General features: G+C 47.6%; 2 long non-coding RNA genes across 5 annotated transcripts in view; one reads left to right on the top strand and one right to left on the bottom strand.

Annotated features, from left to right (window-relative positions):
- Positions 1-3,282: 3,282 nt before the first annotated feature.
- Positions 3,283-42,875, bottom strand: LOC137541810 (uncharacterized). Its single transcript, XR_011025278.1, has 3 exons — positions 42,755-42,875; positions 37,925-37,957; positions 3,283-3,384 (listed from the first exon to the last, which is right to left on the bottom strand). It is a non-coding gene; the product is annotated as an uncharacterized lncRNA (long non-coding RNA).
- Positions 42,876-58,258: 15,383 nt separating this feature from the next.
- Positions 58,259-63,651, top strand: part of LOC137542433 (uncharacterized) — a 163,192-nt gene continuing 157,799 nt past the window's right edge. For all 4 annotated transcript variants that reach the window (XR_011025426.1, XR_011025425.1, XR_011025428.1 and 1 more), the window contains exon 1: positions 58,259-58,378. This is a non-coding gene — a long non-coding RNA (uncharacterized lncRNA). The remainder of the gene's footprint in view (positions 58,379-63,651) is intronic.

Below are 63,651 nucleotides of genomic sequence, written 5' to 3'. Positions count from 1 at the left end.
ATTTTTTTTTATATAGAAATACATATGCACAGAGGGTGATACTGGTTGCTTGGCAGTAGGAAACAGACGTTATTTCCCACAATGCAACAAGGTTCCCAGACAGGAAACTGTCAGGACCTAGGTGCGGACATCACACTGTGGGAGGGGTTTCACCACAATATCAGCCACATAGACTCCCCTGATGATCTACAAACCAAATTGTAGAGCAAAACAATCCAAAACAAAACCATAGTCATGGAATTAAATCAAAAGCTTCAATCAAAACAGACAACCATGAATACTTAACAAGAAATCAAATACACCTATTAATGTCAAAACTACATGGTAATCTTTATTATGGGTGTGTCCCTTTAAAATCAATTAAAAACTAGGGTGGCCAATGGCCATACAGGGCTATCAGTAAATGTTATGTAGTACAAAAACCCGGCAACACACACTGGTAAATGATACTGCAAAAATACAAATTGACACTCAAAAAATGGCCCTTACAATGAATGCTGCAGCTGGGTCACTGTTGCTGTAAGCCAGGCTTTCTCAACCAGGGTTCCCTGGATCCCCTGGGTTCCTTGAGTACTATGGTACTCTGTAGGGGTTCCTTGGCATTTTCCCCCATTGTGGGGGTTTGGGGAAGTACGATAGAGAGCACACTACAATAGGTGGCACTGTAAAAAAAAAAAAAAAAAAAAAAAGCATTCAATTCAGAATATTAATGAGCACATTAATAAAAAGCACTACGATAGGGAGACATTATAATGAAGAACACTATAATGGGGGTAGTGACATAAACACCTCCTGCAAAATAAATTCAGGGGTTTCTTAAGATCCAAAAATGACTTGCAGGTGTTCCTTGAGATCCAAAAAGTATTTGCAGGGTTCCTCCAGGGTAAAAAGGTTGAAAAAGGCTTCTGTAAGCAGAGACTGAGAGGAATAAGCCTGTAACCACTAGAGATGGGCCGAACCTCTGATTTTAGGTTCGCGAACCTACCGCGAAAGTTCAGTTCGCGCAAACTTTCGCGAACCGCAATGGACTTCAATGGAGAGGCGAACTTAAAAATTTATAAAAAGTTATGGTGGCCAGAAAAATGATGGAAAAGATGTTACAAACGGTCTAAAACCTGGACAGAGACATGGTTGAGTGGGATACACGTCAAAAGTCTCAATAAAAAACCTAGATTTGATACAAACCACTGTTTTAAGGTCAGAAATCTCGTTGAATTGCAGGCCTACACTGCTTTACAACATCAGAAAGTGTAATCCTCTCTCCCTCCTTCCCTCCTCCTCTGGAGGAGGGTCTTGTCTTCCAGGGAATTGTAGGATTTCAAAAGCCAGCTCACATACATTGGCCGGGAATCGAACCCAGGTCTAGTGCTTGGCAGGCAGATCTCCTCAGCGCTATACCACCTTCAAAACAACATGCTGAAGCCAGCCTAGCATGTACCATTATGAAATATCCAAGAGAAAAATGAGCTTGCTTAGGGATTTGTAGGATGTCAAAAGCCAACTCACATACATTGGCCAGGGATCGAACCCAGGCCTACCGCTTGGTAGGCTGCTATCCTAACCATTATACCACCAACACAACACACTACAATGCTACATGCTGAAGCCAGCCTAGCATGTACCATTGTGATATATCCAAGAGAAAAATGAGCTTGCTTAGGGATTTGCAGGATGTCAAAAGCCAACTCACATACATTGACCAGGAATCGAACCCAGGCCTACCACTTGGTAGGCTGCTATCCTAATCATTATTCCACCAACACACTACAATGCTATAGCCATAGTCCCTTAAGAGAAAGTGTCATTAGGGCCTTGCTGTAACAGATTGTAGTGTAACTATTTCATTTAATGTACCCTTCTTAAACTTAAAGATTGTATACAAATGTAAGCAGACTGCAGAGTGGTGCAGCAGAAGTGTGCTGGGCCCATAACCCAGAGGTTGATGGATTGAAACCATCCACTGCTAGGTTTACTTTATTTTTTTTACACCTTGCTTTACCACATGGGACAATAGGCGGCCATAGCCCCTTAAGAGAAAGTGTCATTAGGGTCTTGCTGTAACATAGATTGTAGTGTAACTATTTCAACTAATGTACCCTTCTTAAACTTGAAGATTTTATACAAATGTAAGCAGACTGCAGAGTGGCGCAGCAGAAGTGTGCTGGGCCCATAACCCAGAGGTTGATGGATCAAAACCAACCTCTGCTAGGCATGATTTCATTTTTGCACCTCGCTTTATCGCATGGGCAAAACGGTTTTCATAGCCCTGTAAGAGAAAGTGTAATAAGGGCCCTGCCTTAACATAGATATTACGGTAGTTAAGACTACTCCTGGGCCCTTCTTGTAGTTGAAGAGATGAGTGAACTGTGACACCGCACTAAAAAAACAAACAAAAAAAAAAAACAGCAAACAGAGAAGCTTCCCCATATTGGAGCATTGGATTTGGTAAAGTCTTAAGCCAATGTGTTGTAAAAGACACAAGCAAGCTTTAGGTTAGCAGGAATGGTTGCATGGCCACCTAGCTTTTCATCCTTCCCAGGCCAGCTAGGCTGACTTCAGCCTGTAGTGTTGGTGGCATAGTGGTGAGCATAACTGCCCTCCAAGCAGTTGACCTGGGTTCGATTCCTGGCCAATGTATGCGAGTTGGCTTTTGACATCCTACAAATCCCTAAGCAAGCTCATTTTTCTCTTGGATATATCATAATGGTACATGCTAGGCTGGCTTCAGCATGTAGTGTTGGTCGTGGTATAGCGGTGAGGAGAGCTGCCTACCAAGCACTAGACCTGGGTTCGATTCCCGGCCAATGTATGTGAGCTGGCTTTTGAAATCCTACAATTCCCTGGAAGACAAGACCCTCCTCCTCCGGCGGAGAAGGAGGGAGCTGTTGTGGGGTGCTATATAAGGAATAACAATCAGCCAGGAGCAAGCTAACAAGCCTACAAGAGCCTAACTAAGCTCTCCCTAGCAGAGTCTGTCAGCAGCTGTCCCTTAACTAATTACTGTAGGCAGATGAGTGAGTAAACCGGCTGGAGAACTTTGCCTTTTATAAGGGGGGGTGGGGCTCCAGGAGTGAGTGTAGTGTGATTGGGGACAATGTGCCTGCTGACTGTGATGTAGAGGGTCAAAGTTGACCGTAATGGAGCATTATGGAGGCGTTCCGAACTTCCGCAATAGATCGCCTTCGCTGGCGAACGCAAACCACCCAACGTTCACCTGGAACCGTTCGCGGGCGAACAGTTCGGCCCATCTCTAGTAACCACCAGAGCGTTACTTACCTCGTGAGACTCGACCGCACACCGATGGCCAACCACCATGCTGTCACTCATTCACTCATGCGTATCGCACCTAAGCCTGCTTCTTCAGAGATCGGACCCCCTGATGATCTATTTGAGAAAAGGTAAAGATTTCTCATGGGAAAGGTATCAGATATTGTTTGGGATGACGTTCAATCCTGGGTTACAGTACTTCTTTAACAATTTCTAAATTTTTAAATGTGTCCCTGATTAGTAATGTAACTACTCCATATTTAATTAAAAATTACGCTGGCACTCTAAGATAGCCCGACACAGCCAACTGCACCAAAGTTTGCTGATGTGCACAGTGAAAAAAAAACCCTCAAAATATAACACAAAACACTTCTGCGCACTAAAAGGTTCTAAATCCAGTCCAGAGAATAGTAGCTTCTTGCTGGATCATATGACTATCTGTGCATTCAAATTCTTGTTATTTTGACTGAAATCCGGTGTCCTATTACTCAGTGTACTCCAACCCTGTCCTCAAGGCCCACCAACACGGTGCATGTTTTTTGGAAATCCACACAGGTAGGTAAACAGCTCTGCTGACACACTAATTACCTCACCTGTGAATGTTTGTGGTTTCTTGCAAAACATGTACTGTTGGTGGGCCTTGAGGACAGGGTTGGGGATCTCTGCTTATAACTGATGTAGCTGGGCGGGATGGAATGGAGGGGTCTAAAATGATTATAAAAAATACATAAAAAGGTACAGAAGACAGTGACTAAACCTTCAAAGAATGAAAGTTCAGGGCTATAAATAGAACAGCACGTTTATTCAGGTACTATGACAACGTGTTTCGCGGCTATTCCCAGCTTTATTGGGTAATTAGTGCAAGTCAAGTAGCTGTAAAATATCGTCTCAAGTTATTTGCCTGTCTGATTTACAGCATGGTTTTTTTCTTTGCTCCTTTTTTGTTGTTTCTTTCCTTCGTCTCTCTGGACTCAGAATAGCAAACAGTCTACTCAGTAATTCCTCTGTCTGTAATCCATCTGCTTACAACTATTCATTTACACAAAGGAAACTTGCTCCAATCCATATATAATCCTCATAAATTACCATCACACCATCCATTACCCCAGCTCCCCCTCGTTTCTAAATGATACCCTTATATGTATTTAAAGGGACCCCGAAGTGACATGAAGCGTAATCAGATCCACATGTGAACATGTAGTACCAAACCTGCATAGAACACGCTGGGGTTCCTTTTGTATTTATTTTTTACAGTGAGGGTTGATAAAGACAAGCTATAGGCCTACTGTCAGGGTAGCCAGGCTGCAGCAGTAACTCCCCCCGATAACTTATTAAAAGGTAAAAAAAAAAACAATTCTAGATAGAAATATATTTTGAAGTTTAAAGTTCCATCATTACTCTGTGTGGGAGCTACATCTCACTAATATTATCAATGCAAAAAAGTTTGAATGTCCGGATGTTTGTTACTCAATCACACAACAATGGCTGAATGGATTTGAATGAAATTTGGCGTACACATAGTACATTACCTGGAATAACATACAAAATACTTTTTATCCCCATAACCAAAAAGTGGGTGGAGACAAATACAAATTTCACTGGGAAAATGTAAACTGCAGCCATTCTTACACTGTTAACCTCTCTGGTGGTAATCCCGAGCTGTGCAGGAGGCTTAATGGAAGTGAATGGAGGCAGCCGGGAGCTTTTACATACCTCCCGGGTGATCCAGACGCTTCGTAGCCCTCTATTTCCTGTCTTCAGAGGCTCTGAGTCGCTCTGTTGAGATCACCGTCATTTATCTCACCAAAGTGTTACAGTGCCACCTGGTGGATGGAGGTAAAATTGCAGCGCTGGAGCCCAGGGAGATAAGTGATTGCAGGGGCTGCTGCTGGCTTTCTGGCAACATGATTGTTTCCTGATTTTAGGGTCTGAAATGTTCAGAAAAGACTCTAAAATCTGGAAATAATCATACCGCCAGGGAGGTTAATGGTATGGTTCTCAAACTTTGCACAGCTGGTCACTGGGTGACTGGGATTAATATTCAGAAAAGTGGGTGGAGCCTACAAAAGTTAATCAAAATTCAACTTTTAATTTTCAAGGGGAATATTTAATTGCTACCATTCTTTCACTGTTAATGGCACAAGCCTCAAACCTGGTACATTTGGTCACTGGGAGACTGGGGGTTCAAAGTCAGAAAAGGGGGTGGAGCCACAGCCAGATTTGTTTCATTTCAGTGCAAATTATTGATGCCAAAGACCTCAAAGCTCTTAAACTTGGTCATTGAGTAATTGTGGAATTGTGTGTTAGGGTTAGAAAAAGTGAGCAGAGCCAACACCAGCCAAATACAGTCCTAGCCAAAAATTTTGAGTCAGTTTGTGTCAAGGTCACTTACATGCTCCGTAATGGCGGCTGCTCACAAACGGGTGTCCGTGCGTGTGTCTGCATGCGCTGTTGCGTGCCTCTGTCCTGGTGGTACGTAATGGCGTGCGCACATTGGTTTACGTGCGGTGTCTGGGTCAAAGGGCTCGAGAGTCTGCGCATGCACCGACGTGCGCATGCGTACGCACTTATGCAATCACGTGCGTACGTGTTTGCGCGCTAAGAGGCCTATTTAAACGGAGGAGTGACAACAAAAGGTTGCTGTAGTATTGCAGCTTGTGTACTCCCGTGACGTGACTTCCTGTCTGCCCCGATTTCCTGTTGATGACCTGGCCTGGTATGAGCACCCGATCCGTTGCTGAACTCTGCTTTGTCAGACTACCCACTCTTAGTCCGACCCTGGCTTGTATTCGAACCCGATTTGCTGCCGACTTCTGCTCAGTACGACTACCTACTAAGTTGCCGACTCCAGCCTGTCTGAGTGCCCACTCCGCTCTGTTGCTGATTCCAGGCCTGCCTCTCCTGACATTTCTGTGGTTCCAGTGGCATCTGCCACTGTTGCTGACCATTCTCCCAGCAGGAGCTGTTGCCCAGCCAATCCACTGGTGCATAGCATCCGGATCCCTCCATCTGCTACTGGATTGATTCCGAACCCAGCATCCTAGCAAGCCCTCCTGCCATTTGCTGCCAGACATCTCCTGTTTCCACTCCAGGAATCGAAGACAGTGAAGGGCAAGCGAAGCTGTCCTCAACTCTGTGGTTTCACCAGACTCAGGCACGTGGTTGTAATGATCGCTGCTGCAGCAGGTGTTGCTGGAAGTAGTAGTGCTGCAGCTCAGGCAGTTCTGATCTCTTTCCATGCAAGCTGCATAGCTTTGTCCGCCTTTCCCTGTTGTCAGCTTGTGACTGATTATCATTCACCTGTGTGGGAATCTGCATGTCTGCTCCCATTGGATGACCTCAGTATAAAGATCTGCTTCCTGCAGGACTCCTCGGGTTTTCATAGCTTCAGTTTAAGCCTGCCTTGCTGTCGCTTCAGCCCCCGATCGTGTTTCTTGTTCTAAAGATACTTTGCTGGTTTTGCATCATATATTGGTTCATTGCCCATATATATGCATACCACCACGTTTATTATTTTCCTTGTATTCGTGTTACGTTGATACATCAGTGTCGCTGATGTATACGTACACGAACTGTTTATATCCTGTGTGCAGTTAGTCAGCCTTCCAGCACGTTTTGGTAGTTTGCGCGTATCGTGAGCACCCGTGCTGAGCTAGTATCCTGCTCCTGGTCCTGTTCGTGGATTGCGTTCATCTCTGCGAGGAGATAACGAATCCTTCTGAATCCTGTCCTGTTACCGTTTGAGGATTGCGTTCATCTCTGCGAAGAGATAACGAATCCTTCTGAATCCTGTTCTGTTACTGTTTGTGGATTGCGTTCATCTCTGCGAAGAGATAACGAATCCTTCTGAATCCTGTTCTGTTACCGTTTGTGGATTGCGTTCATCTCTGCGAAGAGATAGCGAATCCTTCTGAGTCCTGTTCCATGTATTACTCCAGTCCTAGTCAGCGTTCCTGCTTATGTCATATATCGGTTCATTGCCGATATATACATATGTTAGTCAGACGTTACAAATAGTTTCATTGATAGCTGTAATTGTAATACGCTAGGAAAACATACTTATTGTATATTTGTCTGTGTTACGTTCATCTATCTTGATCCTGCTATTTCCTGACTATCCTGTCCTGTCTTTGTGAGGCACGCCATCGCTGCAATCGCATTGGCTGCCTCATTCCAGTCTGTTTTGTTTTGGACGCTTGCTGTCGCTAAGTAGCCGCTAGCTAGCAAGCGTTCATTCTGTCTACCTGTTCTGATCTCCTCAGTTCTGGTTTATACGCTCAGCGCTACTTTGCGCTGAGACGTTATAACGAAAGCATTGTTTGTGGCTGTCAGATCTGCACCGGCTCTGTGCGCCACAATCTCCTATTGGAGTCAGTCCTCCCCTCCACTATACTAGGGATAGCCTGTTCCCTGTGCTGGTGTGTGTACCTCCTCCACGCCAGCTCATGCGTTGCATGCTGACTGTGGAGAATACACCACCAAGCCTTACAGTGGTATTCTTAGTCAGAGTGACCAGATTTTTGTGGGTCCAACCTGGGACGGGGTGGGGGGGCATGGGCGTGGCCATGACATTGTATGGGCGGAGCTAACGTAATGATGTAACAGCGAGGCATAAGAAAGCAGTGTTTACGCCATGATGTGGACAAACGAGACTTTGCATCATGGGTGTGCAGAAACTGTGTGATGCTAATAGTATACCGTAACCACAAAGCAGCAAACATAGCCATCTATGGCCATTAAATAATAAATGCAGTAACAGTTACCCCGGACACCAGAAAATAAACGCAATGGGCAACATGTCAGCACAAAATGAACGCAATATGGGCAACATGTCAGTATAAAACAAATGCAATGCGGGCAAACATGTCAGTACAAAATAAACGCAATGCGGGCAAACATGTCAGTACAAAATAAACGCAATGCGGACAAACATGTCAGTACAAAATAAACGCAATGCGGGCAACATGTCAGTACAAAATAAACGCAATGCGGGCAAACATTTCACCAGAAAATTAACGCAATGCAAGCAAACATTTCACCAGAAAAGAAACGCAATGCGGGCAAACATTTCACCTGGAAAAAAAACGCAATGCGGGCAAACATTTCACCTGGAAAAAAAAACGCAATGCGGGCAAACATTTCACCAGAAAAGACACGCAATGCGGGCAAACATTTCACCTGGAAAAGAAACGCATGAATGCGGGCAAACATTTCACCTGGAAAAGAAACGCCTGAATGCGGGCAAACATTTCACCTGGAAAAGAAAGCATTTACTTACCTGGCAGAAGTCTCCGGCCTCTGGCGCGCTGCTCCCGGGACCACCTTCCTCCTGCTCGTCTCCTGCGCTGACAAGGCTACGGCAAGATGGCGCCCGAAGCCCTGTACTGGAGACACAAATAGTTGCCAGTACAGGGCTTCGGCAGCCATCTTGCCGTAGCCCTGCTCGCCTGCCGGTGTCGGAACAGACACCGGAAGACGAGGCTGGAGCGGGGCTGTGGGCAATGAACTGGCACGGCGTCTATAGACGCCGCTGCCAGTTCATGAGTATAGAGTGGCCAGAGTCCCGAGGCCGGGACGTCCCGCTGCTGAAAGCGGGACGTTTCCCGGGACCTCATGCAGCCTGGGACAGCGGACCCCAAATCCGGGACGCGTCCCGGGCAATCCGGGACGTCTGGTCACTCTATCTTAGTCCTGACAGAATACTACAGCCAAAAAATGGAAACCACTGAGGCAGCTTCCATCTTGAATACCTTGTAGAACCAAGTCGCAGCTCTAACCGATTCTATCAAGAATTTACAAACCGGATACAATTGCTTGGAGGAACGAGTTAACTCCTTGGCTCTGGCTCATCCGACTGGTAACCCGGAAGAATCAGCTCCAGCACCACCTCCTGTCCCGGAACCACTGTTACCTGTTCCTGCTCCAGAGCCTCGGGTTGCAACCCCTGAGCGATTCTCAGGAGATCACTCCAAGTATAGATCCTTCAAAAACGCTTGCAATTTGTATTTTTCATTACAACCCAGAACTTTCTTTTCTAAAGAAACTAAAGTAGGATTCATTATATCTCTGTTACTGGAAGACCCTCAAGCTTGGGCACACCATTTGATGGAAAAGAAAGATCCAGCTCTGACTTCTGTTAATACATTCTTTGAAGCCATGTCAGCCCTATACGATGACCCGCAAAAATAAATCACGGCTGAAGTCACTCTGCGGCATCTTCGCCAAGGACAATGTCCAGTAGAGGAGTATACTGCAGAGTTCTGTTGTTGGGCAATCGCCACGACCTGGAACGACTCTGCTCTTTGCAAACCAATATCGCCCTGGGCTATCTGAGAGTTTAAAAGATGAACTGGCTCGAGTTGGTGTGCCTGGAACTCTTGAGGAATTAATTTGTTTGGCCATCCAGATTAACCGGCAATTTCAGGAAAGACAACTGGAGAAAGCTGGATACTCTCGAGTTCCTTGGATGCCAGGAGTTGTTTCTAGCCAAGCCAGTCCTTCAGCTCTATCTCCTCAGAATCCTACATCAAGTTTAGATATTCCTGAGCCCATGCAGATCGGTATGATGCGCCCCTCTTTTTCACAAGAAGAACGTCTCAGAAGAAGAAAAGAGAATCTACTTTATGTATGTACTGTGGCAATCCAGGACATTACGTCAGAACTTGTCCAAATAAGTCAGTAGGTAAGAAATTTCAACAATCCATGCCATCCTATACACTCTCCATCAGCAATAGCAATCATTTAATTATTCCTATCTTCCTGTAACGATTGGTGTCAGCAAGCACAGATATTCTGATTATTGGTGATCTGCAGTATCACCAATAATACAGGTGCTATACCTGATTATATGGTGATCTGCAGAATCACCAATAATGCAAGTATAGCGTGACACGATACAATCGTATGCAAGAGGGTGCTTGCTTGGTACAATAGAGTATCTCTATAGGGCACAGAGATACAACCACCAGCAAGCTGGAACAGCAGACAACAATAATAATATACAGCGTAAATTCAAGTCTGTGGAAATATCCACCACACCGTAATTCCTCAGAGGTGTGGTTACCTCTGAATGGGAACCCCGTGTGCGAGATCCTCCAAAGGACGGAGTGGAGGAGTCTCGGCCTCTAGCAGCAAGGGTTTGCTAGTGGTGGTCGTCTCAAAGAGGCAAGCCTCTGATAGAACCCTACAGTGGGAGACGTTCCACTGAAGGGAGAAAGGTCAGACAAAATGAGGTTCGGCAACAGATCAGGCGGCAGCAGTACAGAAACGTGAGACAAGAGAATAGTCGGAAACCAAGCCATTAGTCGATAACGGTACGGGCTGGTGAAGTACAGAATCAGGAAGCAGAAGAGTAGCCAAGACAGGCCCAGAATCATACACGATAAATCAAACAGTATAATATGTGTATATATGGGCGATAAACCAATATATAACACAATACCAGAGACAAGGCTGACTAGGTCTGAGTGCTGACACAGGGTATCGCAAACACAGACGAAATGTGACTAAAAAGCACTTCCTTATATACTGCCTGGGAGAGAAGTCTCCACCCCAGGCAGCAACCAATCAGAGCAGGCTAAAATGTCAGCTGACCTCCAGGTCAGCTGACATGCTTTCTAAGACTATAAAGGCGTGTCTGGCGTGCGCACACACCCCTGGAGGCAAGATGGCAGAGCCCTGGTGAGCAGCATGCTGGTGAGTTTGGAGCAGAGTGCTCGGACGGGTTTGCGCAGCGGATGAGGACGAATTTCCGCATCCCGCGTTGGAAGGTCCGCTTGCCGGACTGGATGCGACCATATTTCCGCAATCCATCCGTCGATGCGTATTTTTCGTTACACTTCCTATCTCTTTACAGTTACCCAGAAGGACTATTGAAACCTCTGCTATTCTGGACTCTGGAGCTTGCAGCTGCTTTCTGGACTTCACTTTTGTTTCAGAACATCAAATTCCACTCCAACTTCGTAGTTCTCCTCTCCACATTAGTTTAGCCGACGGAACTTCAATCAGCTCAGGTCCAGTCTTGCATGAATCAATTCCCATCCTCTTTGTTATATGTCCTGATCCGTCTGAACTATTAAAGTTTGATGTTCTATCATCTCCTCAGTATCCAGTAATACTAGGCCTTCCCTGGCTCAAGGCCCATAACCCAACCATAGACTGGTCTACTAAACAAATACGTTTCCTCTCAACTTAGGAGTTTTGTATAAGATCTATTGAACCCAGTCAGATCGTTCCTCTTCTCTGTACCAGCAATAATATGGACTTAGCTCCTGCCTGTTATCAATTTTTGGATGTGTTTGACAAAAAGAAAGCTGACCAACTGGTCCCGCACTGTCCTTACAACTGACCTGCTTCCTGGAATTGACCTGCTTCCTGGATCTCGGGTGCCTTACGGTCGTACTTTTACCTTATCAGAACCCGAACAGAAGGTTTTGAAGGAATATATCACAAAAACTTGGCCAAAGGGTTTATACACCCATCCGCCTCCCCAGCAGGGGCTGGAATATTCTTTGTGGAAAAGAAAGATAAGAGTTTGAGACCATGCATCAATTACAGAGAATTAAACAAAATCACCATTAAGAATCGCTACCCTTTACCTTTGATGACAGATCTGTTCCAGAAATTAAGGGATGCTAAAATTTTCTCTAAACTGGACTTGAGAGGCGCCTATAATTTGATCCGGATTAGAGCAGGAGATGAATGGAAAACAGCATTCAGAACTAAGTTTGGTCATTTTGAATACTTAGTAATGCCCTTCGGACTTTGCAACGCCCCGGCAACCTTTCAATATTTCATCAATGATATCTTCAGGGATTATATTGATCTTTTTGTTATAGTCCATCTTGATGACATCCTGGTATTTTCGTAAGAATTGAAACAACTCCAAATCGACGTGTCTCAGGTTCTGGAAAGACTCAGGTTGCATAGACTTTTCATGAAAGCAGAGAAATGCGACTTTGAAAAATAAAGCATTCAGTTTCTGGGGTTAAAAATTTCAGATCAAGGTATTGCCATGGATCAACAAAAAGTGCAAGCCGTGCTGGATTGGCCTCAACCCGTGGATAAGAAAAGCGTCCAGCGGTTTATTGGATTTGCAAACTTTTACAGAAAATTAATTAAAAAAATCTCAGCTATTATTATGCCTATAACACAACTCAGTCAGCAAACCCGTTTTGAATGGACCAAGGAGGCACAAGGAGCTTTTGAAAAACTTAAAATTGCATTTACATCTGCACCAATCTTGAAGCACCCGGACCTGGCTCTCTCGTTTATCTTGGAAGTAGATGCTTCAGAATCTGCTGTGGGTGCAGTTTTATCACAAAGACAAGGTCCCAATGCTCTACTTCATCCCATTGCTTTCTTTTCTAATAAACTCTCTGAGTAAGAAATTCTAATGTTGGAGATCGGGAGCTATTGGCCATCAAGGAAGCTTTGGAAGAGTGGAGATACCTATTGGAAGGTGCCATAATCCCATACTCATCTTTACTGACCATAAGAACCTGGAATACTTGAAAACTGCAAAACAAACTTAACCCTCGACAAGCCAGATGGGCATTGTTTTTCTCACGTTTTAATTTCCATATTACATATCGACCTGGAACAAAAAATGTTAAACCGGATGCCTTGTCTCGAATGTTTCCAGAGAATGCCCAATCATCCAGTTCCAGATACTATACTCAGCAGTAATCATTTTTTACTACTTCAATCTGATTTAATGGAAAAAAATTAAACATAAAAGTACTCTGTGTTCTAAACCAGAACTTGATCTAACCAGCAGGGAGGGTCTGTTTTTCTTTAAAGATAAAGTCTTCGTCCCAGAGAAATTTCGTGTGGAAGTTCTTCAGTTGCTACATGATCATCCTTTGGCAGGACATTTTGGAGCACATAAAACTATCGAGTTAGCTCAACGATACATTTGGTGGCCACGACTATCTGATTGCAAGGAATACGCAGAGACCGGTACAGTATGCAACCGTAACAAGACCAATCAAGCCAGACCTTAGGGATTGTCAAATCCTTTGCCAGTTCCGTCCAGACCGTGGGGATCTTTATCTATGGACTTTATTGTTGAATTGCCTCCGTCTCAAGGATTCACAACCATTTTTGTTATCATGGACAGATTAACCAAAATGGCACACTTTGTTCCACTCAAAGGCACTCCATCAGCTGATATTACAGCTAATGCTTTTATTAAGGAAATTGTCAGATTGCATGGAATTCCGGAAGATATCACCTCGGACCGAGGAGTACAGTTTACGTCTAGATTTTGGAAAGCCCTTTGTAAAAATTTGAATATTCAACTGCATTTCTCTTCTGCCTATCACCCACAAACTAATGGAAAGAACCAACCAATCATTAGCACTATACCTCCGCTGTTTTTCTTCATTTTCTCAAGATAACTGGTCATCTCTTCTTCCATTAGCCGAATTTGCCTACAATAATTCAATTCACTCATCAATCAGTCTCCATTTTTTGCAAACTATGGCTTTCATCCAACCTTTCTTCCTGACAAAATATTTGAATCATCGGTTCCAGCTGCAAAAGATAAACTCAACTTTTTCAAGGAAAATAATAAGATGTTACAAGAGACTATGACCCAGGCTCAAGAGAAATTCAAACAACATGCAGACCAACATAGGAGGGGAGATTTGGAGCTGAAGAGAGGAGTTTTAGTCTGGCTGGCAACCAACAATCTGAGGCTTCCTTGTCCTTTGAAAAATTTGGGGCCCAAGTTTATTGGCCCTTATCTAATCAAAAGACTACTGAATATGTCAGCTTACGAACTAGAGCTACCTGAGAACTATAAGATTCATCCTGTCTTTCATGTTTTACTGTTTAAACCATTCACCAGGAAGATCCTCCGTTGCCAGTGGTGATCGACGGGTATGAAGAGTTCGAAGTGGAATCAATACTGGACAGAAAGAGGGGAAATCAAGCTCAGTACTTTATCAAATGGAAGGGTTATGGAATTGAAGATAATACTTGGGAACCAGCCTATAACGTCCATGCAGATCAATTGATCAAGGACTTTCATGAAAAATTTCCTGACAAACCAGCCCCAAGGGGCATCCAGAGGCTCTTGCGTGCCTCTTTCATGGCGGTGCGTAATGGCGTGCATACATGGTTACGCACTTATTGCAATCATGTGCGTACATGTTTGCGCGCCAAGAGGCCTATTTAAAGGGAGGAGTGACAACAAAAGGTTGCTGTAGTATTGCATCTTGTGTACTCCCGTGACATGACTTTCTGTCTGCCCTGATTTCCTGTTGTTGATGACCTGGCCTGGTATGAGAATCCGATCCGTTGCTGAACTCTGCTTTGTCCGAGTACCCGCTTTGTTACTGACCCTGGCTTGTCTTAGAACCCGATTTGCTGGCAACTTCTGCTCAGTACGATTACCTACTAAGTTGCTGACTCCAGCCTGTCTGAGTGCCCGCTCTGTTGCTGATTCCAGGCCTGCCTCTCCTGATGTTTCTTTGGTTCCAGCAGCATCTGCCACTGTTGCTGACCTTTCTCCCAGCAGGAGCTGTTGCCCAGCCAATCCACTGGTGTATAGCATACGGATCCCTCCATCTGCTACTGGATTGATTCCGGACCCAGCATCCAAGCAAGCCCTCCTGCCTTTTGCTGCCAGACATCTCCTGCTTCCACTCCAGGAATCGAAGGCAGTGAATGGCAAGAGAAGCTGTCCTCAACTCTGTGGTTTCACCAGACTCAGGTACGTGGTATTCTCAGTCCTGACAGTTTGCAGCTAAACTGCTTTTACATATTTGTTTCAGTTGTTTATGTGATGAAATACAATTATAAGCACTTCATACATTTCAAAGGCTTTTATTGACAATTACATGAGATTTATGCAAAGAATTAGTATTTTAAGTGTTTGCCCTTCTTTTTCAGGACCTCTGCAATTCAACTGGGCATGCTCTCAATCAACTTCTGGGCCAAATCCTGACTGAAAGCAACCTATTCTTTCATAATCACTTCTTTGAGTTTCTCAAAATTAGTTGGTTTTTGTTTGTCCACCTGCCTCTTGAGGAATGACCACAAGTTCGCAATGGGATTAAAATCTGGGGAGTTTCCAGGCCATGGACCCAAATTTCAACGTTTTGGTCCCCCGAGCCACTTAGATATCACTTTTGCCTTATGACACGGTGCTTCATCATGCTGGAAAATGCATTGTTCTTCACCAAACTGTTGTTGGATTGTTGGAAGAAATTGCTGTTGGAGGGAGTTTTGGTACCATTCTTTATTCATGGCTGTGTTTTTTGGCAAAATTGTAAGTGAGCCCACTCCTTTGGATGAGAAGCAACCCCACACATGAATAGTCTCAGGATGCTTTACTGTTGGCATGACACAGGACTGATGGTAGTGCTCACCTTTTCTTCTCATGACAAGCCTTTTTCCAGATGCCCCAAACAATCGGAAAGGGGCTTCATCAGAGAATATGACTTTTGCCCAAGTCCTCAGCAGTCCATTCACCATACTTTCTGCAAAAGATTAATCTGTCCCTGATCTTTTTTTGGGGAGAGAAGTGGCTTCTTTGCTGCCCTTCTTGACACCAGGCCATCTTCCAAAAGTCTTCCCCTCAGATGTGCTCACACCTGCCTGCTGCCATTCCTGAGCAACCTCTGCACTGGTTGCACTGATCCCGCAGCTGAATCCTCTTTAGGAGACTATCCTGGCATTTGATGGACTTTCTTGGATGCCCAGAAGCCTTCTTAACAAGAACTGAACCTCCTTCCGTGAAGTTCTTGATGATCCTATAAATTGTTGATTTAGGTGCAATCTTAGTAGTCACAATATCCTTGCCTGTGAAGCCATTTTTATGCAACGCAATGATGGCTGCATGCGTTTCTTTGCTGGTCACCATGGTTAACAATGGAAGGTCAATGATTTCAAGCAGAGCTGGGACAAGGTCCTTCAGTACCCAAGGCTTAGACACCAAAGTGCGCCCCTCCATCCCTCCGCCCCAGCCGTCACACACTGATTGCTACCAGACTAAGAGGCTCCCCAGGGCCCCCAACCTCCCCAATACCTTATTCTCTAGTTATCTGACTTGCAGTCACTGCCATGTATCCCCTTTTTCTATTTCTTTCTGCTTCAAACACAATTGGGAATGACAACTGAATGAATTGTGCGCCCCCTCCTACACTGCGCCCTGAGGCTGGAGCCTCTCCAGCCTCTGCCTCGGTCCGGCCCTGATTTCAAGCATCACCCTCCTTTTAACATGTCAAGTCTGCCATTCTAACCTCAGCCTGATATAATGATCTCCAGCCTGGTGCTCATCAACATTCTCACCTGAGTTAACAAGATGATTACTGAAATGATGTTGGCAGGTCCTTTAATGACAGCAATGAAATGCAGTGGAAAGGTTTTTAGGGATTCAGTTAATTTTCATGGCAAAGAAGGACTATGCAATTCATCTGAACACTCTTCATAACATTCTGGAGTATATTCAAATTGCTATTATAAAAAACTTAAAGCACCAACTTTTCTCATTTCCAATATTTTTCTCAAAACTTCTGGCCAGGACTGTTCATACACGGGCAACGCCGGGCCAGGTAGCATCCAGCACTGATCATTCTATTAGCTTCTGTGGCTCATCACAGCACTGCAATATCTGTTCCTACACCACTGCAAATCCTTAAAGGACCTCCATCACGAACATCTTCAAATTTAAAATACATGAATATAAATAAGAAGTTTGTATCTTCCAGAGTAAAATGAGCCATACATTACTTTTCTCCTATGTTGCTGTCACTTACAGTAAGGAGTAGAAATCTGATATTAGCGACAGATTTTGGACTAGCTCATCTTCTCATGGGGGTTCTTAGGGTTTTCTTTATTTTTAAAAGCACTTAGTGAATGGCAGTTGCTCCATCCAACTGCCCAACAAAAAGTGTGCAGCGAGCAGGGAGGCTGGCCAGCATCATTGTATAAATCTTTTTCAGGGAATGTCTTTGTAAAGATTAAAGACCATGCTTAGAATCCCTCATGAAGAGATGGACTAACCCAAAACTTGTCAGTTCTGTCAGATCTCTACTACCTACTGTAAGTGACACCAACATAGGAGAAAAGTAATATATGGCTCATTTTACTCTGGAAGAAATTCACTTCTTATTTGTATGTGTTTTAGATATTAAGATTTTCGTGACAGTTCCTCTTTAAAGTTCTGCTGGCACAGACCAGTAACATTACTGACAATAACATAACGGAAATCATAAATGTATGAAATCAATAAATGTAATTAAAATATACAGAGAGAATAAACAAAGTAAATCTGTAAGAAAGTGACACATTAGTGAGGTGACAGATATGGGAATATATGAGGGATGTGATGTACATAACAGTGCATCAGAGTGAGGAATACTAATGGCTCGATCTGCTTGGGGCATATTACATACAGGGGAAGCAGGAAGAGCTCTCTCTGCTTCTAGAGATCTGTAATCAGTGATATTTCTGCAGCCCGGGGATAAAACACAAAGCTATTTACATCAGAACTGCAATATGTATATGTAGAGCAGATCCTGATACAATGCAGCGCTGTCACACCATTTAATGCAGGTGCCAATGTCAGAATAATAACATAATGAGATCAGCTACATAATCGCTCTTTTGTGACATAAATTCTGCCTGAACCGGCTGATAATAACCTTCCACACCGCGCTGTAAATATTTTATATAAATGCAAGCCTAAAAATATACTGAAAGAGAGCGTTCCCATTCGCATACTGCAGCCCCCCCTCCCCCCACTTCCTGTTTCACAGCAGAAGCCATTTTATTAAGCTTAACAACGGCAAAGTGTAATGTAAGATTACCATATTATGTTACCTTATAACCAGTGGCGGCTCCAGCTTCAGATTTTTGGGGGGGCTCAAAGGGGGCACGAGGGCTGGCAGGCCGGGCTTGGGGGGGGGGGCGCGAAAAATTGGGCGTGGTCATGATGTCATGTGGGCGGGGCTAACTGTAATGTAGTTGTACCAGCTAACGTAGTTACATGGAAAAAAAAAATGAAGTAAACGCACATAATGACAGGTAGCCTTTCACCAGTAAATGCACATAAGAATCAGCTTTTCAGCAGTTAATGCACGTAATGACAGACTGCGTTTCTGCAGTAAATGCACATAAGAGCCTGCTTTTCACCAGTTAATGCATGTAATGACAGACAGTTTCCCCATTAAATGCACATAAGAGACAGCTTTTCACCAGTTAATTCACATAATGATAGACTGCGTTTCCGCAGTAAATGCACATAAGGGACAGCTTTTCACCAGTTAATGCACATAATGACAGACTGCGTTTCCGCAGTAAATGCACATAAGGGACAACTTTTCACCAGTTCATGCGCATAATGACAGACAGCATTTCCCCAGTAAATGCACATAAGAGACAGCTTTTCACCAGTTAATGCACATGACAGACAGCCTTTCACCAGTTAATGCCCATAAGAGACAGCTTTTCACCAGTAAATGCACATAAGAGACAGCTTTTCACCAGCTAACGCACGTAATGACAGACAGCCTTTCACCAGTAAATGCACATAAGTGACAGCGTTACCCCAGTAAATGCACATAAGTGACAGCGTTACCCCAGTATAAGTGACAGCGTTATCCCAGTATAAGTGACAGCGTTACCCCAGTAAATGCACATAAGTGACAGCGTTACCCCAGTATAAGTGACAGCGTTACCCCAGTAAATGCACATAAGTGACAGCTTTACCCCAGTATAAGTGACAGCGTTACCCCAGTAAATGTACATAAGTGACAGCTTTACCCCAGTATAAGTGACAGCGTTACCCCAGTAAATGCACATAAGTGACAGCGTTACCCCAGTATAAGTGACAGCGTTACCCCAGTAAATGCACATAAGTGACAGCTTTACCCCAGTATAAGTGACAGCGTTACCCCAGTAAATGTACATAAGTGACAGCGTTACCCCAGTATAAGTGACAGCGTTACACCAGTAAATGCACATAAGTGACAGCGTTACCCCAGTATAAGTGACAGCGTTACCCCAGTATAAGTGACAGCGTTACCCCAGTAAATGCACATAAGTGACAGCGTTACCCCAGTATAAGTGACAGCGTTACCGCAGTAAATGCACATAAGTAACAGCTTTACCCCAGTATAAGTGACAGCGTTACCCCAGTAAATGTACATAAGTGACAGCGTTACCCCAGTATAAGTGACAGCGTTACCCCAGTATAAGTGACAGCGTTACACCAGTAAATGCACATAAGTGACAGCGTTACCCCAGTATAAGTGACAGCGTTACCCCAGTATAAGTGACAGCGTTACCCCAGTATAAGTGACAGCGTTACCCCAGTATAAGTGACAGCGTTACCCCAGTATAAGTGACAGCGTTATACCAGTAAATGCACATAAGTGACAGCTTTACCCCAGTATAAGTGACAGCGTTACCCCAGTAAATGTACATAAGTGACAGCGTTACCCCAGTATAAGTGACAGCGTTACACCAGTAAATGCACATAAGTGACAGCGTTACCCCAGTATAAGTGACAGCGTTACCCCAGTATAAGTGACAGCGTTACCCCAGTAAATGCACATAAGTGACAGCGTTACCCCAGTATAAGTGACAGCGTTACCCCAGTAAATGCACATAAGTGACAGCTTTACCCCAGTATAAGTGACAGCGTTACCCCAGTAAATGTACATAAGTGACAGCGTTACCCCAGTATAAGTGACAGCGTTACACCAGTAAATGCACATAAGTGACAGCGTTACCCCAGTATAAGTGAAAGCGTTACCCCAGTATAAGTGACAGCGTTACCCCAGTATAAGTGACAGCGTTACCCCAGTATAAGTGACAGCGTTACCCCAGTATAAGTGACAGCGTTACCCCAGTATAAGTGACAGCGTTACCCCAGTATAAGTGACAGCGTTACCCCAGTAAATGCACATAAGTGACAGCGTTACCCCAGTATAAGTGACAGCGTTACCCCAGTAAATGTACATAAGTGACAGCGTTACCCCAGTATAAGTGACAGCGTTACCCCAGTATAAGTGACAGCGTTACCCCAGTATAAGTGACAGCGTTACCCCAGTAAATGCACATAAGTGACAGCGTTACCCCAGTATAAGTGACAGCGTTACCCCAGTAAATGTACATAAGTGACAGCGTTACCCCAGTATAAGTGACAGCGTTACACCAGTAAATGCACATAAGTGACAGCGTTACCCCAGTATAAGTGACAGCGTTACCCCAGTATAAGTGACAGCGTTACCCCAGTATAAGTGACAGCGTTACCCCAGTATAAGTGACAGCGTTACCCCAGTATAAGTGACAGCGTTACCCCAGTATAAGTGACAGCGTTACCCCAGTATAAGTGACAGCGTTACCCCAGTATAAGTGACAGCGTTACCCCAGTAAATGCACATAAGTGACAGCGTTACCCCAGTATAAGTGACAGCGTTACCCCAGTATAAGTGACAGCGTTACCCCAGTATAAGTGACAGCGTTACCCCAGTAAATGCACATAAGTGACAGCGTTACCCCAGTATAAGTGACAGCGTTACCCCAGTATAAGTGACAGCGTTACCCCAGTAAATGTACATAAGTGACAGCGTTACCCCAGTATAAGTGACAGCGTTACACCAGTAAATGCACATAAGTGACAGCGTTACCCCAGTATAAGTGACAGCGTTACCCCAGTATAAGTGACAGCGTTACCCCAGTAAATGCACATAAGTGACAGCGTTACTCCAGTAAATGCACATAAGTGAAAGCGTTACCCCACTATGCACATAATGTTATACCTGGTCAGGAGGGTGGGGGACTATTTGCAGAGGCTGGGGAGGGGGGCCCCATCATGCCCTCACCTCAGTGGACCCCCCTCCTTTATGCGCGGCGCCGAGCGGGAGATACAGCTAGCTAGAGTCTCCGGGAGTCCGGGCTGCAGCAGACACTAGAGCTTCAGCCGACTGGTCCACTTCTGTCTCCTCCTCAGCAATACCGCTCTGCACGCACTGAATCAGGAAGTAGTGCGAGCGGTATTGCTGAGAAGGAGACAGGAGTGGACCAGGCGGCTGAAGCTCTAGTGTCTGCTGCAGCCCGGACTCCCGGAGACTATAGCTAGCTGTATCTCCCGCTCGGCGCCGCGCATAAAAGGACCCCTCCTTTTATCATTCCCTGAGGTGAGGGAATGATAAGTCTCTCGCCCCACGCTAGAGCCGGTGTTGGAACACCGGCCCTTGATTCAGGGGGGCTTTCTGAGGGGCTTACAGTTTCTCAGCTGGGGCTTCAGCCCCGGCAAGCCCCAGTGTAGCGCCGCCACTGCTTATAACCAGCGATAGAATAATGGTATCACGGAATAGGAATAGAAGTAAATGAATTGGAGTTCGGTGTGTACGGCTATTGGCAGACATCACACCCGGGGATCATCAAGTGCTGGGGATCAGCCCATAGTACTCTGCATGGCTGCAGTGTAGGGACTGACATCTTTACATGGCTGATGAACAGTGTGGAACTTCGATCACTGTTGCTTGCCAATAATTATTTTTGCATTGAAAATGCCATTTTTGATTTTGAGATAATGGCCACAACTCACGCGTACGTTAAAAAAGGGCGTCGGGAAAAAAGGGCGCAGGGTTTTAAACGATAAGCATGAATAGCGTTTAAAAAAATGTGCTATATTTCGTTTAAAAATAATGTTTTATAAAGTTATAAATCATTAAATAATGTGTATAAAATCGGCAATCGTAAAAACGTTAATCTTCCCTGTTTAAAAAGTGAAATGTATAATAACGTTTTATAAAAGATTAATAAGAATGTTACTAAAGCTATACCTAACCCTACTCTCATACAGAACCCTCCCTGTACCTACCCCTAACCCCTAGACCCCCCTGGTGGTGCCTAAACCTAAGACCCCCCAGGTGGTGCCTAACCCTAAGACCCGGCAGGTGGTGCCTAACCCTAAAACCCCCCTGGTGGTGCCTAACCCTAAGACCCCCCAGGTGGTGCCTAAACCTAAGACCTCCCCCCCCCCCCCCCTGTGATAAGCATTAATAACGTTTGAAAAAAATATTGTGCTCTTTTTCGTTTAAAAATAATGTTTTAAAAAAAGATTTTACTGTTTTTTGTTTAAAAATAATGTTTAAAAAATTATAAATCATTAAATAATGTGTAATCATGAGAAGCAGTTATAAAACAGTAAAACTCTCCGGGCGCCGCTTGTAAAACGTTATTTTTCTCCGGGGCTCTTTTTTCCTGTCGGGCGTCCATTAAAAAACAATATTTATTATGGGAGTGAATGGAGGCGCCCTTTTTGTCCACTTGCCTCAGGCGCCCGAATTTACTGTTTCCACAACTCACTAAGCTCATCGCCTGTCTTTAATAACTATTCTGTTGCTGTTTTTACTGTTATCACCATGGCAATAAAGAATTTACAAACAAACACAGAACATTTATATCGCGCTTTTCTCCTGGCGGACTCAAACGCCAGAGCTGCAGCCACTAGGACGCGCTCTATAGGCAGTAGCAGTGTTAGGGAGACATACCCAAGGTCTCTTACTGAATAGGTGCTAGCTTACTGAACAGGCAGAGCCAAGATTTAAACCCAGGTCGCCTGTGTCAGAGGCCTTAACCATTACACTATCCAGTCACTAGCAGTTTACCTCAGGCAAACTGTAAGTAAGAGGAACTCCAGTGAAAAGAATGTAATACAAAAATTGCTTAATTTTTACAATAATTATGTATAAATGATTTAGTCAGTGTTTGCCCTTTATAAAATCGTTTAAATCCCTGTTTTGCATTCTGACATGGCAACATTTTTACTGCTAGCAGGTGATGTAGATGCTGCTTGCTTCTTTGGCAGTTGGAAACAGCTGTAAAAAGCTATTTCCCACAATACAACAGGAAACTGCCAGGACCATGGTCCTCAGAGTTTCTTGTGGGAGGGGTTTCACCAAAATATCAGCCATACAGAGCCCCCTAATGATCCATTTGTGAAAAGGAATAGATTTCTCATGTAAAAAGGGGTATCAGCTACTGATTGGAATGAAGTTCAATTCTTGTTAGTTCACAGAGAGGAATGCAAGTGTAAAATGTGTGAGGAATTATCATCTGGCCTGACATAGCCACACATGCACACAGAAATGTACACACAGAGACACAGAAACAAACACTGACCTAGCCACACATGCAGTCACAGCCTCTCTCTCTCCTTCCCTTGCTGTCCTACACAGGCTAGCTGTAATCATCCTGGCAGAAAGAGGGGTGAAGCTGCATACTGCCTGTTTGCGCTCCTCCCCTCCCTCCCTACTGCATGTGAGAATAACAACACAGGTGATAATTTAAGGACTGGAGTGATAAGATAAGTCTCTCACTGTGAAAGCTTATCACTACATGTTAATAAAGCAAGCTACTTTAGTGAATTAATACTTAAATATAAATCAATGTATGGTGATAAGTTTTCACATGCTTTATTATCACCAGCATGATCTTAGTGAATTGTGGCCAATATTTGTGAAAATATATTATTTTTTCGCAATTTGGTCAAAGAAAATGAATTTTTCTTTCCGATGAGAACAATTGTGAAAAACTTAAAAAATCTTTATTTTTACCATGAAAAAAAATGAAACAATGGTTTATTTTAGCGTGGAAATTCCCCAAAAATTAGAAAAATCACACATTTCTTAAAAAATTATTTTCGATAGCATTTTCACTCGATAGTCAAGTTTTACATAATTTTTGCGAAAATGAATGCAAAAAGAATGTCAACATTTTTGTTAATCCCTGACACAGATAGAGAAGGGTTCATCTCCTTCTCTCCACACAAAACAGAACACATAGTAGCCACAAATGCATGGACAGGGGAGCAACTACAATTCATAGGTCCCCCTAGCAAAACTTTGATGCCCCCCCCCCCAATGGTCACACCTCTTCCCTTGTCTCCCATTCGTGCCCTTCATGGCCTTTGGGGCCCATCTCACAAGTGTCATTAAACAAGTGTGGCCATCAGGATCTTCACCCCCCAACAAGTGCAGCCACAAAAACACCTGGTCTAAAGTGTAGTCCCTTGTATCAGAGGAAGGGAAGGTTAGTAGTTGTGGCCCCTCCCAGCTCTGGGCCCCCGTGATCACAAGGGCTGCTCCCCTCCAGTTACATCCCTGGGGTGACAATGCTGGAGGATTGGGGACACAATACCCCACAGGGATAGGGATGACAATGCTGGGGCATTAGGGACAACCTCTATTTCTATGCACTCAGCATGATCTGGCTAGAGAAGATGAGGTGTCCTGGCTGCAGGGACGATTTTAGGTAAAATGGGGTCCTGGGGAAAAAATGAATGCAGGGACCCTTCACTACTTCACATACAGACCTGTTTCCCCTTTACTACCAGAGCAGGAAGTTGTACAGTCCCCTGCACTGCCTGCTGATATTTTCCGGAATAGTTGGAACAAGTAAAACAATTATGGAAAACTATGAAAATTACGGTTCCTGATTATGCTTACAAATGAAATTACGTTTTAGTCGAAATGTTTGCATTACAATTTCACATTGTGATTGTGAATTATGATTATGCGAAATGTGAGCTTATCGCTACATTTCACATCTAGACCTTGTTTCGGAGTAGTTTTGACATTTTAGCTGTGTACCTGTAATCAGCAAAACATTATCTTTACCTATGACACCTAAATGATATCTAGCATTTTTTTTAAGACAAACTTTCATTAGGCACTGGGCAGTGTTTTTTTTCCCTCAAGAACATTTTGATTTCTTTCCCCCAGTACAAGTCATCTCCTCTCCCCATAACCAAATGTGCCCCATGGTTGATACAGCTGTGTCTCAAGGCCCACTAGATGGCGTCATAGATATATGAGACACAGCGATTGCCACACAGGAAGAATGCCCGATCATTGCACCACTGATACATTGCTTGCACACTTTGCTCCACAAGTCAGGGGACACAGGTAGTCCTGAGCAGCGCACTCTGCACACAGTGGTGCAGGGGATGGGGGGCACAGTCACAGCCGGAAGCCAGTAATAAAACCTGCTCCACCATCCGTTCTGCTCCACTGATTCGCATATAAGCCAAGGGGGTAACTTTTCAGCACATTTTTTGTGCTGAAAAACTAGGCTTTTATGCAAGTATATTCAGTAATTGAAAAAAAACAGTTACAGTATTTGCAAAAAATACACCCATTACAGTCTAAAAACAAAAAGTGCTACTGTGGATGAAAACCCGCAAACGTTATTTGTATGTTTATCAAAAAATTATGTTCCTGTCACAATTATGGTGATGATATTTGATTCTCTTATAAAGAGTGGATTTTGCTACTGTGCTTTTCATGTATTATTATTGTTTATAGTTCTGTACATACTGCTGACAATAAACAATTATCTGTGAAATAATACATCATATCGCTTATTCAAAATGCCCGCGCACCATTAAGGATCCATCATTTGTCGTTCACATAAGACATTGTTTGTGCTTTTGGTTGTAAACGAGATCTGAAGGATGAGTTGTTCATTTCTAGTGATTTTTATTTTTTCCCTGTGTGTACGAGACTTTACATTTGAACACTGTGCTGACGGTAAACTGGTTACCACGATAGTCCCCAACTTATAGGTGCCCCTAGGCAGTTGCCCAGTTTTACCCCAATGGAAGAACCAACCCAATGGAGAATTCAGACCGTTTGGTTGTTGTCATTGTGATGTACTGTGGGTCTTGAAAAACACAACACAGGTAAAAAAAAATACAACAAAGATAAAAAGAAGAACGTATCATAGCAACCAATAATTTATTTTACTTTGCCACCAATGCCTCCTTACACATCCACTGACTGACTGTTTTGTTTGCATGGTGGGCTTTTCTCTGTCATTCTGCAAGAATAGAGATTTACTGAGTCAGAATGGTGTATTAATGCAGTAATCAAACCAACAAACGGAGGGGGGAAGGGTGGGGTGGGGGGGGGGTGAGGGGAATAAAATTAGATTAATCTCTAGGAAAGAGACAGAGTGGATTTTTCAGATGGAGACGATGCAACCAAAGGGTTTTAATGTAGAGATAGATTTAAATTGTTTTATTGATGACAGTTGAACTGGTGAAAAAGTGCATAACCATCATAATGAATGATAAAAGGACCTCTGAATGTGATAAAAACATTACCAACAAGCACCACTAGATGGTATTAATGAGGTGAATCTGAAATTTATACGAGTGATAAGGGGTGATGTGTATACAGTATAATGTTTTATAATTAATGTACCCCCTTTTTTAGTGGTGGATATGATATTATAACTTGATGTTGGGGTTTTTTGCTTCTATCCTGTAGAAGCCTGTGAAAAAATGGATGCTCCGATAGGGCTATTATTGTGGGGAATATTAGGGAGTGATTGTAATGTAAGCATATATACTGTTAATAAAGGATGGCTACACAGTGGAGGTATAATGAAGGATTTGGTAAAGTATAGTACTTTTTATGCAATTTGGCTGATGTTTACTATGGATTTTCATACAGTTTTTAAATGGCTGCAGCTTCCCGGGCTCCGGAACGCATAATGAGGCGCAAGGAAGTAGAAGGACATCCGCCGTAGGGGCGCGTGACGTAGCAGTGACGTAGGAACGTTTGAGCGCTGAGCACAGTGGGCCGGTGACGTAGTGAACTTGCGGCAATGCGGATGGGGCGGAGCTATGGCCTATACAAACGCGATCTCCGCATGGTGGCTCCATCCCCTGAATGAGTAATTTCATGACAAAATCGATAGGGAGGAGCCACATGCGGAAGTAATACATGCGGGAGCGGTGGGACGCGGTAGCGTGGTGAAACGAGTGGAAAGCCGAGATTGAATCTGAACGGCGGCCAGCCCGGGAGGCCGCACTGGGTGGAGCCCGTTCCCATACTCCACAGGCTTACCACCCGCTTGTGACATGTGAGTGGAACTTTTTAATAAACCATCTATTTTAATGAGATACCTGCGCAATTATAGTATTTGTTTGTATTGAGGTATATTTGTGAAGAAGGAGACAAGTAAGCATTTTCGATTTGCATTAGCCATAAGGTGTGTGGAGTCTGACAAGTACCCCAAAGGCGATTTAAGGCCACTGTTACTACTGGCCCACCAAAGTTGGTGAGTGTGGATCCTTTAGGGTGTTCCTGGTGGTGGTTACAGTTCATATACAGAGTATCTATGGTTGGAGCGCTTTTCTGGTATAGAGATAGTATTTGGAGAAAAGGACTGACTCAAGCCTTTTTACAGAAGCGCACCCATAGGACTGTGTGGCAAATAGGAACTGTTTTTTCTTTGCAGACAAACCAGATTGGTGTGGAATTTCTGTGCAGGACAGTATATGTGTCATAAAATATAAAAATCACATTGATTGTATTGAATATATCCAAATCATATTGATTGTAATATATGTAATATCTGAGCGCTGTATAATTTTGGTTGATACACTAAGACAAATAGCATGCCTTATCAAAGTTTGCACGCTTTAGCAGAGTAGCATAGTGAGTGCTACGAACCCGCATGGGCTCAGGGCAGGACAAGTGGAGCTCTCGTCATTGCTAATTAGAAGGCATAAGTTTGCTATGCTACTCTGATAAGGCGTGTTAACTTTGATAAGGCATGCTAACTTTGATTAGGCATGCTATTTGTCTTAGTGAATTAAGCCCATAGTCTGATCCTGCTTCCATTTCTTCCCCCTCCATATGCCGGGAGGGGATATAGGGTGATAATAGAATGGATACTTTAGTTCCTTATACTACATAAACATTTTAAGATTGTACAATAGATATGGCTCGAACCTCAGATTTTGGGTTGACGGACCATGGACGCGAACTTCCGCAAAAGTCCGCGAACCGCAATAGACTTCAATGGGCAGGCGAACTTTAAAATCTACAAACACTGTTTCTGGCCACAAAAGTGATGGAAAAGATGTTTCAAATGGTCTAATACCTGGAGGGGGGCATGGCGGAGTGGGATACATTCCAAAAGTCCCTGAGAAAATAGCGGATTTGACGCAGAGCAGGATTATAATCCTTAAAGGGCAGAAATCACATTAAATTGCTAAATTAGAGGCATAAAGTGCTTGAAAACATCTTGCGTGTGTATACATGGATCAGGTAGTGTAAATAGCAATATACTGTAGGTCATTGCTTCATTTTGCTACGCAAGCCCCTTCACCGCGTTGTTGTTGCAGCCGCAGTGCAGCCAGAAAAATTAAGCATATACACGCACCAGAAAAATTATTATTCTTTTTGGTAGCGGCCGCAGCTAGCAGCGGCCTTAAAAATTCAGGAATCCACCTGGAGTCAGGGACCCTGTTGGTGGTGGCGGCAAAGGCAGTCAAGCGGCCAGCAGGCAGAGATGCTGTGTGGGGACTGACTTAGTCTTCGGGCACGCAGCAGCCCTCCGGAATTCATGCCTCATTCATTTTAATAATGGTGAGGTGCTGAACACTTTTTTGACCTAGGCAACTTCTCTTCTCAGTGACAATGCCTCCAGCTGCGCTGGAGGTCCTTTCTGATAGGATGCCTGAGGCAGGGGGAGCCAGAAGTTTGCTGGCAAATCGTGACAGCTCTGGCCATAGGTCAAGCCTGTGTACCCAATAGTCCAGGGGTTCATCACTGCTCAGAGTATCTATATCCGCACTTAAGGCCAGGTAGTCAGCTACCTTCCGGTCGAGGCGTTCTTGGAGGGTGGATCCTGAAGGGCTGAGGTGAGACGTTGGACTAAAGAAAGTCTGCATGTCCGACATCACCATCTGAATGCTAGAGTGTCCTGTCCTTGCCTGCGTGTACATGGGAGGAGGAAGAGGAGAAGGAGAAGGAAGAGGATTACTGGCACCTGTTTTCCATTGTGCTGTGACATCACCCTTAAACGAACTGTAAAGCATACTTGCCAGCTTGTTCTGCAAGAACTGCATCCTTTCTGCCCTCTCGTAATTTGGTAACATCTCTGCCACTGTGTGCTTATACCGAGGGCTAGTAACATTGCCACCCAGTAAAGATCTTTCTCCTTGAGTTTTTTTTAATATGGGGGTCCCTCAACAGGCTGGACAGCATCAAAGACCCCATCTGCACAAAGTTGGATGCCAACCTAGTAGTCATCTCCTCTTGCTCTTCCTCAGTGATATCAGGGAAGTTCTACTCCTCCCCCCAGCCATGAACAATACCACGGGAAAGGTGAGACGCACAAGCCCCCTGCAATGCCTGCTGCAGTTGTTTTTCCACCTCCTGCTCAAAGCCACCTTCCTCCCCTGACTCCTCTTCACCAGACAACTCCTCCTCCTCCTCCCCCCTGCTCTGTGTTGTTGACAAATCTGGTTATGCTGATGACTGTTCCCACTCTTCCTCCTCCTCCTCTTCCTGTTCACGCACCTCTACAGCTTGATCCACCACTCTACACATGGCACGCACCAGGAAGAAAGCGTATAAGATCAGGTCGCTGATGGTACCATTGCTGCGACTCACCAGGATTGTCACCTCCTCAAACGGACGCATGAGCCTGCAGGCATTTCGCATGAGTGTCCAGTACTTCGGCCAGAAAAACCACAGCTCCCCAGAGCATGACCTTTCACTGTAGTTGTAGATACTGGTTGACGGCTTTCTCCTGTTGTAACAGGCAGTCAAACATCAGGAGCGTTGAATTCCAGCAAGTCGGGCTATCACAAATCAAGCACCTCACTGGCAAGTTCTTTCTGCGCTGAATATTGGACAAGTGCCCCATGGCCGTGTAGAAACGCCTGAAATGCCCACACACCTTCCTGGACTGCCTGAGGACCTCCTGTAAGCCTGGGAACTTGCACACAAATCTTTGCCTTATAAGATTTAGCACATGTGCCATGCAGGGCACATGTCAACCTGCCCAAACTCAAAGCCGAAATTAGATTGCTGCCGTTGTCACACACCACGTTGCCAATCTTCAGTTGATGCGGGGTCAGCCACTGATCCACCTGTTTGTTCAGAGTGGCCAGGAGTGCTGTTCCGGTGTGACTCTCAGCTTTGAGGCAAGACATGTTTAAGATGGCATGACACTGTGGTACCTGGCATGCAGAATAGGCCCTGGGGAGCTGGGGGTGTGCAGTTTGAAAGGAGAACGCAACAGTAGAGCAGCACTCAGCCGAGGAGGAGGAGGATGACAGCGAAGAGGATAAAGCAGGAGGAGGAGGTGGAGAAGGAGAGGAGGTGGAGAAGGAGAGGAGGTGGCAGGAGGCCTGCCTGCAAGCCGTGGAGGTGTCACCACCAAGTCCACTGCACAGCCAGGTACTCCATGCTTGCCAGCGGTCACCAGCAGGGCCGGGCCGAGGCATAGGCTGGAGAGGCTCCAGCCTCAGGGCGCAGGGTAGGAGGGGGCACACAATTCATTCAGCTGTCATTCCTAATTGTGTTTGAAGCAGAGAGAAATAAGAAAAGGAGATACATGGAAGTGAGTACAAGACAGATAACTAGAGATTAAGGTGTTGGGGGCCCTCAGGTGCCTCTTAAGTCTAATAGCAATCAGTGTGTGATGGCTGGGGTGGAGGGATGGAGGGGCGCACTTTGGTGTCTCAGCCTTGGGTGCTGGAGGTCCTTGTCCCGGCTCTGGTCACCAGGTTGACCCAATGTGCCGTATAGGTAATGTACCTGCCCTGACTGTGCTTTGCAGACCAGGCGTCCGTGGTCAGATGGACCCTTAACCCAACGCTTTGTGCCAGAGAGGACACCACTTGCCTTTCAACATCATGGTACAGTTTGGGTATCGCCTTTCTTGAGAAATAATTGCGGCCTGGTATCATCCATTGTGGTGTCCCAATCGCCACAAATTTTCGGAAGGCTGCAGAGTCCACCAGCTTGTATGGTAACAGCTGGCGGGCTAACAGTTTCGCCAAGCCAGCTGTCAGATGCTGGGCAAGGGGGGTGACTGGCAGACATTGGCTTCTTGTGGGCAGAGTAGCAGGAACTGCTCAGGGTGAGAGGCAGAGTGGAGGAGGTACACCGATAAAGAGGAAAGGTATGCACTGGTATAATACAGTGTGCTGTCACACAGATATAATGGGAAGGTATGCACTGGTATAATACAGCATGCTGTCACATAGGTACAGAGGAAAGGTATGCACTGGTATAATACAGTGTGCTGTCACACAGATACAATGGGAAGGTATGCACTGGTATAATAGAGTGTGCTGCCAGTGGTGGGACTACAAATCCCAGCTGACCTGGCTGGCAACTGTCTATGGGCTGTATCTATATGCAGTGTCAGCCACAAAGAGAGCTATGCTTAAGTAAATTAAATCACAAATACAGTGGAAAGATATGCAATTGTATGGTAATACAGTGTGCTGCCAGTGGTGGGGCTACAAATCCCAGCTGGCCTGGCAACTGTCTGGGGGCTCTATCTATGCAGTGTCACCCACAAAGACAGCTATGCTTTAGCAAGTGAAATCACAAATACAGTGGAAAGATATGCAATGGTAATACACGGGCACAGTACAGCAACTAAGCTCAGCTGCGATAGGGCTATATCTATGCCTGTCTGTGTCACACACGCAAAAAAAAAAAAACACAGAAGAATCAGAATCAGAAGAATATTAACTCCCAAAAAAGCTTTTGTGGGGTGCTTTCAGCAACAAAATTCAGCAAGGAACAAGCTAACAACAGCCTAACTAACGCTGTCCCTAGCTCCAAATGTCTCTCCCTGCTCTCACTACAGCAGCATCAGGCTGAGAACATGGCCAATGCTGCAGCGTTTTTATAGGGGATGGGTGGGGTCCGTGGGTGAGTGCAGCCTGACTGGCTGCCATGTGTCCGCTGACTGTGATGTAGAGGGTCAAAGTTTAGCCCAATGACGAGGTATAAGAGGTGGGTCGAATGCGCTATGTATTCGCTACCTGCCGCAGGTGCGGGTAGCTGATATCCGCGCGAGCCAACTGCTAAGCGAACCGTTTGGGCCATCTCTATTGTACAATCAAGGAACAGTCCAGTGGCAATCCGGTAAAAGCGAAAAGACCTGATGTCCTCACATTTGTGGATTCACAGGGACTATCTGTCTGTGGCCTTTTTCCAGAGTTTCAGCTGAACTTGCAAAAAGTGAAAAGAGACAGCACTAGATGTAGTTGGCGGGGCACCTCCTGAACTGACATCCAGACCTGTGTTCACAGTGAGACTTCAAGTGATGCATCAAAGGAGAGCAGCTGGGCCCATAGGTCTAAGCAATACAGTCTTTAGTGAGTCCATTAGGGGTACATACGGTACATGATCGCTGTGGGGAGTGATGAGAGAGGGGACTGTATTGCTCAGACCTACGTTCCCAGCTACCCTCCTTTCATACAGATTTCAGGTGACTGAAACAGGAAGTGGAAAACTGTCACAGGTTAAGAAATAGCAACAGAACGTTTTGTGAAACACTTCTCTTTCCCGATATAGTCGTGGAGTTATAAGCTCGGATCCACTACAGGGTCCCTTTAAACCTCCCAGCCTGTAACCAAAACTGATACTTCCATTTAGGGAGGAGGAATGATACCTCTAGAGATGGATGGTCATATTCAGGCCGGCTTCTTCAGGAGCTGTAAGCTACCATTACTGTTAATAAACTGAACATTTAATTGAACTCTAGGTGATTCTGTAAAATGGCTGCACGCTTTATATTGGAGAACACATCATATTTGGAATAATGAAGGTTCTCTCAGAGCACTTTAATGGCAATCCAGATTCCCTCCAGCTCCCTCTGGCCCTCCAGACCAGCCAATGCTGTGAATTGATCAATACCGGCATTAAACGGCATGATCACTAAAGCCTAATATAATGGAGACCGCATAATACTAAATCTATATTTAAAGGAAGTTAAATAAAAGCTGCCACCCTTCAGCTTCAGGAGGATAAAAAGATAAACGCTGTCACACCGAATTAGCTAAACAAGCACAGTTTACTGTAAATAAATATATATATATATATATATATATATATATATATATATATATATATATATATATATATATATATATATATATATTTATTCTTGCTCTATTACAGCGTACATCTATTTGTTTTAAGTCGGAATCAGAGGAAAGTGACGTCACGTGTTTTGAGGATGAAAACTCAGTAGTGAAAGATTCCCTTTTACAACATGACCTAAATTTATCAAAAGACACATTTATAAATGTAGCCGGCTCTGAGCTGCTTTGTGCACATTTGACCCGTCACTCAGCTTCAAGTGTCTCCGAGATGTGAATAGGCAGATATAAGAGTGTGTAGCCGAGGCATGCTGGGACTGACAGTAATGTACGAGGCAAAAACCCACACAAGTCTAAAGTCGTTTTGTCTTCTCTTGGTTAAATCCCACCGATGCCAATGTTCCCTGTAAGCCAAACTGTTCCCACATAAAGTGGAGCCTAATTGCAAGCTAATTCCACTGAATATACTCAGCATCTGGTATCTAAAGATACAACAGTGGCCAAATCTTCAACATATTTGTGTTTTGTTATCTTAACGCTATGGTGGTGCAACAAGAAGAAAACTGGCACCAAACCAGAAGACTTCTTAGATAATGTCATTTGGACAGGGTAGAACAAAGTGGTGACGTCTGGTCAGAACAGGGCCAGGACAAGGTTTACTAGCTCCAGGAGGCACAGATGCCAAAGTGTGCCCTCCCGTACTGTGCCCACCCTGGTAAAGGTAGCAGATGTGCATCCTGTATTAAGCAGGTGGTCCCTCCCAGTATAGATAGCTTTATGTTTCCCCAGTATAGGTTGCCATATCCCCCACCTCTTGTTAGAATTTAAGTACGATATGCTTGAATTCGGAGGCCTCAGTCACTTTACATAACTGGGTTAAAAAAAAGGACTTGCTCTGCAGAGTGTCTCTTTAAGGAGAATGTATCTTAGAAAGAAAGAAAGACAGTTCTGATGTTCAGTAGAATATTGTGCTGTGACTCCCAAGGCTGTAGCAGAGATATCCAGTGTGTAGGCCAGACCAGCTTATGACAAACAACATAAACATGAGCCATTGTTATGAAAATATTCTCACAAGTACATTAAACTAAGAACAAGGGGACAGGTCATTGGAAAATGGAATTTTCCAGTGCATGCGCAGTAAAGACTGTGCTTGTCATGCTATCACGTTCTTATCAGCCAATAGCAGGCGATGGGTTATGAATTCATCCCTGCTGGATGACGTCACATTTAACTCTTTAGAGGCTAGTATAAAACAGCCAAACGAGCTCCAGAGAGCCACTTCTGACATCCAACTTTCACTTCAACTTTACTAACTTCCTGTAGCCGCATGCTGTATATAGGCCTACGTGCAATGTATCATAGATTATAAGATAAAGCCTGGTTACCATTCACAAGCGATGAACCAAGAGCCGCAACGCTTAAGACAGACCAATTGCTTTGCTGAGGTAACATGTAAGATAAGATTGCTGAACCCAACTGTATATCTGTTTACTGAATAAACACCTTAACCTTTGACAACATTTTAGCAGTTCTATCTCCTGTGCTGTTGCTGTGATGAGAGTCAAGTTATCACACTTTCTGTGATATGGTGCCGAACAAAGGTGTAGTGTTGTTGCCTATAGCAACCAACAAAGATTTATTACAATTGGTGCTGTGAAACCCAGTGCTGTCTCGCAGAACAGACAGAAAAGGTCCGGGCCAGAGTTATCAGTCTATCAAGGACATTCAGGCCCATATGCAATGAACTTCTTCATCTGAGTTATCTCCTAGGTGATAATTTTCGTATTCTCTTTAAAATAACTTTTCAGAATTTTACAATTGAAAACGTACCCAAAAGTAGGTGAAAAAGTGCTATAAAATTATTTTCAGCATTTTCTTGCTTGTTGGTGGTTTAAAAGGTATTTCATGACAAGGTGTAAAAATATCACCTAGGAGAAAACTCAGGAGAAAAGGTTAAATTACATATGGGCCTCAATGTCGAGCACAGCAAAAAGCAGAGAAGAAGAAGCTGAGCTGTAAGAGATAAGTGCAGGCTTCAAGAGACCCTGTGCGAAGAGAGAGCCAGATCCCAGCGGCAGATCTTGACATGTGTCCCCCCCACCTGTGATGTACACACAGGTTGAAGCCAAAATATGGATAGAAAAGGAGCATTCCTTGGCAGGGTTTTTGGCACATTTCCCGAGAGGAAGCTATCCAGTGAGAAGTGGTGCCTACTCATTGCTCCGTGCGTCAAGAAGATCTGTGGTGCAAAAAAACTGCTGAAGGCTGGGAAGGCTCAAGGCTTACAGAAATCGGCTGGTAAAGAGCCCAAGGACTCACCAAGCAAGACGTCTGAAAGGCAAGTAGGGTTTATTTTGTTATAGAGATTAATCTGTATTGTATTTGTTGATATACAAGAAGTTCTTATAATGCTCTCTGTGTGGTATTGCACTGTTTTGTTTTGGGGTTTTTGTCGCTGCAAAGTCCTCAGCCCCGCCCACGAGTATTTAGTGGATGGTGGGGGGGGGGGGGGCACAGCAGCTCAAGTGTGAGGAGTGGAACAGTTCAAGTGTGAGAGAGTGTGGGAAGTTGCAGCTTATAGGTAGTCAGAAAAAAAATTCTCTGGAATAGCCGCATCAAATATGAATATTGTGTCATCTGTGGCATAATCTCTTCACTTTACCTGATAATAAAAAAATATATATAAGCGTGGGAACCAGGGCTTTAAAGTGAAGTGAAACAGAGACGAAGCACCATCCTGTATTTCCCCATATATATCAGTGGGAACATTAGAGAAAACACCTATCCTGTTCAATCTTTCACATTGGGACATTGCGTTTGATGCGACGTTAAAGTCGCACAACGTGCCCCTAACGCAGCGCATGTAGGTTATGAAATTGGACGTTATTTTGCACTGTGTTATGTGTCTCTCAGTGCGCCGTTTTCATTGCATACTGATGGAATGAAAGCGGCGCATGCGTTACATTTTTTTTTTTTTTTTAAAAACCCTTACTGAGCATGTGCAACACACAACACAGCAAATGTATTGCTAAACGCACAGCATGCAGCACTTTCTAAATATTGCTACACATTACACACAACGCAATGTGTGCACTGTGAATGTCGCACCGACTTTGTATTGCTGTGTGTTACTCTGCGTTATACAATTTTCTAACGTGCGACTTTAACGTCACACTGTGAAAGAGGCCTAAGGCCCGGTTCACACTTGCGGTGGCCCTCCGGAATCGCCGTGCCGGAGCCGCACCGCCTGCAGAACGGACGGAACGGACGCACGGCATAGCAATTAAAGCCTATGCGTCCGTTCACATGGGTCCGTTCTGCAGAACCGGAGCCGGACCGGATCCGGGCCGGATCCGGACTCCGGCCTCCGTTCCAACATGCGCTATTTTTTCATCCGGCCCCTCCGGCAGCCGTATCCGGGGCGGAGCCGGACTGCACCATCCGGCCAATACAAACAAATGGGAACCGGAGGCCGCACAACACACTGGCTGAGAAATCCGGATCTTCTACCCCACTTCCTATGCGGATTTTTGCGGCGATACTGGCTGGGGACACATGGGCAAGCATTTTGGAGTGGAGCAGCACGAGCTGGAGGTGTTGGCAGGATGTTGGCAGCATGTCGGAGGTGGAGGTGAGTGCTAAACAGCAGAGGGCCTGATTCCACAGGTCCCCCTTCTGCTGACCTCCCAGACCCCAACATTTTTTTTTTTTTTTACGTATATTTTGCCAAACGGATCCGGATCGCATCCTGATTACCACCTGATGCAACCTGACCGGATCCGGATCGGATCCGGATCAGAACCGTACGGTTCCGATCCGGATCCGGTCCGGATCCGGTCAGGTCATCCGGTCCGTTTGGCAAACAACCGCTAATGTGAACCGGGCCTAACTGCTCATCCTGCTTGTTATCAGCCCTGAAAAAATCCTCGACTGAGCAATCAGCCTAGCTTTGCTCAGGAATCATTATAGCTGAGTCTGTCTTCTCTGATGTCTTTTCAAGCCCAAGCTTGCACCCTTCTGGCTCTTCTTTCCTGTTCTGTATATTCAAAGCATCAGAGAGCAGTGATGAGATGGGAGGAGCGGCTAATGTAAGGGTATATTGAAAAACTTTTTTTTTATCTATATTTGTTATTCATAAGAGGTTTTTAGAAATGGTGATTTCATTTTGCACAAAGCCCACTAAATAATATGCTTTTCTGATGACTTGTGTTTTGCGTGGAGTTATAGTAAAAAAAACCACAAAAACGGCACACCAGAGCGGCGAAAATACCAGGTATAGTATTTATTTTGTAAACTCTATTGGGGGATATGTTTATTTTGTGCCAAAGTGTTTATCTCTGGTTTCCTTTAAAATAATAGGAACAATTATATAGATTTATAGCAGACTTGGACAGATGGTGGAAGTTAGATAGGGGATTTAACTCTGAATAACAGTTTAAAGCTACCAGAAAGCAGATTGTATAAATTGCACACTCAAATAGGAGTATTTTGACTTATGAGACTATAACAGGTTCTCTTAGAAAAATATGTATTCACCAGCTGGTTCAAAGTCACCCACTGAAAATATATATTTCCAGGCTGCCAGTGGAGTTTATTGTAAAGCTCCTGCCTTTTTACACAAAAAAGTTTCCAAAGTCATTTACATAGGAATGTCCCAATTTGGAACTCAGAATTTATAAACTTGAATTCTAATGAACCTCCATTTAGAATTTGCACATGCGGTAAAAATGCAAGAAAAATAATAGACAGTAACAAACTTACCTCTATTTAAGGAAACCGAACCAATTCCCACTGCTGCAAAAAATAAATTTAAAAAAAAAGTATATGTAAATGTATCCTAATAACAGCCACAAATTAAAAAAAAATAACAGGAGAATTTAGGTAAGTGGTTATGGGCCCTATACAATTTGAGGTGATAAGAAGTTCAATACGTGCAAACTTGTTATGACCTCACATCACTCAGGATTTACCAGCAAATTAAATTGCCAGTTTCATCTGAGCGATGCGTAAAAGAGCATAACTCAGACATATACTAGATATTTGGCTACTGTGATGCTACTGTGTCCTATGCGATGGGGAGCGAGGCATTTAAGCCATGGAGCTGTCCATCAGCACCACGGCACAGCTGCCTCACTCCCCCGCGAGACAGACATGCACCAGACGTCCGCTGCAACACTGTGCTGCCGCCGTCGTGGTCTTCTTAATTGGAGCCCCAGCAGAAGCATCTTTGAATGTCTCGCTGGAGCTCCCCATTTGTCCACTAGGTGGCCCAATGAGAATCATCTCATTGGTCCAATGAGAATCAGGATGATTATGTAATGATCCGCTCAGCTGGCTGCACAGGCAGCCAGCTGTTTGACCATTCCTTATGTCTGAGAGATGCAGGTCTCTGGAAAAGAGACCTGGCTTCATCTTACAACTTTCTGAGTTGCTTTGCTGAGGGATTTGCATACATGCAAATTGCCCAGCTGTCTCCGTTGAGGGCGGGCAGTATATAAGCCTTCTGCTGACCAGAAGGCTTTGCTGGTCATAACGGTTTGTTGAATACACTCCTGGAGTGTCAGCCTTCCCTGTTGGATTGTTATAGGTATCTTATTAGTAATTCTGGGGACTGCACTAGGCAGCTCCTCTAGTGCAGTTAGCCTGCTTATCTGTTTTGTTTATGTTGCCTCTCTGGTGTGATTGTCCTGTCGCCAACGGTGGTCGATAGGAACTCGTCCTGTCTGTGGGTGCTAACCAGTGCAGCGGTTGTTACTGGTAGCCCCTACTGTCTCATCTGTCTGACTTGGATCGCACCAGCCTCTAGCGGTAGCGGCTGTGGATCCTTCTGATCTGCTTTCTTGGAGTATAGCTGGAGCAGCGGTTGCCACCGGCTATCTCATCTGCCTGTCTTGCTTGGATCGCACTAGCTCTGGCGGAAAGAGCAGTGGATCTTTCTTATTCCTGTTTTCCATTTGTCTGTCTTGTTTGATACGAACGCTTGCTGTAGGCTCAGTGAGGTAACCGTTAAGCAAGCGCTCGCGTTCTCTGTTTCATGTTTGGGTGGCGGGGGTTAGTTAGGCGTGCTTGTCTCTGTTGTGTTTATCATGCGGAGATCGCGCTGTAAACGCGTTCGCTGTTGCGAATGAGTGCAGTGTTCGCGTTTAGTTAGCGTTTGTCATTTTCCGTATCTTCTCATTGTATGATTTGCTGTGCCTTTGCTACTCTCGTGCCCTGTCTTGCTTTAGCCTTGTGTCACCTCTGGCAATCGCCTCTCTCGCGATTGCGTTCCTACTTCGTATCTGCTGTTGTGTGGGCACCGTCGCGGCCGGGTTGGCGACTAGATTTGTGCACACACATACATTCTGTCCCTGTGCTCATTCTCATTCGCAATCGCTTCTCTTGCGATTGCGTTCTCACTGTACTAGATTGGTACACACACATACATTCCTCCTCTGTGCTTATTGTGCCTTGTGTCACTGTTAGCAATCGCCATCTCTTGCAATTGCCTTCTCACCTGATCTTCATGGTTGTGTGTTCATTGTCGCTGGGTGGCGACTAGATTGGTGGACACACATACACTCTGTCGCTTTACTCTCTCTCTTTAAGAGCTATCTTGCCCTGCGTTCTTCCCTTAGTGCAATTCCTGTCTGGCGTCTGTGGCAGGGCAGAGGATCTGTTCCTCTGCACTCCACAGCTCCATCTGCCGACAGGAATTTCCCTCTACAGGTGCGTTGCACCTTTTGCTGGGTTCTCTCAAATTATACGCTTGTGGAGGATTTCCGCAGTGTCAGCGCGCGTCCTGTGCGCTGACCACGGAGAGAATTCCACAATCGTTACATATTCTCCTTAGGCCACCTAGTGGACGAATGGGGAGCCCCAGCGAGACATTCAAAGATGCTTCTGATGGGGCTCCCATTAAGAATTAGACGGCGGCAGTGGCAAAGGTCCCGGCGGGTCCCGCAGACAGCGACGAGTGGTGGGGAGGACCCTTCAATCAAGATTTAAAGGAGGAGGAAGAAGTGACAGATGAATTAAAGGAGAAGAAAGAAGTCAAAAAAAGTAAGTAGTGACAGATGAAAAGCAGAAGAATAAAGAAAAATGTTTTCCCTTAAGTTTTATTTGTGCTTTTTTTTTACTATTATACATTAAAATAGGTATAGGGTAATTTGACCCTCTCTATACCCATTTACATTGAAGGGACAGAACAAACATCTGGGGGTCCCCTTACTAAAGTGGGCTCCCAGATTCCACATAAGCCCCCCAGGTTTTCTGTTCTGTGCTCTTACAGAGCCCCCCCCCCATATCATGGACTATGTGGGCTGGTGTGGATCGTATGGCAGAGCCCCCCGCAGGTTGACTCAGCCATCCTGGCTATACCAGCCTGCATGGGGGGGCGGGGGGAGCGGTAAAAGCAATTCCATAAGGTGACATTCCCGAGGCCGAATTTAGGAACTTGCTCATCGCTGGCGAGTTTGTTAATTGCATGTGTCCTATGTGCTGTAAAACTTTAAGGTTGTTTATAAAATGCTTGGAACTGAGCAATGTTACAGCTCTAATGCAGGTTCCCATCTTATTCATGCATTTATCTGGTGAATGCAATATAATATGCAGTGTTTACTCATTTCTGTGTGCTAAAAAGAAAAAAAAAACAGATAGCAAGAGATCCCAGGTGTCTCGGTCATCCTTGGTGGCTGATCACAGCCTCCTCACCCCATAAGCTCTGCCAGGCTGTTTGCAATGCATTAGTGATGCGTATGAGCCATTTTTGCATTATTTTTTTTCTATCATTAGGGCTGGCTGACTGTGCTGAGTTCTGTGTGCATGTCATATGCAGCTTAGCTGGATAGAACAGCAGTCTATAAGCAGTCTGAGCTCCTCCCCCTATCCCAGCATCACCCACAGAAGGTAGTCAGGGATGAGGCATCAGCCAGTCTATGACTCTGCCCACCTCCTGTCTGCACTCCCCAGGAGGGAGGAGGTGGGAGGGGTGAGGTAAGGTCTCTGGGGACATCCCAGATTTAGTATATTTTTCCCCCTGGGGCTTTATCCTCTAAACCTGTGTGCGTCTCATAGTCAGGAAAATATGGTACTTATTACTATTGTTTGTATTGTGCTCAGTACAGCACCACAAAAGATGGTGATAAATAATAATAATCTGAACCTGCAATAACCAAATTATCTCAGCTTAAGGAGCGTAACGCTGCAGAGGAAAAAAAAAATCACTCTTCAGAGATTATACGGATGTAACCTGCTATAGCCCATGTACTGTGCCGTCTGGGGTTCAGGGGTCCAGAGAGTTACAACGCTGCTGCTGTTACGATCCTTTTTTCACACTGTGTAATATTCACTATCGGTTCCCATTACCAGATCTGGACGTTCTCTATTTATATAAAGAAGAACTGAACTGAAAATAAAGAGACGTTCTGCACATAATGCAGTGTTCCAAAACAATTCCTTTCTGAAAATAATCGGTTCATAATGAATCGATTCCTACCGCACACTGCACATCAATTTCTGACAGATTCCAGCAGGGATCCACAGTGTGGCACTAGAGTTGTCGCAAACCCGCATTTTTTTGTTCGCGAAGTGAACGTGCGGAAAAAGTTTTCAAACCGGCGAATCAACGCAAACCGCAATAGACTTCAATGGGCAAGTGAACTTTCAAAACTACAAAACACTAATTCTGGCCACAAAAGTGATGGAAAAGATGTTTCAAGGGGTCTAACACCTGGAGGGGGGGGAGCGTGGCGGAGTGGGATACATGCCAAAAGTCCCAGGAAAAATTACAGATTTGACGCACAGCAGGGTTATAATCCCTAAAGGGCAAAAATCACATTGCATTCCTAAATTGGAGGCCTAAAGTGTTTCAAAACATCTTGCGTGTGTACACATCAATCAAGTAGTGTAATTAGTGTACTGCTTCACACTGAAAGACCAAACTCACTGTGTAACGCACCGCAAACAGATGGCCGTGCTGGTGCGCATGTTGGCGAGAGTGCAGGTGATGGCGGCTTTCCGGCCCATATGGTCAGGCTGAGGTAGCTCAATGACAGAACAACAGTGACTGAGTGTCCAGCTGATTGAATTTGGTCTGTCCACAATGAAGCAACGACCTTATTATCTTGCGTGTGCCCCCCCAACACACTCATATAGCCGGTCATTGCTTCATTGTGATACACAAGCCCCTTCACCATGGAAAGGTAACGATTACGAAGGGGAAGTGACACATGGACATGCCTCTTGTTTTGTTGTTGCAGCTGCAGCGCAGCCAGAAAAATTAGGCAGGCATGTACACGCACCAGAAAAATTATTATAGCGGCCGCTGCTAGCAGCTTAGTCTTGGGGCAGGCAGCAGGGCCGGGACAAGTCTCCCCAGCACCAGAGGCTGAGATTCCAAAGTGTGCCCCCCCACCACACACACACACTGTACATATGTACATGTACACACAGATACACACACACACTGATACACAAATATATACACACACTGACACACAGATAAACACACACACACACACACACACACACACACACACACACACACTCTCTCTCTCATGTTATGCTCACTCAACTGTCTGCGTCTTTCAAAGCTCCCTTCCCCCACCATACCTGCTTCATGCCAGGCGTTACACCAGCTGGCCTCTGTCCTGACTGACATCTAGGCCTGGCAGGCGTTCACTAATGCCTGAGGGAGGGATGGAAGGATGCCTGAGGGAGGGGGGTCTCTCCTCCGTCCAGTCCAGCTACATCTCTAGCGCGCGTTAATATCACCAGGTAACTCTGCAGGAAGCCGACAGCAAGTTCAGATACAGCAGAAGTCGGCTTCCTGCTGCTGCCTAGCAACACTGCCACAGCCGAGCGTGTCATCTCTTTCATGACAGAGCGTCTGTTACAGCTCCAAGCAGACAGGACTCCAGAGAGCTCTTTGCCTTATATGATGAGGACACTGAGGGGACTAGTCTGGTGGCAGGGAATCTCGCAGAGCAGGAGTGTATAGGGCAAGGTAATGGGGCGGCGGGGAGAGTGTAGAGTAATGCACCCTCTAGGGGAAGCGCTCAGAGGCTGCAGCCTGTCCGGCCTCTGCCTCGTCCCGGCCCTGGCAGGCAGTCACACGGCATGCAGGCAGAGATGCTGTGTGTGGGGACTGACTAAGTCTTTGGGCAGGCAGTAGCCCTCCAGGATCCATGCCTCATTAATTTTGATAAAGGTGAGGTACTGAACACTTTTGTGACCTAGGCGACTTCTCTTCTCAGTGACAATGCCTCCAGCTGCGCTGAAGGTCCTTTCTGACAGGACGCTTGAGGAAGGGCAAGCCAGAATTTGGATGGAAAATTTTGACAGCTCAAGCCACAGGTCAAGCATGCGCACCCACTAGTCCAGGGGTTCATCGCTGGTCAGAGAGTCTACATCCGCACTTAAGGCCAGGTAGTCGGCTACCTGCCAGGCGAGGCGTTGGTGGAGGGTGGATCTGGAAGGGCTAAGGCGAGTCATTGGACTAAAGAAGGACCACATGTCTGACATCACCATGAGATCGCTAGAGTGTCCTGTCCTTATCTACGTGGACATGGGAGGAGGAGGAGCAAGATTACTGGCAATGGCACCATTATTCCGTTGTGCTGTGACATCACCCTTAAAATGCATTGTAAAGCATACTTGCCAAATTGTGTTGAAAGTGCTGTATCCTTTCAGCCTTGTGGGTATTTGGTAACATCTCTGCCACTTTGTGCTTATACCGAGGGTCTAGTAGCATTGCCACCCAGTACAGGTCATTCCCCTTGAGTTTTACTTATACGGGGGTCCCTCAACTAGTGTTGGGCGAACAGTGTTCGCCACTGTTCGGGTTCTGCAGAACATCACCCTGTTCGGGTGATGTTCGAGTTCAGCCGAACACCTGATGGCCACATGGCCGAACTAAGAGCGCATGGCCGAACGTTCCCCGAAAGTTCGGCTAGCGCTTTGATTGGCCGAACGGGTCAAGTGGTTCGGACCCGAACGCGCTCTGATTGGCCGAACTGTCACGTGGTTCGGGTAAATAAATACCCAAACCACGTCATATCTCCGCCATTTGTCTGTGGGTTTAGCTTTGGGTAGGCAGGCAGGGTAGTTCGCGCTCCAGCCATGCTAGCCAGGGTCCCCCAGTCATTGTGTCGCTGCTGGGAATAGTAGTACACCGCTCGCTCAGCCACACTATATAGCATTGTGTTTACTGCCACTCTGTGTACCTCGCTCAGCCACACTATATAGCATTCTGTTTACTGCCACTCTGTGCCTGCTGGGAATAGTAGTACACCGCTCGCTCATCCACACTATACAGCATTCTGTTTACTGCCACTCTGTGTACCTCGCTCACCCACACTATATAGCATTCTGTTTACTGCCACTCTGTGTCTGCTGGGAATAGTAGTACACCGCTCGCTCAGCCACACTATATAGCATTCTGTTTACTGCCACTCTGTGTACCTCGCTCAGCCACACTATATAGCATTGTGTTTACTGCCACTCTGTGTCTGCTGGGAATAGTAGTACACCGCTCGCTCAGCCACACTATATAGCATTCTGTTTACTGCCACTCTGTGTACCTCGCTCAGCCACACTATATAGCATTCTGTTTACTGCCACTCTGTGTCTGCTGGGAATAGTAGTACACCGCTCGCTCAGCCACACTATATAGCATTCTGTTTACTGCCACTCTGTGTACCTCGCTCAGCCACACTATATAGCATTCTGTTTATTGCCACTCTGTGTCTGCTGGGAATAGTAGTACACCGCTCGCTCAGCCACACTATATAGCATTCTGTTTACTGCCACTCTGTGTACCTCGCTCAGCCACACTATATAGCATTCTGTTTACTGCCACTCTGTGTCTGCTGGGAATAGTAGTACACCGCTCGCTCAGCCACACTATATAGCATTCTGTTTACTGCCACTCTGTGTACCTCGCTCAGCCACACTATATAGCATTGTGTTTACTGCCACTTTGTGTCTGCTGGGAATAGTAGTACACCGCTCGCTCAGCCACACTATATAGCATTGTGTTTACTGCCACTCTGTGTACCTCGCTCAGCCACACTATATAGCATTGTGTTTACTGCCACTCTGTGTCTGCTGGGAATAGTAGTACACCGCTCGCTCAGCCACACTATATAGCATTGTGTTTACTGCCACTCTGTGTACCTCGCTCAGCCACACTATATAGCATTGTGTTTACTGCCACTCTGTGTACCTCGCTCAGCCACACTATATAGCATTGTGTTTACTGCCACTCTGTGTCTGCTGGGAACAGTACTACACCGCTCGCTCAGCCACACTATATAGCATTCTGTTTACTGCCACTCTGTGTCTGCTGGGAATAGTAGTACACCGCTCGCTCAGCCACACTATATAGCATTGTGTTTACTGCCACTCTGTGTACCTCGCTCAGCCACACTATATAGCATTGTGTTTACTGCCACTCTGTGTCTGCTGGGAATAGTAGTACACCGCTCGCTCAGCCACACTATATAGCATTGTGTTTACTGCCACTCTGTGTCTGCTGGGAACAGTAGTACACCGCTCGCTCAGCCACACTATATAGCATTGTGTTTACTGCCACTCTGTGTCTGCTGGGAACAGTAGAACACCGCTCGCTCTGCCACACTATATAGCATTCTGTTTACTGCCACTCTGTGTACCTTGCTCAGCCACACTATATAGCATTGTGTTTACTGCCACTCTGTGTCTGCTGGGAACAGTAGTACACCGCTCACCCGCCACTGTATAGCATTGTGCTCTGTGTCGCTGCTGGGAATAGTGGTACACCGCTCACCCACCACTGTATAGCATTGTGCTCTGTGTCGCTGCTGGGAATAGTGGTACACCGCTCACCCACCACTGTATAGCATTTCTGTACTGCCACTGTACTGCTGCCAGTCAGCGTGTACTTTAAGGATAAGTGAAATGAGGAAGAAATCCGTTGAAAGAGGGAGGGGCAAGGGAAGAGGTGTTTCCCCTGACGGTTCACGTACAGGCCACAGGGGAGCACCCAAGAAAACCCACTCAATACCGCCCATGTTGTCCAGGACAACAACCCTCACAAATCCAAAAGAACAGGACCAGATAATTACTTGGATGACCTCTCAAGCGTCCAGCAGTGGGTTAAGCAGCACCAGCACATCACGCACGAGGTCCGAGTCCTCAGCCAGTTACAAGGAGCCAGTGGGCACAAAGCTGACACAACCGGCAACGACACCACGCACACAACTGCCAGATAACCAGTCCGATGAATTACCTCAGGACACAATGGGGTATTCGCAGGAGCTATTCCCAGCCCAACAAACTTCCACCTTTCAAAGGTCAATGGAGGAACAGCCAGAAATGTTGCGCCCGGATTCACAACCATTAACTGTGGGAAATGCACCGCGCACTGAAATACAAGGCGAGTCCGAGGAGGACTCGGAAACCCAAATCCCAGAGCAAGTTGGGCAGGAGGGGTTGCAATTGCAGGAGGTCGGCCGACAAGATCTGGAAGACGACGTTGGAGTGAGCTGCGCAGAGGTTGTTCTGGGGAGCTCTACTCCACGGCGGCGGCCCCCCACAATGACATATGACGAGTTTCAGGAGATGGAAGAGGAGGGTATGGACAATGTGGACATAGACCCAGATTTTGTTTGTGAACGAGAACATCGCCGTCGTAGCAGCAGCACAGATGAGTCTGTTGAAGAACCCACTGCTGCACGAGTTCGCCTTGTGCCACAAGGTAGGCGGCGCGCAATTTCAGGCACCACAAGCGTGGAAGTTCAAGTGAGAGGCAAAAGAGGCGCAAACAGAAATCGCCAGCAAGGCAGGTGCTCCAAAGTCTGGGCTTTCTTTGAAGACTGCACTGAGGATGGTACTATGGTGATTTGCAAGGTGTGCAAGACCCGCCTGAGCAGGGGGAAAAGTATTAACAACCTCTCCACCACCAGCATGAGCCGCCACATGCTATCCAAACATCCCACTCTGTGGGCAAACGCGGCAGGACAGGGTACCAGCAACACTGCCTCCCTTGGGGTCACCAGACTCACCACCAGACCCGCCTCAGCAGCAGCAGAAGCCCAGCCATTGCGTGGTTCACAACATTCACAAACATCAGACGCTGACACTGTCCCTTTCCGGAGTAGTGCTCTTGAGGTATCCCAGTGTTCATCAAACACAACAACCAACAGCCCTTCAGTGTGCAGCCCTACGATTCAGTTGTCTGTCTCAGAGATGTTTGATCGCAAGAGGAAATTGCCAGCAAATGACCCCCGGGCCGTGGCAGTAACAGCCAGCATAGCCAAGCTTCTGGCCTGCGAAATGCTGCCATATCGAGTGGTGGAGACAAACAGCTTCAAGGGCATGATGTCAGTGGCCATCCCACGTTACGTGGTTCCCAGCCGCTACCACTTTGCGCGCTCTGCAGTGCCTGAGTTGCATGAGCACGTGGTCAGCAAAATAACCCGAAGCTTGAAGAATGCCGTTGCCTGCAAGGTTCACCTCACCACTGACACCTGGACGAGTGCGTTCGGCCAGGGTCGATACATCTCCCTTACCGCGCACTGGGTGAACCTTGTGGAGCCTGGCAGCGATTCCTCACCTGCTACGGCGCGGGTGTTGCCCACGCCGCAAACAGCTGCACCGCTGTCCCTCCCACTGGATAACAACAGCAGCACCTACCTCTCTGACTCCTTCTCCTCCAACGCATCTCAAAGCTGTACCTCATCCGGAAACGCTAACCCAGCACCAGCAGCAGTAGGATCGTGGAAGCAGTGCAGCACAGCTGTTGGCATGCGTCAGCAAGCGTTGCTGAAGCTGATCTGCCTTGGGGATAAGCAGCACACAGGGGAGGAAATTTGGAGGGGAATAAAGGAACAGACGGATTTGTGGCTGGCACCGCTGGACCTGAAACCGGGCATGGTTGTGTGTGATAATGGGAGTAATCTCATTCACGCTTTAAGGTTGGCTAAGCTGACACACATCCCTTGCCTGGCGCACGTGATGAACCTAGTAGTTCAGCGGTTCCTGAGGACATACCCAGGCGTGGCCGATCTTCTGTTGAAGGTGCGACGAGTGGCCAAACATTGTAGAAATTCCAGTACTGCTTCGGGGGCACTCGCCAAGATGCAGGAGCGCTTCAATCTCCCCCACCATCGCTTGCTGTGTGATGTCCCTACGCACTGGAATTCTACGCTGCACATGCTAGCCCGCTTTTGTGAGCAGAAGAGTGCAGTGGTCCAGTACATGACGGCGCAGTACCGAGGCGCATCCGGACAGCTGCCAAGCTTCTGTGGATCCGATTGGGCCAACATGTTGGACCTCTGCCAAGTCCTCCAAAATTTTGAGCAGTCCACGTTGCTTGTGAGCAGTGACAACTCTTCAGTCAGCATTACCATACCACTGCTGTGTTTACTGAAGAGGTCAATGTTGAAAATCAAGGAAACAGCTGTCATGATGCAACTGGGGGAATCTGAAGGAGAAAACGATCAGCGTGATGGTACCAACATCAGGCCATCCGCCTCAGGAAACGCTGGCCCCAGCAGCTATGACGAAAAAGAGGAGGAGGAACAGCTGGAGTTGGAGCAGGAATTTCCTGCCACCACTGACGAGGGCCAGAGCGGTGCACGTTGGACTTCCACAATTCAGCGCGAATGGTCAGCAGAAGCAGACCAGGAAGAAGGTGACGACTATGATGCATCACAACAACTATCACAACGCTCACAAGAGGATGATGAGGATTCTGGCAGGACTCTGGCACACATGGCTCAATTCATGCTAGACTGCATTGAATGCGACCCACGCATTGTGCGCATTATGGACAACACCAATTACTGGGTTTATACCCTTCTGGATCCACGGTACAAACACAATTATCCAAAACTGCTTGAAGAAAGAGTCAGACAGGTCAAAATAGAAGAATATCAGCAGGCCCTTGTGGAGACTTTAGAGAGGAGATTGACATCCTCCCCCTCCTCTAGCCAGTTGTACGCCAACAGACTGACTTCCGCAAACCCAGGACGACCAGGAGGGCAGCAAACAACACAAGCCGCAGCTAGTGCCCAAAAGGGAATGGTATCGGCAGTGTCCTTGGAGTGGGAAAATTTTATGACACCCATGCAGCAGCAGCCCACAGAACAGCAAGCGTGCAGATCCACCTCCAACACCGATCGCCTGGAGAAGATGGTCAAGGACTACATGTCAGATGGCGTAGCTGTGTTGAACAATCCATCTGCACCCTTCAACTATTGGGTATCGAAGCTAGACACGTGGCACGAACTGGCAATGTACGCAATAGAGGTGCTGGCTTGCCCGGCAGCCAGCGTTATGTCGGAACGCTGTTTCTGTGCTGCCGGAGGCATCGTCACAGATTGGCGTATCCGCCTCTCCACAGAAAATGCAGACCGTCTGACTCAAATAAAATGAATCAATCCTTAATTGGAAACGACTACGCAACACTCCAGGACCCCAACCAAGTAACATGACCAATGAACATCTGTGATGGTTTAGCGTTGCTGGTCCCTTGTTACGGAACCTCTCATCTGTATTACATTTATGACTGCATGGCGGCAAAAAGCATTGCTATATCCGCACGCTATTTGTCCTCATGCAAGGCCTGGGTTGTTGTGTCTCAAAAAGCGTGGCCTTCTCCTCCTGCGCCTCCTCCTGTTCCATCACGTGTGCTGCTGCTGGGTTAGCGTTTCCAGTCCCTGTTTATTGAACCTCTCATCTGTATTACATTTATGACTGCATGGCGGCAAAAAGCATTGCTATATCCGCATGCTTTTTGTCCTCATGCAAGGCCTGGGATGTTGTGTCTCACAAAGCGTGGCCTTCTCCTCCTGCGCCTCCTCCTGTTCCATCACGTGTGCTGCTGCTGGGTTAGCGTTTCCAGTCCCTGTTTATTGAACCGCTCATCTGTATTACATTTATGACTGCATGGCGGCAAAAAGCATTGCTATATCCGCACGCTATTTGTCCTCATGCAAGGCCTGGGTTGTTGTGTCTCAAAAAGCGTGGCCTTCTCCTCCTGCGCCTCCTCCTGTTCCATCACGTGTGCTGCTGCTGGGTTAGCGTTTCCAGTCCCTGTTTATTGAACCTCTCATCTGTATTACATTTATGACTGCATGGCGGCAAAAAGCATTGCTATATCCGCACGCTTTTTGTCCTCATGCAAGGCCTGGGATGTTGTGTCTCACAAAGCGTGGCCTTCTCCTCCTGCGCCTCCTCCTGTTCCATCACGTGTGCTGCTGCTGGGTTAGCGTTTCCAGTCCCTGTTTATTGGATACAAAAGCTGGAGGGAGGGCCTTTAGCGTACATTTAACCTGACGTCCGAGTAGCAAGCCACGCCCCTGATGAGTCACACGTTGTGACGAAACGCGTCGGGTGGAGCTACCTCGGACTGTCAGGACACTACGAGCACACAGTGCGGAAGTGAGGGCTGTTTTGAACAACGGACTGGCGGCGGAATTGGAGCGGTTTCCAACGGACCTGACCGGGAGGCACGGGGGAGAGCCCGTTCTTAAACTCTGTGCGCAGTTTATAACCCTACGTTTGTGAGTATTTTAAAAGTATTAAACGCTATTTTTACAAACGGAGCTGTACTATGTGAGGTTCTCTCATTTTATGAGGTACACTTGCTTATGAAATAACGGTGGTATCAAGGAAGAAGGAGAGGTGGAGCAGATCGACCAATCGGGGAGGCTTGCTGTGATCAAGAAGGGCATCGTTGAGTGCGATCTTTGACCAGTCTCACAGTGGTCAATAGGATCTGGTGAGTGTATTCACGTATACGCATTGTGTGGAGCGCTATCTTCTATATCCAAAGAAAGTCCCTGTTTATTGAACCTCTCATCTGTATTACATTTATGACTGCATTGCTATATCCGCACGCTATTTGTCCTCATGCAAGGCCTGGGTTGTTGTGTCTCAAAAAGCGTGGCCTTCTCCTCCTGCGCCTCCTCCTTCTGTTCCATCACGTGTGCTGCTGCTGGTGCTGGGTTAGTGTTACCGGTGTTATCGGTCCCTTTTCCTGGAACCTCTTCTCTGTATTACATTTATGACTGCATGGCGACAAAAAGCATGTTACCTGTGCAAAGAAACATGACATTTTCCACATTTAAAAGACAGTTTTTCCTTTGAAACTTTACAATCAATTTTCTCAAAAACTATAAGCTCTTTTTCAAATATTTTTTTCCTCTTGTACCCACTCCCAAGGTGCACATACCCTGCAAATTTGGGGTATGTAGCATGTAAGGAAGCTTTACAAAGCACGAAATTTCGGGTCCCCATTGACTTCCATTATGTTCGGAGTTCGGCGCGAACACCCGAACATCGCGGCGATGTTCGGCGAACGTTCGCGAACCCGAACATCTAGGTGTTCGCCCATCACTACCCTCAACAGGCTGGACAGCATGAAAGTACTGCCGACGTACTATCCATCTCGTCTTGCTCTTCCTCAGTGATGTCAGGTAAGTTCTCCTCCTCCCCCAGCCACGAACAATACCACGGGAAAGGTGAGCAGCACAAGCCCCCTGCGATGCCTGCTGCGGTTGTTCTTCCACCTCCTCCTCAAAAAACCACCTTCCTCATCTGACTCCTCTTCCCCAGACGACTCCTCCTCCCTCCTCCTCTGTGATGCTGCAGGTGTTGATGATGCCGCAGGTGATGTTTCTAACAACTCTTCCTCCTCCTCCTGTTCACGTGCCTCTACAGCTTGATCCACCTCTCTACGCTCTACCACTCTAGGAAGAAAGCATTTGGGATCAAGTCGCTGATGGCGCCTTCACTGCGTCTCACCAAGTTTGTCACCTCCTTAAACGGATGCATGAGCCTGCAGGCATTACACATGAGTGTCCAGTACTTCGGCCAGGAAAACCCCAGCTCCCTAGAGCATGACCTTTCACTGTAGGTGTACAGATAGTCATTGATGGCTTTCTCCTGTTGTAGCGGGTGGTCAAACATGAGGAGCATTAAATTCCAGCAAGTAGGGCTATTGCAAATCAAGCACCTCACCGGCAAGTGGTTTCTCCGCTGAATATTGGCCAAGCGTGCCATGGTTGTGTAGGAACGCCTGAAATGCCCACACACCTTCCTGGACTGCTTCAGGACCTCCTGTAAGCCTGGGTACTTAAGAAACAAATCTTTGGATTATAAGATTGAGCACATGTGCCATGCTGGTTACAGGTGTCAACTTTCCCAAACTCAAAGCCGACAAGAGATTGCTGCCGTTGTCACACACCACGTTGCCGATCTCCAGTTGGCGCGGGGTTAGCCACTGATCCACCTGTTTGTTCAGAGCAGCCAGGAGAGCTGCTCCAGTGCAACTCTCGGCTTTGAGGCAAGACATGTCTAAGATGGCGTGACAACATCATACCCGACATGCAGCATAGGCCCTGGGGAGCTGGGGGTGTGCAGTTTGAGAGAACGCAGCAGTGGAGTAGCACTCAGCCGAGGAGGAGGAGGATGACAGCGAAGAGGATAAAGCAGGAGGAGTAGTAGGAGAGGAGGTGGCAGCAGGCCTGCCTACAAGCCGTGGAGGTGTCACAACTAGGTCCGCTGCACAGCCACGTACTCCCTGCTTTTCAGTGGTCACCAGGTTGACCCAATGTGCCGTATAAGTAATGTACCTGCCCTGACCATGCTTTTCAGACCAGGCATCCATGGTCAGATGCACCCTTGACCCAACGCTGTGTGCCAGAGGTGACACCACTTGCCTTTCAACATCACGGTACAGTTTGGGTATGGCCTTTTTTGAGAAATAATTGTGGCCTGGTATCTTCCACTGCGATGTCCCAATCGCCACAAATTTTCGGAAGGCGTCAGAGTCCACCAGCCGATATGGTAACAGCTGGCTTGTATCAGACACCTCCAAAACTGCACCAACAACAGGTCCTTCATCACCCTAACACCTTACGTCCATACTGACGCCCAGTGGCGTACCTAGGGCATTTGACACCCGGTGCTGGGTATTATAAGACACCCCCCCCCAGAAAAAGTATGAAAAAAATGGGTGGTGCCAAGCGCGCCGCGGCAAAAAATGGGCGTGGCCATGACCGGATGAGGGCGGAGCTAACTGTAATTCGACGTGAACCCGGGTGAGAGTGATATGGAGGCTGCCATATTTATTTCCTTTTAAACAATACTAGTTGCCCTGCTGATCTATTTGGCTGCAGTAGTGAACTGAATCACACCAGAAACAAGCATGCTTGTTCAGGGTCTGTGGTTGAAAGAATTAGAGGCAGAGGACCAGCACGGCAGCCAGGCAACTGGTATTGCTTAAAAGGAGATAAATATGGCAGCCTCAATATTATTCTCACCTCGGGTTCCCTTTAAAAGTGCAACGCAAAGACAGTGGACCCAAGTTTTGGTGACCCTTTCCCCAGAAAATTCACATAATTGTGCAGGTTTTCTCAAGAAAATACACGTAATGTGTGCAGATTTGCCCAGAGAATACGTTCAATCATGTTGGCAGATTTGCCCAGAGAATACGTTCAATCGTGTCAGCAGATTTGCCCAGAGAATACGTTCAATCATGTCTGCAGATTTGTCCAGAAAATACATGCAATCATGTCTGCAGATTTGCCCAGAGAATACGTTCAATCATGTCGGCAGATTTGCCCAGAAAATACATGCAATCATGTCGGCAGATTTGCCCAGAAAATACATGCAATCATGTAGCAGATTTGACCAGAAAATACATGCAATTGTGTGGCAGACCTGTCCAGAAAACACTTCAATCGTGTAGCAGACCTGGCCAGAACATAAACGCTACCCCTGGCTGCTAATATAAATAAAAAAAAAAAAAAAAACATTTACTCACCTGCAGCAGAGCTCCTGTTCCGGCCTCCGTTCAGTGCGCAGCTCCCACGATCCTCTGCAGCCAGCAACTCCCAAAGTCTCCAGAGCAGGGCTTCGGACATTTTACTATAGCCCTGCTCTGCCGCTGCGGTGAACTGATACGGCATCTATTAGATGCCGAAAGTCAGTTCACGCGGGGGGGGTGCTTGGAGAATTTTAAGGGGTGCTTCAGCACCCAAAGCACCCCCCCCCCGGTGCCGCCACTGCCCCCAGTATAGGTAGCTAGAAGTTGCCCCCAGTATAGGTAGCTAGTTGCCCCCAGTGAAGGTAGTATAGTTGCCCCAATATAGCTAGTATAGTTGCCCCCAGGATAGGCAGCATAGCTGCTGTCCCCAATGTAGGTAGTGTTGCTGCCCCCCAGTGTAGCTAGTATAGTGGCCCCCGTACAGCTGCCCTTCAGTATAGCTAGTATAGTGGCCCCCATAGTTGCCCCAGTATAGCTAGTATAGTGGCCCACAGTTTAGATAGTATAGTTGCCTCCATTGTAGCTGGTATGGTGCCCCCCCAGTATAGGTAATATAGTGGGCCCCATAGATGCCCCCAGTGTAGCTAGTATAGTGGCCCCCCGTTTAGCTGCCCCCAGTATAGTGGCCCACAGTATAGCTAGTATAGTGGCCCCCAGTTTAGGTATAGTGGCCCCCAGTTTAGGTAGTATAATGCTCCCCCCCCCCCGTGTAGCTAGAAGGAGGGGTGACAGCAGGGATAGCGGCGGGGAGGGGGGAAATATCCCCCCTCCCTCACCTGGGTCCCCTCCTTCTGCCTCTCTTCTCCCCCCAAAAATGCGGGCCGGGGGCAGTGGGCAGCGAGCAGGCGGGCGCGGAGAATACTCACGTTACTTCCGCGTATCAGCCTTGAACGCTGCGTCGCCGTCACGTGGCTCTACTGCGCCTCCAATGATTGAGATGTGGTGCTAGTAGTAGCAGTGATGGCTGCGGAGGAAGATATATCACGGTTCCCTGCGGAATCTGAGGAAGATGAGGTGTTCTGTGTTAAATAGTCAACTACAGCCTGGCAATTATGGGAGTTGATGACACGTGCCTTGTGAACACTGTACTTTGGTCCAGGGCCACACGAAATCTCGTCAGCACGACCTCGAACAGACCTGCCAGGTGGCCTGCTATTTAAGCTGAATTGTAAAAAATAGACTGGGGGGGTTGATTCTTAAAGGGATACTGTAGGGGGGGTCGGGGGAAAATGAGCTGAACTTACCCGGGGCTTCTAATGGTCCCCCGCAGACATCCTGTGTTGGCGCAGCCACTCCCCAATGCTCCGGCCCCGCCTCCGGTTCACTTCTGGAATTTCTGACTTTAAAGTCAGAAAACCACTGCACCTGCGTTGCCGTGTCCTCGCTCCCGCTGATGTCACCAGGAGTGTACTGCGCAGACCATACTGGGTCTGTGCTGTGCGCTCTTGATGACATCAGCGGGATCGAGGACGCGGCAACGCAGGCGCAGTGGTTTTCTGACTTTAAAGTCAGAAATTCCAGAAGTGAACCGGAGGCGGGGCCGGAGCATCGGTGAGTGGCTGCGCCAACACAGGATGTCTGCGGGGGACCGTTAGAAGCCCCGGGTAAGTTCAGCTCATTTTCCCCCGACCCCCCTACAGTATCCCTTTAAGTGGTTAAGAAGGCGACACTGTAATCTACAATTCAATCAGAGAGCTATTTAATTTTCACAACAGATTTCATTTGTACATTGGCCACCGATCAATCTTGATTGGGCATTGTTAAGGCTCCGTCCTGTCGGATCCTTAACGACCCCCTTTCCCGAGTGATCACAATGTTGTTTTCAACCGCTCCCCCCCCCCCAGCAATAGAAGCCGCTCCTGCTGCATGTGCCGATCAGTGCCCCTCTCCATAGCAAAGGAACACATTGCTAGCCTCAAAGCCAGGGATTTGTCTGTACAGCATCTTTCCCCAAATTGTCACTGGAGGGATCATTTCCCAATTATCAGATGTGTATATGTAGCTTTAAAGTTAGGCAATCAATGGCATCGTCCTGATTTAAAACTTTCTGTGATCTAGTCTGAATTAGAAATCACTAAAATTTAATGAAAGGAAATGATGATTATCTACTGTTTCTCTTTTGTCTTTGGCTGGAAGCTTGGTTAGTGAGTTTTCTATATATATGTAGCTCAGTGCCTTAGACACACAAATGTTCAAGGATGTGCACACACACTAATACATTATATATATATATATATATATATATATATATATATATATATATATAGATATATATAGATATATATAGATATAGATATATATAGATATATACGTACATACATACACTCAGTTGCTCATAGAGACATTGCCTGATGAGTGCTACTGACTAAATAGAGTGCACCTGTGTGTAATCTAATGTCAGTACAAATACAGCTGCTCTGTGACGGCCTCAGAGGTTGCCTAAGAGAATATTGGGAGCAACAACACCATGAAGTCCAAAGAACACACTAGACGGGTCAGGGATAAAGTTATTGAGAAATTTAAAGCAGGCTTAGGCTACAAAAAGATTTCCGAAGCCTTAACCACTTGATGACCCACCCTTTACCCCCCCTTAAGGACCAGCGCTGGTTTGATTGATCTGTGCTGGGTGGGCTCTGCAGCCCCCAGCACAGATCAGGGTGCAGGCAGGGAGATCAGATCGCCCCCCTTTTTTCCCCCCTATGGGGATGATGTGCTGGGGGGGTCTGATCTCTCCTGCCTGCTGTGGGTGGCGGGGGGGGCACCTCAAAGCCCCCCTCCGCGGCGAAATTCCCCCTCCCTCTCCTACCTGCTGCCTCCCCCTGGTGTTCCGGGCTGCACAGGACGCTATCCGTCCTGTGCAGCCAGTGACAGGATGTGGTCTGTCACATGGCGGCGATCCCCGGCCGCTGATTGGCCGGGGATCGCCGATCTGCCTTACGGCGCTGCTGCGCAGCAGCGCCGTACAAATGTAAACAAAGCGGATTATTTCCGCTTGTGTTTACATCTAGCCTGCGAGCCGCCATCGGCGGCCCGCAGGCTATTCACGGAGCCCCCCGCCGTGATTTGACAGGAAGCAGCCGCTCGTACGAGCGGCTGCTTCCTGATTAATTAGGCTGCAGCTGGCGACGCAGTACTGCGTCGCTGGTCCTGCAGCTGCCACTTTGCCGACGCACGTTATGAGTGTGCGGTCGGCAAGTGGTTAAACATCCCACGGAGCACTGTTCAAGCGATCATTCAGAAATGAAAGGAGTATAGCACAACTGTAAACCTACCAAGACAAGGCCGTCCACCTAAACTCACAGGCCGAACAAGGAGAGCGCTGATCAGAAATGCAGTCAAGAGGCCCATGGTGACTCTGGACGAGCTGCAGAGATCTACAGCTCAGGTGGGGGAATCTGTCCATAGGACAACTATTAGTCGTGCACTGCACAAAGTTGACCTTGAGGCAGGGCCGGATTTACCATAAGGCACTGTAGGCACGTGCCTACAGGCGCCTTAAAGGGGCAAAGGCGGACCTTAAGGCTGCTTGCACACCAAGACGTTACAGGCGCACGTTAGTGCGCCTGTAACGCTCCCCCAACGCACAGCAATGTAACACAAGTGGGCTGTTCACACAGCCCACGTTGCGTTACATGTAACGCTGCACGTTCTGTGCAAAGTGCAGCATGCTACGGCGTTGGAGCGGCTATAGCCGCGTTAGACTGTTTGCACATGCGCAGTGGGGGGCGGAGGAGGCGGGGAGAGCCAGCTACAGTAGCCGCGCACATGGCTACTTAATATTCACTGCACTGGCGGGCGCTGATTGGCCGGCGGGACCACGTGATGCGGAGTGTCTCGCTCCGCATCACGTGGTCCCGCTGGCCAATCAGCGCCACTCTGGGAGATATTATGGGCATCGAGCAGCCTAACGCGGCTCACTCTACCGTCGGCTTTTGCAGCACCATACGTTGTGTTAGGTGCACGTTATGCGACCTTAACGTGCCACCTAACACAACGTCTTGGTGTGCAAGAAGCCTAAATCTCCCCCATCCTGCCCGCAGTGCAATGCCCGATGTCCCCAATCCCCATGGCGCCCATATTCCATATGGCTAGCGCTATGATGGGCACCATGCCTGTCACTCCTTATTTGTCCGCCGCCCCCTCCGCTGCTGGCTGAGCCCTCATCTAGACTCTTGTACTATCAGACCTCCGATCAGGGCGACAGCAGAGACCGAGAGAAAGACGCACGCTACTCGCGCCCGGTGTCCTGAAATGCGGAAGTGACGTCACTAGTCACTTCCGCATTAGGATTACACCGGGCGCGAGTAGCGTGCGTCTTTCTCTCGGTCTCTGCTGTCGCCCTGATCGGAGGTCTGATAGTAGGACGCTCAGGCAGCGGGGGCAGCGCTGATCGGAAGACTGGTCGCCCGTGATCTGAGGTGAGGTCTGTGTAATGGCATCCAGCGAGCACCACCCACAGCACCCTGCCCAGGCCACTCACAGCACCCTGCCCAAGCCAGCCACAAGCACCCTACCCAGGCCACCCACACCACCCTGCCCAGGCCACCCACACCACCCTGCCCAGGCTACTCACAGCACCCTGCCCAAGCCAGCCACAGCACCCTACCCAGGCCACCCACACCACCCTGCCCAGGCCACCCACATCACCCTGCCCAGGCCACCCACAGCACCCTGCCCAAGCCAGCCACAGCACCCTAACCAGGCCACCCACACCACCCTGCCCAGGCCACCCACAGCACCCTGCCCAAGCCAGCCACAGCACCCTACCCAGGCCACCCACACCACCCTGCCCAGGCCACCCACAGCACCCTGCCCAAGCCAGCCACAGCACCCTGCCCAAGCCAGCCACAGCACCCTGCCCAAGCCAGTCACAGCACCCTGCCCAAGCCACCCACAGCACCCTGCCCAGGCCACCCACAGCACCCTGCCCAGGCCACTCACAGCACCCTGCCCAAGCCAGCCACAGCACCCTACCCAGGCCACCCACAGCACCCTGCCCAGGCCACCCACAGCACCCTGCCCAGGCCACCCACAGCACCCTGCCCAGGCCACCCACAGCACCCTGCCCAGGCCACCCACAGCACCCTGCCCAGGCCAGCCACAGCACCCTGCCCAAGCCAGCCACAGCACCCTGCCCAGGCCACCCACAGCACCCTGCCCAGGCCAGCCACAGCACCCTGCCCAGGCCAGCCACAGCACCCTGCCCAAGCCAGCCACAGCACCCTGCCCAGGCCACCCACACCACCCTGCCCAGGCCACTCACAGCACCCTGCCCAAGCCAGTCACAGCACCCTGCCCAGGCCACCCACAGCACCCTGCCCAGGCCACCCACAGCACCCTGCCCAGGCCACTCAAAGCACCGTGCCCAAGCCAGCCACAGCACCCTACCCAGGCCACCCACAGCTCCCTGCCCAGGCCACCCACACCACCCTGCCCAGGCCACCCACACCACCCTGCCCAGGCCACCCACAGCACCCTGCCCAGGCCACCCACAGCACCCTGCCCAGGCCACTCACAGCACCCTGCCCAAGCCAGCCACAGCACCCTGCCCAGGCCACCCACAGCACCCTGCCCAGGCCACCCACAGCACCCTGCCCAAGCCACCCACACCACCCTGCCCAGGCCACCCACACCACCCTGCCCAGGCCACCCACACTACCCTGCCCAGGCCACCCACACCACCCTGCCCAGGCCACCCACAGCACCCTGCCCAGGCCACTCTCACAGCACCCTGCCCAGGCCACTCTCACAGCACCCTGCCCAAGCCAGCCACAAGCACCCTACCCAGGCCACCCACACCACCCTGCCCAGGCCACCCACACCACCCTGCCCAGGCCACTCACAGCACCCTGCCCAAGCCAGCCACAGCACCCTACCCAGGCCACCCACACCACCCTGCCCAGGCCACCCACATCACCCTGCCCAGGCCACCCACAGCACCCTGCCTAAGCCAGCCACAGCACCCTACCCAGGCCAACCACACCACCCTGCCCAGGCCACCCACACCACCCTGCCCAGGCCACCCACAGCACCCTGCCCAAGCCAGCCACAGCACCCTACCCAGGCCACCCACACCACCCTGCCCAGGCCACTCACAGCACCCTGCCCAAGCCAGCCACAGCACCCTGCCCAAGCCAGTCACAGCACCCTGCCCAGGCCACCCACAGCACCCTGCCTAGGCCACTCACAGCACCCTGCCCAGGCCACTCACAGCACCCTGCCCAGGCCAGCCACAGCACCCTACCCAGGCTACCCACAGCACCCTGCCCAGGCCACCCACAGCACCCTGCCCAGGCCACCCACAGCACCCTGCCCAAGCCAGTCACAGCACCCTGCCCAGGCCACCCACAGCACCCTGCCCAGGCCACCCACAGCACCCTGCCCAGGCCACTCACAGCACCGTGCCCAAGCCAGCCACAGCACCCTACCCAGGCCACCCACAGCTCCCTACCCAGGCCACCCACAGCTCCCTGCCCAGGCCACCCACACCACCCTGCCCAGGCCACCCACACCACCCTGCCCAGGCCACCCACAGCACCCTGCCCAAGCCAGCCACAGCACCCTGCCCAGGCCACTCACAGCACCCTGCCCAAGCCAGCCACAGCACCCTGCCCAGGCCACCCACAGCACCCTGCCCAGGCCACCCACACCACCCTGCCCAGGCCACCCACACCACCCTGCCCAAGCCACCAACACCACCCTGCCCAGGCCACCCACAGCACCCTGCCCAAGCCAGCCACAGCACTCTGCCCAGGCCACTCACAGCACCCTGCCCAAGCCAGCCACAGCACCCTGCCCAGGCCACCCACAGCACCCTGCCCAGGCCACTCACAGCACCCTGCCCAGGCCACCCACAGCACCCTGCCCAAGCCACCTACACCACCCTGCCCAGGCCACCCACAGCACCCTGCCCAGGCCACCCACAGCACCCTGCCCAAGCCAGCCACAGCACCCTATCCAGGCCACCCACATCGCCCTGCCCGAGCCACCCACAGTGCCCTGCCCCAGCAACATTGCACCCTGCCCAGGCCACACAGCACCCTGCCCCAGCAACATTGCACCCTGCCCAAGCCACACAGCACCCTGCCCCAGCAACATAGCACCCTGCCCAAGCCACACAGCACCCTGTCCCACCAACATAGCACCCTGCGCAAACCACACAGCACCCTGCTCGAGCAACATAGCACCCTGCCCAAGCCACAAAGCACCCTGCTCGAGCAACATAGCACCCTGCCCAAACCACACAGCACCCTGCTCCAGCAACATTGCACCCTGCCCAAGCCACACAGCACCCTGCCCCAGCAACATAGCACCCTGCCCCAGCAACATAGCACCCTGCCCCAGCAACATAGCAGTGCAGCACCCTGCCCCAGCAACATAGCACCCTGCCCAAGACACATAGCACCCTGCCCAGGCCCCACAGCAGTGCAGAAACTTGCCTCAGCCAGCCAGCACCCTGTCTAAGCCAGCCAGCAACCTGCTACAACAAACCTGCACCCTGCCCCAACAAACAAGCACCCTGCTCCAGTAAACTAGCATCCTGCCCAAGCCAGCCGGCACCCTGCCCCAGCAAACCAGTACCATGTTCCAGTCAGCCAACACCCTGCCACATGCAGCACTCTCATTATTTTATATGGAAGCATGTGACTACTTTATAATTTTATCTGGAAGTATGTGACATTTGGTTTTATTTTTTCTCAGCTGGAATCAAGGGTGAGAATATAAATTGCCCATTTAACTCATATCCATTGGGTAGGAGGAGGTGGCATTGCTTAAAAGTGCCTATATCTAAGGGCCTCATGAAAGTTTTGCTATGGGGCCCCATGATCTCTATCTACTCCACTGGCTGAAATGATCTTTGGTTTATGCTGACCTCTCCTCCAATAAGGCCTCTTTCAGACCGAAAGCTGATATGGTGAAATTACTGCCTGTCAGCTGCTCTTCTGCACTGACCAGCAGGGCCGGATTTGTACTTTTTACCGCCCTAGGCCAGCAAGCAACAAAGCGCCCCCCCCCCAGCATACACACAATATCATATCACCGACTGTGTGATCCACTGAGAACAGTCAGTGACATGTCTGTTATGTGCTGCAGAAGATAATAGTTCTATATAAATACTTAATAATATAGTAGGACATTAGACTATGACTACTGTAGGATTAGATTGTGAGCTCCTCTGAGGACAGTCAGTGACATGACTATGTACTCTGTAATGTGCTGCAGAAGATGTCAGGGCTATATAAATACATAATAATAATATGGTAGGGCATTAGACTATGGTAGGATTAGAGTGTGAGCTCCTCTGAGGACAGTCAGTGACATGACTATGTACTCTGTAATGTGCTGCAGAAGATGTCAGGGCTATATAAATACATAATAATAATATGGTAGGGCATTAGACTATGGTAGGATTAGAGTGTGAGCTCCTCTGAGGACAGTCAGTGACATGACTATGTACTCTGTAATGTGCTGCAGAAGATGTCAGGGCTATATAAATACATAATAATAATATGGTAGGGCATTAGACTATGGTAGGATTAGAGTGTGAGCTCCTCTGAGGACAGTCAGTGACATGACTATGCACTATGTAAAGTGCTGCAGGAGATATCAGGGCTATATAAATGCATAATAATAATATGGCAGGGCATTAGACTATGACTGTGGTGGGCAGAGCAGGGACAAGGTCCTCCAGCACCCAAGGCTGAGACACCAAAGTGCGCCCCTCCATCCCTCCCACCCCAGCCGTCACACACTGATTGCTATTAGACTAAGAGGGCCAAAGGGCCCACAACCCCCCCAACACCTTAATGTCCAGTTATCTGGCTTGCAGTCACTGCCATGTATCCCCTTTTCTTCTTTCTTTCTGCTTATACACAATTAGGAATGACAACTGAATGAATTGTGCGCCCCCTCCTACACTGCGCCCTGAGGCTGGAGCCTCTCCAGCCTATGCCTCGGCCCGGCCCTGGTGGTGGGATTAGCTTGTGAGCTCCTCTGAGGACAGTCAGTGATATGACTATGTACTCTGTAATGTGCTGCAGAAGATGTCAGTGCTATATAAATACATAATAATAATATGGTAGGACATTAGACTATGACTATGGTAGGATTAGAGTGTGAGCTCCTCTGAGGACAGTCAGTGGCATGACTATGTACTCTGTAATGTGCTGCAGGACATGTCAGTGCTATATAACTACATAATAATAATATGGTAGGACATTACACTATGACTATGGTAGGATTAGAGTGTGAGCTCCTCTGAGGACAGTCAGTGATATGACTATGTACCCTGTAATGTGCTGCAGAAGATGTCAGTGCTATATAAATATATAATAATAATAATAATAATATGGTAGGACATTAGAGTATGGGGTAGGGATTAGATTGTGAGCTGACAGTCAAATGGAAGAGAGAGAAAGAAAGAGAGAGAGAGGAAAAAGAGGGGGAAGGAAGGAGAAGAGGAAGAGAGAGAGAGAGCACAAGATGGGAGAGTAAAATAGGGAGAGAGAGTGTGAACAAAATAGGGAAGAGGTTAACTAAAAATGACAGAAATAGAGAACAAGAGAGTGTGTGGGAAGAAAAGTGTGGAGAAGGGAAGGAGCTGTTACACATGTGGAGTGACAGAATGGACAATAAATCATTCAGCAGCCGCTGGCAATCATCTTATCTTCGGTATACTGAAGCGACTTAA

The sequence above is a fragment of the Hyperolius riggenbachi genome, chromosome 12 (genome assembly GCF_040937935.1).
Source record: "Hyperolius riggenbachi isolate aHypRig1 chromosome 12, aHypRig1.pri, whole genome shotgun sequence".
NCBI lineage: Eukaryota > Metazoa > Chordata > Amphibia > Anura > Hyperoliidae > Hyperolius > Hyperolius riggenbachi.
The sequence above is the reverse complement of the archived record's forward strand: the minus strand, read 5'-3'. Positions and strand labels throughout refer to the sequence as shown.